We start from the raw sequence: 72,089 nt of genomic DNA on the forward strand, positions 1-72,089 counted from the left end.
ATTTGCTAAGAGATCACAATCCTAGATTATGACATTATTATTCTGCTTTAGAATCCAAGGGTACATAAGGTCAGGTGTTACATTTGCAATTTGCCAAATTTTAGGTACTGCTCACATTTAAAGTGAGAGTTGAAATATCATAGCTGGAAATCGATGAATAATAATTTTCATTTCCTTAAGTGCTACAGGGAAAATTTTGAAGTGCCAGTGATTTATTAGTCAGTTACACTAAACTACAGTATACTTCAGGAGCTCATTGTGTAACATGGGACATTATATTGCAAGCTTCTATTGCAAAAAACTGCATTACAAGGTTTAAGATGCAGAGGAACATCTGGATCTATGTTTGGGGCATATGTTTGGGATTATTTTTGTGATGTACATCAATGATCATGACTCATATGGTTTTATTTGTAAACTTGTGTAATATTCAGGTGAAACAAAAAATAGTAAATGAAGGTATTCATGACTAGGTAGACAACATTTAATGCTCCAAGTTCAAATTTGTACATGTATTACAGATGTATACTGCAAGGTATGAAGAAAGGTACTGTACTTAGACATTTTTGAAAAGTGGGGCATTTAAGGAGGCTGAAACTTCATTTTTAATAGTTTTCAAAACTGGTAATCAAATATAGACATACAGTAACTACCAAGAAAAGTTTGGGGAAAAACTTACTGGGAGAATTACTTTTCCCAACGAAAATGTGATCTAAAGATTAAAATAATTGATTTTCTTAATCTTGATCAGATGGGATGATGAAGGATTTTATATTAGCTTTCAGAATCATGAATGTAATGGACAGCCCAGCAGACTGCTCAAGCATGCTGAAGTAAATAAAGACTGGAGACACAAATGATTACTGAGAGCAAATACAGAAGTAACTGGAAACAGAGGGCAATTTTTAAAACCATGTTTCCCTAGTTTCTTTTTAAAAAGCCAGCCAGCCATGTTGCAAATCATGTGACTCAACGAGGTGACAAGTAATAAAATACATTGTTAAATGAGAGTACATTTATAAACCTGGAGTGTAGCTCATGACAGGATGCCCATCTCTATTGAGTTTCGCAGACTCAGCCTAAATAGTTCAGAGCCAGTGGTCACACTGGTTCACCACTGTATACTGTATATGAAAACACTTTCAATATACAGAGCAGCCAAACTGTATGTGAGCATGTGTAAGCATCAATTAATTAAAATTGGATCAGAGGTACTGTAACAGCACCACTTAAGAAATGAAGGTACTATCGTAGGATGTAATCCCTCTGAGATAGACCACTCAATAGGCTATCTTTAAAAGAAGAGTTCACATGTCTGTTCTAAATGTACTCAAGACATTCTGCTCAACCCAAAGAAGCCACCCTATTCTTTTTGGGGTTAACATGAGCCTCGAATGTTTCACTTGATAAGAGAAGAGGTTAGCCCAATGTCATGCAAATATAAGCAAAAGGATGTAATTCATATGCAAATTAGCCATGTGTACAGGCCTCATGCTGTTTTCACAGAAAAGAGTGTGGTTTACTTGCACAGAATATTAGCACAAGAGAATGGCATGAAAACCATGGCTGTCGTGTGGCATCTGGTTTCACTGAATGCAGTGTTAAGGGACTAAACCTGTGGTTTGTTTATGCTTTGCATTTGATTTTCTTGCTTAAAACATTGTTATATAAAATTTGATACTTACCTAAATAACATTGCTGTTCACCATGGTTGAAATTCGGCACAGACATAGGACCATTGAGTCTGTTATTGATATCTTTTGGACATTACTATATTAAAGCCATCTTAGTTTCTCCCTTTCAACTCTCAAAGCCAAAAGCAGGAACAAAATAACACTGTTTCTCTTTAAGCTGGGTAATTACTTCAGCTGTTCTTTAGACATTAAATACAATTTTTTATATACATATATACAAATTATATGTGTATTGTATGAAGCTTGTAGGCAGCACTACAAAGGTACAATAGAGAGCAAACTTAATCAGCAAAAACAATTTGCATAAATCTACAGGGCAAGAATGTTCCAGGGAGAAGTTTTTTTTACCACCACTTAAAAAGGAAAAACGCTATGCCATATTTATTCTGTTTTTTTGCAGTTGACCTGTTTTTTAAAATATCTGATATTTATTCAAAATAAGGGTAATACTTTTAAACATTCATAACAGACATTTTACTACTGGACTCAAGCCTAGATACTGTATTTCCAAGGGCTTAGTGACCAGCTGTCACAGTGAATAAGTGCAGTGGTCAATTTGTGGTTAGACCCCAGACAGCCGATGACAACATCTCAAAGAAAAGTTGACAGATAAATCTAAAATTGTGAGTGAAGAAGCTTGTATCTTGTCTTCAAACATGCCAAGATCAATAAGCATCATTAGTTTCTTTGCATTAAGACATTGTACTGCCTACAACCCAATAGATTATCCAGAAAAATGCTAACTTTTTCCTGAAGAGTATCCAAAATGTTTGTCATGGTACTTGGAAATTTAATGTTGTTTGCAAGACATTATGGAAATACTTACAGGTCTTAAAAATCACGTTTTCATTATTTTTCATGAGTGTACATGGTTTTGAGGCTTTTTGTGATCTGTACCTTTTTTTAAGTTGTACCACTATTTGACTAACTTTTTTACCTTGCAAGTGCATTGGGAAGTTGATACAGTCTTCCAATTTATATAGTAATTTCAATTCATACTAATCGCAAATATTCATTTTCTTCTACAACTGGACAAAACTGGTACAGATTCACTGTCCTAGATCTGAAGAGATCTGATCACAAAAAGAAGTCATGTGTTTAGTTGTTAGTAATTGGGCTGCATTGTAACAGTTATTGGTTAAGGCTGATTCATAGCTCTTGGAAACCGGAAGTAATTCTTGACTGGGATCGTTTTCTGTATAAAATTTGCAAAATCTTCCCATTTTTCTAAGTTTTTGCTTGGGCTCTGGTTTATGTCCATGGTTAATTTGCACTAGGATAATGGATATACAGTATCTGGACTGTCAGCATTGTGTGTGACCTACAGTATGCTTCTAGAATAGGTTTCAGGCTCTTCTACCACGTTTTAATGAAGCATGTACTGTATGGTTGGTAGTAGTTTATTGATCTGACAATTTCTCACAGCTATGTGCTAAAAGTTTCTAGAGCATTAGTTCACATCCCATTTTCAATCCTAACTGCAGATCCTCAAAATTTCCATTCTCTGAGCCTTGTTCCATTGTTGAGCCTGAGGTGAGACACTAATATGTTTGATAACATCTGACATTTTAACTGCTGTTTTTTCATAGCCCAGCCTCTCTCATACAGGATTCATATACATGCATGTTTCCTGGAAATTTGCTTAAGCCAAGTGCTTCACTAACTCTGAAAGAACTTTAAGATATATTTTATACTTCTCACCAAAACTGGTTAATCCATTTATTGTTATCTTTTCTTCAATATGATTTTCTTATTCCACCTCCTCCTTTCATTCAGTGCAACATTTGTATGCACAAAATGAGGAATTCTATATTGAAACTTATAAAATAATAAACAGCAAAAAAACATGGAAGAATGTTCAGCGTATAATCAGGTTCTAAGGTGGATAAAAATATTTTTTTTTTTTTTGAATGAACCAAAGGCACCTATTGTTTTTTGAGAATGTGCCAAAATAGTTCTGAGCTAAAGAATTTGGAAGGATCATAAACTTTTGTCAGAATCCTTTTAAGTACTGCAGATTCAGTATTTTGACTTTTTTGTTATTCTTTTTTTCCAAACTTTATGTGATGTAACACAGTGAAACAAAGCTCTGTTCATAATAGGAAACACCTGGTCCTTTCAGATATGCTTAATTTTGATGAGTTCTCAAAGAATTCTTTCAAAATGGCTCAAAATCTAAGGATTCAATTGCTGGCAAAATCTGGTGGTGATAGCTGCTGCACACAAAAGGAATGCTAAAGCAACAGAGGAATAGCAGAGATTGCACTGGCACCTGACTAGCTCCAGCTGACATATCTGGCTCTCAGACAAGGATTAACTTCCAATTTATCTCTATCTTCAGTGGCTTAATGCTATCTAAACAGCTAGAAACTTCAAAGTGCAAGACAAACAGGGCAGAATATATGTGTACTTTTCTACAGAATCAGCTTGGTTTTGTTCTGTTTAAACTACTAGAATACAGAAAAGAAAAGGCGTTTTTGATCTCTGGGAACATAAGGTCTATTCCAGCAATGATGGGGATTTGATTTAGCGACCTCTTGTGGTTCATCTCGTTTATAGCACCTGTGAAAAAATGAGCACATTTTTCTTAAAGAAAACTACTTATAACTGTAGACTAGAATAAAGAGCACATTTATATACAAAATAGCTAAACACCTGAATATTCCAAGCGCAGTGGCAAAACCTTTGATCCTCTTTGAAATTCTGAAATTCTGACATGTTATCCAATGCAGACAATAACCAAAACAGAAGTGGTGAATATTCACCAAACCTTTCGATTTAGAATATCTAAGTAGCAGGCAAGTAAGTCGGCAATGCCTTTTCTTCAGTTTCCAGGATGATTTTCAAACCTTCAACACAAATTCTAAGTACCATCAGTGTTACAGAACTCTAAAACATAGTCTGTTCATATAATATTAAACATGAATTGTTTAATATATTAAAATCAAATTACAATGAAATAAGACTGCTTTTTAAAAACAAAATATGGAGACATAAACCACCAAAATTGCGTATGTTTATTTGCCTTGGGCTATGAGTTACAACCAAAGACTGTGCAAAGAAAGCAAAGATTAAGTACACTTCAGGAAAAGGATAACTAACACTGCACACTGAAAGGTTTGTTTGAAAAGAAAGGTTTCACTTTAGATTACACATGAAATAGGAAGCACCACAAGAATACTACTCAAACACTTGGGGACAAAAGGAGATAATTATCACTTGCATTAAGAATTTGTTACCCCAAAAAGGAAAAACAAGTTGCTAAGATCAAATAAGCGCAAAGCAAATTTAAGATGGAGGCAAATATTGTAAAGTTTTCAAACATTTAACAAAATCTTTCTTAATAAGAGTATAAAAATATCAATAGCTGCATGGTCATCAAAGTACATATCCACTGCTGGCCATTATATGTTTTTAATACACTGCCTTTCTCACCTGCACTGAAAAAAATCAAATGTTTTTGCTGTCTTACTCATAGAGAAACAGTTCTTGGGTAGCAAAATTTGCTTTCAGCTGCAATCTGAGACCTTGTTTTTGCATTTCACTGACACTAAGTTCAGTTTTACTAAAATTGGATGACAAACTTCACCAGCACAAAATAGTCTTTTTACCTTTGGGAGTCCTTGGCTGCATAGGGCTGTTTGTTGCTGAATAACTAAAAATTCGTTACTGAATAACCACACAGCATGGAAAGGTTTCTCAGCTACTGAAGCCTGGGTGATAAATGTAACTTAGCTTTATCCATTGTGGTATTTTATAATAACCCTAGCTGAAATATAAAAAGGACCATTGCCATATATCATGGTTAAGCGTTCTGTTCATTAGGACCACAAGCAGTTCAGAAACACATGTCATCACCTAATACTTTCCTATCAATCAGTGTATTACTTTTTTAGACAATTTTAGTAACAAATCTTTTTTCAACAAACTTATTTTTTGGACTTAGTTTAGTCAATCTTTTTTTTCATAAAATAATATATACAAGCATAACCTTATATTTCTGTCCCCATGCTTGAACATGGGAAACATGCAGAAGGTGCACAGTTAAGAAACAATTGCCTCACAGGCCAAGTTGGTCACTAAAACTATTACATTGGATTCGACAAAAAGAAGAAAACAGACTGTGTGTATATCTACCCAAGACATAGACTTTACGCTGATAAATCCAGAAGGGTAGGGGTCCATAAGTAAATATATCTACCACAGATCAAATGAAAACCTTCAGAACAGAAAGAGAATACAAGGCAGATCAGCTTTCCCCTTGATCATTCATCATCGCTCGCGCCACTTCCTTCTGACTGATCCTGTAAAGAGAGACAAAGCACACAAACCTTCAAATTAATGCCTTATATAGCTACAGCAGCTTAGACACTTACCAATATTACAAACTAGTAAGAATGTTTTTTGTGATTCGGCTCATTGGTCAAGGCAGAGCTGACTGAGTGAGTCTGATTTCAGAGTAAATGATTCAATGTAAGGCCAGCAGCCATATCACCCTGCAGCTCTCAAATGGCTACCTGTCTGTGTGGGTCTTAATATACTGGTATAGTGGCGGGGACACTATACTGTAGCGGGTGCCGTCTTTTGGATGAGACATTAAACCGAGGTCCTGACTCTCATTGGTCATTAAACATCCCCAGGCATTTCTTTATAAGAGTAGGAAGTTATCCCAGTGTCTGGGCCAAATCTCCCCCCTTGGCCTTTACCGTGGCCTCCAAATTGTCCCCATGTATGACTGGCTTGCACTTGCCCGACGATGGACTGGCACCCCGTCCAGGGTGTACCCTGCCTTGCTCTCGTTGCTAGCTTGGTAGGCTCTGGCTTCCCGAGACACCATATGGTATAAAACGGTTTGGTAAATGACATGACATGATTCGATGTAGGCTCCCTCACATTTTGAATTTCAAGGCATATAAATTACATCATAATATGACGAAATCAACTTTTGTTCAGGCAAGAGTCTGCTGTTTACTAGGTGTGAATAAAGAAGCAAAAAAACTTTGATCTGTTCCTTTCAGGATGGTTTACAGTGAATATTGTAAATATTATTATACCAATCAAAGGAAGAAATCAGAAATTTTACCTCCCTCCACAACATCTAACAAGGAAGTAAATATTATAGACCTTCATTACATTAATTCTGTTTCTCCTTTATCTGCAAAATGGGATGTTACTGAGGGGAGCCTATCTGTATTGGTTCCTAACAATGTGGGAAGGTTATGCTACAGAGAGAAGAGAGAATCTCTTCTGAATGCAAGATAACAATATTAAAACAATATTGAAAGTGTATAAAACCTAAACATTCAATGAGAAATTTTTACTTTCATGTCAGATACATTTTTCAGCAATTCTAATATCCTGCTGGTACAACTATTGTCTGTCCATCGCTCTGTCAATCTGTCCTTACAAGTAAGGAAGTCTATTTACAATATTAATATATATATATAATATGAAAAATGTAAAGCAAATTGGTCAAAGCGCACAAGATTTCTAAGAACAAAAAGCAAGCACTATTTATATTTCTGGAATAATGATTTAAAGAAATTACACAGAAAAGAAATGTGTGATGGGACCATGATGACATTCTGTGAAAGGTTAATTCCACAGCATGTATTTGCAATATTTGAATTAGCAAAAAAGTTTCTATTGTGGGATAGTGTGTCACTTACTTTTCACTTTGGAACTGCAGCATTTAAAGACAAAAAAATAGATTTTTATAATAGCTGAAGAAAAAGAGGAACTACAAAAAATCTACCTTCAGGTAATAACGTGAGAAAACTAGCTGTTGATTAAGGTTTACATTATATCCTAAACAATTAAACTCTATGACAATGATTCATAATTAGTCTTGCAAACCATATACCTTAGACCAACAATATACAATAATCACAATGTTTTGAAATCTATGGTTGAAGAAAACAGTATAAAGTATTTTTCATAATTCGAGCTTCTTCAATTTCATCTGTTGAAAGCAAATTAAAAAAAAGAAAGCAAATAAAAAGTTATTTCTCATCACAGAGGAGCCATATTAGCCTGGATAAGACTTTATCTAAATGTTTTAGATAAACCTTGCTTTAAAAAGGTGGTATGAGTGGCTCGCTCATCTAGATGCTTAATGCCAGAAAGCCCATATCACTCCTTCCTCTTACATGATCTTCCTGTTCGTCTTCGCTGTCATCATCGCTTACGATGGGCTTAGGTTTGCCTCGGCTTTGTCGCTTTTTGCCCTTGTCATGCCTCTTTTCATCCTTTTTACCAAGCTTGATTTTTACTTTTACCGATTTTGCTGAAAAGTAAAACAAAAACTATAAGTTTCTAACAGAGGAAAGGTAAAAAAGATTTTTGAATAAATTGCTTGTGATCCCTTGTTCAACAGGTCTGTAAAATGACTGACAATCTTTTTAATGGGACTGAGATGGAATTTCACACAATTCTTCCATCTTTAAATTAGAAAAACACAGCTCAGAAAAAAAGATCACTTTAGATTTAGGTAATGTTAAAAAGGTACTTATGAACTTACACTCTGATTCAGATTCCTCATCTTCCTCTTCATCATCATCACCACTTTCATCTTCGCTCTCATCCTCTTTAGCTATTTTTTGCCTGGCACTCTTAAAGACTGACTGAAGAACTATGGAGTCCTCATAGATCTATGGGCACAACATAATCTCTCAGCATGACTGAAACAGGATACATTTCTGCTTTCATACCTTTGCTCATTTACAGTTTCAAAGTGTAATGCATGTTTTTTTGGTCAAATGCCTTTTTTTGGAAACAATGCAGGAGTCAGTGATTTATAGACAGAAAGACACACATAATAAAAGCGGTAAAAAAACTACCTCATTTCAGATAAAAGTTTAATATTCGGGTCATTAACACTTAAAGTAAAATTTCAATTTACAGTAAGTGTCATTTAAGTTTCAACTACAACATCAACCACTAAGGCGCACATACCTGAGATCCTTCCAAGTTGAAAGTCTGTGCATTGTGACACAGTAGCATAACATCCTTCTCCAGATCTCCTATGCTCCTGTACTTATGGTTACGGACTCTTTCCTGAAAGGAATCATTTAAAGTGAATGTCAGATCCCAGATGCAATGGATGATTTTGTGAATATTACTTAAAACAATGGATGGAAAAGGGTACTATGGATTCCAATACTCATTTTCTGCACTTTTGATGGCTCTTAGTATATTATATACAGAATGTTTTGTGGGGTGGACTAGTGTTATGGTGGGAATATGGGGCAGGAAAAACTAAGAAAAAATAAACAATGACAGAACACAAGGATGGTCCACATGACCTCTTTATCAAACATATCACTTGCGAACCATTCACCATTCACTAAAATTTAAAATAAATATAACAACAGTGGAGAAAAAGGGTCATACTTCACAACATCTGGAAGAACAAAGCATAAAATTACTTCTAAACCGAATTTAAATTTCTCGGTTTTACAGATTGGAACCTGTAATTGGCATTAGGGTTTTACTATTATAGGATAATACCTGGATGGAAGACCTCCTGGGAAAAACTATGGTTGCTGCTGGAAGAGGTTTAAGTGAGGCCAGCAGGGGGCGCTCACCCTGCGGTCCATGTGGGTCCTAATGCCCCAGTATAGTGATGGGGACACTATACTGTAAACAGGCGCTGTCCTTCGGATGAGACGTAAAACCGAGGTCCTGACTCTCTGCGGTCATTAAAAATCTCAGGGCGTTTCTCGAAAAGAGTAGGGGTGTAACCCTGGCGTCCTGGCCAAATTTCCCATTGGCCCTTACCAATCATGGCCTCCTAATAATCCCCCTCTATGAATTGGCTACATTACTCCCCACTAATAGCTGATGTGTGGTGAGCGTTCTGGCGCACTATGGCTGCCGTCGCATCATCCAGGTGGATGCTGCACATTGGTGGTGGTGGAGGGGAGTCCCCATTACCTGTAAAGCGCTTTGAGTGGAGTGTCCAGAAAAGCGCTATATAAGTATAAGCAATTATTAATTAATTATTATTATTATAGGATAAACTTGTAGATAGAAATAATATTTTGCACTTGGCTCCATTCAGATCTTTATTTTTAAATTTTAAGGTTATTTTTATTATAGACCTACCAGGTTTGGAACAGCCAATGTGCATTTTTTTCATCTTGGTTAAGGGTTATGAACTGCTCACAAGGGGGAATGAGGAACCAAAGGCAGACTCCTCCATCCCGCAAACTTCACACCACTAATCTTTTAACAGGTTATCTGTGACAGGCATCACAGCCTCATATAGGAGCTTCAGTGTTGGCTGCAGGAGAGGCATGTTTCTCACCAACAGTATTGTAAGAATGCAAGAGAGCCCTGACCGACTAATGCTAACCCTCCTCATTGCGTTTACTCAGATATTTATTCGGATATTTTCTACGAAAATGTGGAATATTAATATTTAATTTCAAAGGTTGGTACACTCCAATTTACTTTACTGACTTGAGTTTGTCATCCTACCTTTATCTTCCTGAAGTCAACAGGTTTTCTGATTAACTCGTAATACTCAGGGAGCTCTTTTCTGGATGGCAGCTGAATAAAAACCTCACTGAGCTGTCGGCCAGATCTAAAATGATAAACGAGAAGAATAAATAATATTACATAGAATATTAATAACAAGCACCTGTACCTGCTTTACGTTAGTATTGTAGGAGTACTGTTAATAACATCAGGAGGAAACTGGTGCTTGGACAGTAAAGTTCCAAATTTCACTCACACTCAGAATAGCAAGTGGGTATAAAACTGTAGTGTATCACACAGGTAAAGCTTTACAATAAGCACCTTTTTCAAAAAAGTCATTTTTGAAAAATTACTTGCAAAAAGTATAGAATTCTATACCTTTGATGAATTCTCTGACATCACTACACAATAAATGAACATCTGTTCTGCTTGCATCTCTTGGTACAAAAGGAAGATGTAGTTTTTTGCCTCTTCTATTTATTTTAAACTTTGCATTAAAAAGTTATAATTCATCCCTATATAATTGACTTTGCAATTCATATCTATTATATTTTTTTTTTCCATTTTGTGATACATGACCCATGTGTAGTCTGTCATTAAATAAAGCAATACAGGAGTGCTGAATCAGCATTTTTCAGATTGTTAATGCTTCTTAATGTCATTAGAATTATTAGATGATATAATTGAAGCTATATATTTTGTGGTGTTACAGTATGTGGTTTGGCGGGGTTGCCGTGGCTGATGAGCTTCAGCTGTGGGATTTTAAGGGCAAGTCAAACACTTTCCTAAATAGATACCAAGCAGGACCTCAGTCCTGAACTAACTGCAGGCAAGAGGGGATGCATGAGATCAAGTCTCCTGTACGCGAAAGCTCGACAATGAGAGTGGCCGGCCCGAAGCTACAGGTATGAGACTTCATACTTGAAACTCTGATAAGGGACATAGAGAGGGAGTGACAGTTCAGAAGGAAACCGGGTATATCTGTGGAGAAGAACATTAAAAGATACCTGGGAGGGACCAGGAAAAGCAACAGCCTCAGAAGAGGAGACAGTGTGATTGTGAAAGAGACTGTTTAGCATGAGTAGGAAACAAGGCTGCCTGCGAGTCTGTGGGAATTTATGCAAGCTTGGTAAGTTAGTGTGTGCAAGCCAGAGTTTGAAGTGCAGTAGAGGGACCCTTCCCCTCATGATATGATGTATTGGGGAGAGCAGAGTCTGATGCTACACAGTGCGCTGCAGAGACACAGTGGGCATGAGTGCGAGGTGCATCAGGAGCTGTGTGTGTGTGAGAAGCGCAGTGGTGGCTAGGCACAAGAGAAGATGCGCTGCTAGCTGCGGAAATGCCTGATACACGAGAGAGAGGTGTCAGGGAGATTGTATGTGGATTTTAAATAAGGAAAGCGTGTTGAGCCTTGGCACATGCTGAGGTACAGCAGAAACTCGAGTTGTTAGGGACTGTGTGAATGTGAGACCCAGTGTGGAGGTGTCAGGGGGACGTCAGCGAATGGATGGTTCCTTGGCAGTCCCAGAGGTGACTGGGTGGGGTGGGTGTAGCCCTTGTGAAGAACGTAACAGCGGAGGAGCAGGGGGCTCCTAGGGAGAGAAAGTGTCATCAGTGTTGAGTGTGAAACTCATTGAGCCTGGGAATTCGCAAGTGAACGGCTGTGAACGACGATGTGAAGGACCCCCAGAGGACAGTGGCGTGAGTGAGGTGGAGATTCTGGGTCTGAGAGTCTGCAAGCTGGAAACCCAGAGATCTCTAAATATAACTCTTGGAGCACAGTGCATACAGAGCGAAAGAGTTTCCCAGCAAGTTGAGAAGGGCGTGTCTGGAGTAAAGGAAACGCCTGTTTGTGCCCCACTGGTGGCCACTACCCCTGTGGCGTCACAATATATAATTGTATCTTGTGATCCTTTCTTATTTAGGATATCTGGCCTGATCAATCTTGACTTAGCACAGAAATATTTTCTGATTGTATCATAAACAATATTTTTATGAACAAATGACACATCAAAAGTTTCAGTTAAATATTTCAAGTAGCTCAGAATCTACTTCTTTACTTGTTTCAACCTCATGCAAACCACTATGAATATGAAGTGCCCTATGATGCCTCTCGCTTAGGTTTGCTGGGTTACTTATCTTGGGCTTGGAGTAGCCTTTATTAAGATTAATTTTTCTGACAATATCCCATTAGCAGATTTCTAAAGGGCAAGTCTGTTCTAATGCTCTTCAAAATTAGGAAGATCTAATGGCAAAATTAGGAAGACAGTGGCAAACTGCCAAATACATTGTAGTTCACACAGACAGTGTCAGTGTCAGCTGCGTCTTCATTTTCTCCATGGTGGATGCTTCTCTGCTTCATCCTCTGTATTGTCTATGACATAACTAGACAAATCAAGAAATTCTCATAGCTCTGATAAACCACAGACTAACTTTTAAAGTGGAAGGAAAACCATTCAAGAGAAATAAAGTGCTGATCTGGTGATACCATTAACCAGATCGTAATTGTAAATAGAGTGCACATAAGCACCGCTACACTGAAGTATTCAGTTTGCATTTTTCTACTGTTATGCAGAAGCACGCTGGAAGACGATTTGTGTTTTACACCCTGCCCAGGTACCATTCACTCAGCAATCCACAAAAAAGAATATTCCTCACTTACCCATCTTTGTAATTAATTACGGTATCAACAATAGCATTCATCTGCTTGGTCAGCTTGGGCGGGTTTGGAGAAAGCTTTTCTGCCGGTGGTCGGCCTCGCCTTTTCTTTGCCTTTTCCCCATCCTCCTTCCCAGATTCTTTGTCAACATGTCGTCTGCGCTTGCGTTTCTTGAGTCGGATTTCCTCTTCCATTTCTTCCAGGTTTCCGTCCTCAATGGCCTGTTCATTGAGAGAAGATTTCTGTTTTTTTTTGCATAAAACAGTTTAAAAGCCAACAAAGCAACAAGGACTACTTAAAGGAACATTTTACATCCCACCATCAAGGCACTGTTGAGGTTAAAAGACCAATTTTTGAAAACTATTATATTTATGATGTTATTTCGATTTAAGATATGAAAAACACGCTGTCAGCCTCCAGTAATATACTCTGACAAAATGTTAAATGTTTAAAGGAAGAGACCTTCTTCATCCACCAATGAAATGTAGTACCTACCTGTGCGATGTGTGGCAGCCATTATGTGGCAGTAGCCACACTAGATTAAAGTAAACATGCCTCTTCTTGTTTAAATATAACTATGATTAAGGGACTTGATTTCAGTTTTACTTCAGAGTTGTACTTACACGAAATTAAGATGTAAACAAATATGTTAGAACTTTAATCACAGTAGTGTGTAGCTTATGTAGTTCAAGGGTCACTGTTGTATACATTTCTTTAAACCCAGACTAATGGCAGATTTCTGTTGGGCAGAAGCAATTGAGCAAAAAGCTGCCATCAAGTCCTGAAACTGTAATTTGTGACTGATGGGTGGTTGGAGGTTTTAGTTTAATTCAGCCTTAATTGGTCTCTCAATTTCTCAGGTTCAATCAAAAATCTAAAACAAGCTGAATTAAACTTCTGGCAAGCAAAAGATGACAAACGTGTTACACCAGAAGAGGCCTGATGAATCAAGATACTGGTTTCTGCAATTCCTCTGTCGTCAACAGAAGACAAGAAATGGAGCTTATTTTGCTAAGTGGTGACATGAATGCAACAGTGTTGCAGCTGCTGGTTTTGTCTGCAAGTAATCGTTTTTTTATGCATGTCCTGTCAGAGGCAGATATGGCTTTCCTATGGCAATTGTGTTAGTAGGTAAAAAAAAAAGCAATGTAACAAACATTTACTTGAAACTTTTTTTTTCCTGAAATGAGCCACAACAGACCAGAAAATTTATTCGAAGGCTGTAGAAAACCCCATAACACTTTAAAGCAGATGTAGATTCATCCCTTTGTGTTTGCAGCATTTATCTATGACAGCAGAATTTTATGTTTTAGCGAATTCCAACATGGGCAGCAGCTACGTCCTGGGTTCAATTCTGGGTTTGCTCTAGGTTCTCTGGTTTCCTCCCACAATCCATAAACATAGTTGTCTAGGTTAACTGGTGTCTCGTTATTGTCTTTCACGTGTCCATGTGTGTGCCCTGAGATGGAATGGCATCCAGAGTGTATCATGCCTTTTGCCCACTGTCTGATGGATTATCCAGCTCACCCCAAGCCTGTATTGGGCTATGGTATTATTAAAATTGAAATGGATGGATCAATCTCAACATTATACCATTTTAAACATATTTTCAAACCTATACTGACTTATTATTTTTACTAATTTCTCTTAGTTTAAATAGGTAAGGTGTGGGTTAATGATTATCAAGGATCAGTACAGTAAAACACAATATAAGATCACATTAAGACCACAGAGAAAGAGAAGAAGAAACAAGAAGAGAAGCAGCGAGGAAAGAGGCTTTGACAGAGGCTTTCAACTCGTAAATTACTCTTTTAGAAGATAACATTTGCAGCATCAGACTGGAAAGCACTTCGTACAACATGCAAACCTATCAGGTGACCAGAGTGAGATATGTGTGGAAGAAGGTAGCCTAGTGTAATGTCACCAACATTAGATGCTGCCGAGAGGCTACTGTAGTTAAAAACAGCATAATTGTTGTGGTTTTGTTGGAAACAAGGGATGAATTCTCCAAAGCTCTGCATGTGTAACTTTATTATTGCATAATGTCTCAATTTCAGGTAGACAAACACTAATATGTACTGTGTGCTGTTTTCCTAGATTCCACAATTTGCCAGATAACATTATGAAGAGAAAATATGCATACTCTTTGGTAAGCAATACAAATTTTACAGAGAACTACAGAGGTAAGGGAATAAATGCTATACATGTATCCAACTATGAATTTCAAGGCAGTGTTTGTGGACTGTGACAGCATAATCTATTCACTGTGGTGTGTAAAACCTGAAAATCAAGCTGTATCCATTTTTTTACATAAAATTTAAAATGATGTACACATTCTATAAACTACAGTTATTGTATTCTAGTATTCACATCCTAAATTGATGTGAATATATTTACAGTTGTATGCTTTGCAGGTTTTTATGTTAGCATATCATTAATAAACAAAAAGAATAAATACAAGATTAGAAGTGTGTCTATAGTTACATATTTAGTTATATTGCAGTTACATGACTGCAAAAGGATAGAAAATAACAGCCTATCCATGTCATATAGTAAAGTTTAAATAACAAGGAAGAACTGTAGATATTGTAGCAATTCGCGTGAACAATTCCTATAAGAAAATGTTTGGTGACTCTTTCAGGGTAAAGTGTATAAAAGCCTAAAAAAGGAAGATCAGAAAACTAGAATTTTACAAAAAATAATGCACATCACGTACATATTAAAATTCTGCATTTCATTAAACTGACATTAAAATATTAAAATTTACTATGTAGCATGCAATTACTACAAAGCCAACACACACAAAACCTAACTGCAATTCTGAATATACTAGAGTAACACAAACTCATCTTAAACCACTATGACAATGAGTAGGGTATTTAAAGCTGGCTACAGTGCAAAACATTTAATACATATTTTATAATTGGAAAAAATTGCAAAAAAATTAAGAGGTCCCCAAAAAATCAGGATGCTAAATCTATTAAGTTTTAGTTTCAAATATATCCAGAATAAAGCAGGAAAAGTACATGCTCTTAATATGTGATGACAACTAAGACACTTTTTCTTGAGTTCATTTTTCCAAATGGTAGAATGGAATGAATAGCAAAATCTTGACACCTTTCATAAAGAAACAGAATAGAAAAGTCTCAGGAACTATGCACTGGCCAAAATCCTTCAGCAAAGTATTTGAGCTTCATTTCATTCTTTACTTCACACAGCCGAATGACATTCCTAGTGCTTCCCATATCCTGTCACTAGACATGATTAGATTAGTCTTTTAAAATTCTTTACACTATGGTGAAAAATACTGTCATGCTAGCGGTGACTGTTACACACATAAAGACAGCGGAATAATGTCATAACCATGTGTAATTTTAAAATTGAAGGTAACGCACTATAAAAGAAATGCATCTGCTACCGGCAGGCAACTCAGGGAAAAAAAAAAGATCACCAGTTAGGCTGTAGCTCCAGAGCCTGAGCAGCGATCTATTGATGTTAGAATCCAGCGAACAAACACAGGTCCTCAGGGAATCCATGGAACTGGGCCTTATAATCAACAGCAAATCTCTATCACAATCCTCCTGAATGCAGATAACCGTTTTAAACAGAACAGTCAAAAAAATAAGTGAGTATAACAAAACCTGCATAAATATTCAGTGACTACGGTAGGTTGCCTGCTACATGCTACAGAGCAGCATGTAAGAGAACTGCAGCTCTTCAGATAAATCCAGAGGACAAAACATAACCTGTAAAACAACAACTGCTGCATGCATATTGTCTTGTTTCATTTTAATACCGTTTCACAAGCACTACGCTGCCTCTGCTGTGAAAGCTGTTTTTTTTTCCCTGCTGCACACCTACACATGCCTGTGATGTAGCCCTGCTGAATCTTGTAGACGACAATAAAGAAGGATATTTACCTTATTGCAATCAGCAGGCCGGCTATCAGAAACCACAGTTAGAGGGGATAAAATTAACAACCCGGCAAAGCAGCGTGCAGCTAGTCTCTTCATCAGCTGATCAGTAAAAAAGAGAGCTGGGGGAATGCTATGTTTTCATATACAAGTAATTTTATTTTTCTTTCTGAAAATTTAACACTGAATGGATTGTGGTCTCCAGTTCTGCTGTTTCATTCTTCCTAGTGCAAGGCCTGAAGCCTTCCTCCGTATGCTTGTTTTAACATTGCCTATTACTTACCAGTTTTTTTTACTCCCTGTTTAAGCCATCAGATTTTCACTTAAAGGCTGTTTCGTTTTGCATACTTTATAATATACTGATGTGTATGTTGTGATACTGGCTTCTAAGGACTGCAATATTTCATGCATACACAAAGACTTTCAACTCACCGATTTTCTATATTTTATCTGCTTCATCTTTTAATGATTTTATGTGTTTAAAAAACCGAAAACGTAAACTGTCCTTAAAAAACATTTCATATTGAAATTGAAAATTTCATTTTTTTTAATGCTGCACTGTTTTATACATAAAAAATTACAGCTTCTGAAAAGTAAATATAGATGGCATGGCCTTTATTTCACATAAAATGCTTTTTCCTCAATAATGTCAGTGTATGTAAGATATTCCATCCAAATGAAGTGGAGCATACTATGATTTTAGCAGTCACGCAAAATTGTTGGACAATGAAATACATTTTATATTTTAACACATTTTAAAGAATGTAACAGGACTTACAGAACAAAAAAATAGCATACTGTCTGTATTTTGCAGAGTTTAAATATATTAAAACACTAGTCAAATGTACTAATTTGGTCCAGCCCAGAGCAGTTAATAAGAAACCTTTCAAAACATGCTTACATTATAATAATACCTGCATTTATAAAGCATTTTTCATTTAAATGAATCCTGAAATGCTTGATGTATACAAAACTAGCACAAAACACATTTCCAGTTTGTGATAAAAAGGGCTCTGACTCACCTGTGGCAGCTCATCACAAGTCTAATGAAGAACAAGCATACAAATTTGCTACACATTATACATTCTTCCTTTCTCACAAAGGCTCTCTCATCTCTGACTGTACTTACATGCAATAAAAATGCATTCCAATTCATACATTTTTAATATTGGAGCAATAAACAAAGGCTGAACTTTGCGTCTTCATTTTGAAATGTGGCAAGTATGAACATATACTTATCCGTTAGCTTTGATTATTTTCAATACACTCAATCTCTCGCTAACAGCCAACTAGTTTTCTGCTTTTTGAAGAATCATAAAATCATATTCACTATAGTGCTGAGCCTGCAAACAGTGATTGTTACACTTGGGACTGATTCTTTCCTCTTACGCAGATATGTTCTTAACACCATATTGACAAGATTTATTTTTGACAAGTTTGATAAAGCTGTTATTTAATAAGAAGAAATTACTAAAAAAACGGAGAATGGTGTTACTATGAAAACATCTACTGCAACATGCGTAAGAGTTAAACCAAAGCAACACTTTTCAAACAGATAGTGTTAAGTTTTTCCAACTGGCAATCATTTGACCAGAATGCATTTGATGAATCTTCTCTCTCTTCATTGTCTTGCTTTCCTATCTCTGATACGCTGAATGACAAGGTTCAAACCTTTAATAGCTCTCTTTTAACTGCTCTTGATACCAAGCATATCAATGCATCTAAACCAAACATGTCTCTGAACAACCTAAACAATCTTCATCCTATATCTAATTTGCCCTTTTTTGTGAAACTTTTAGAACGTGCTGTTACAACACATTCCAACAATAAACTCACTGCAAATAACCTCTTTCAACCCTTCCAATCTGGTTCAGACAATTAATTACACATCAGAGAGACTGTCCTCGTTAATGTTACTAATGATTATCTTGTGGCAGCTCATTCTGGTTCTCTATCCTATTTCTCCTAGACCTCAGTGCTGGACGCTGTTAATCATGACATTTTACTCTACCGTCTCTAAACTGTATTTGGGGTTTTCTGACATTACTCTTAAATGGTTCAACTTTTATTTTACTCATCACTGACACTTTGTTTCTCTTGGGGATTTTAGTTATGATGGTTTGTTTATTAAGTCTGGTGTTCTCAAAGACTCGATACTGGGCCCCCTGCTATTTAGCATCTACTGTACATGTTCCCACTTGGTTATACATTAAAATCACATGGTCTAAACTATTATTTCTATGCTGAGGATTACTCAAATGTATATCCATATTATATTGCCCTGACACATAAAGGAGCTATCTCTGCACTCTCTAATGGTGTCTCTGATATAAAAACCTAGATGTTACAAAATTTTGTTCACTTAAACAGCAACAAGACTGAGGTCATACTACTCAGCACTTCCCTTTACCTTCATAAAGCCAACACAGTAACCCTAGCTGTGGATGGCACTCTGAATTTCAATCAAAATCAAAGAATTTAGGGATGATATTGAGGCTTGATGTTGGACCCTCATGTCAAAACATCATTCTTCCATTTCAGAAATATCGCCAGACTACATCCCATGTTGTTTTTCACTGTTTCAGAAAAGCTGGTCAACACATTTGTTTTTGTTTATTTCTAGAATTGATTACTGTAACACCCTGCTCATGGGAGTATCGTAATCCACACTGAACAAACTGACCAGACCGTGTGCAAGAGATCACATTATGCCTGTCTAGGAGTCATAAACAGTCATACACATGCACTGGATTCTTATCAGATATTGAGTAGACTTGAGACTGAATTCTCATGCTCACCTTTAAGGCTTTAAATCATATAAGTGCTTACACAGAACCATAATTTGTCCCACAAATACAATAACAAGAGGCTTGTCCCAGAATAACAAAGATAAGCAATGATAACACCTTATGGATAGCAATTGCCTTGTCAACATACATGACCACAAATTAATCCATCAAAATACTTTAAATATTATTTGATGAGTACATACGCATATAATTATACAGTCACAGAAAAAGGCCAAAGAAATTCACTAAAAGTTAAATTAAAGCTTTTAAATCTAATTATCACCATTAGATACACTGAGTATTTTTGTAAATCTAAGCATGATATTTCTACTTTAATGCAAAGGCATTGAATTGGTAAATCAAATTGATCATTTGTAATGATTAAGAAAAAGATGTTTAGCATTTTCAATTACTTTATAACTTTAACAATTATTCACTTTAGTTTGTAATTGACAGTAATAGTGGTACCGCTGATGCTTATATTGCTTCCAAAACTCTTTTGAGTTGTGTGGACATTTGTTTGCATTATCTGTACAAGTACACTGTGATAGTAGCAGAAATCTCTTAGAGAGCGGCTTATTTGAAAGCGGGCACTTTCAAAAAGTGAGCCGGGAAATAAAAATAAAATTCCTTCCAATTACTATAGGCTTCCACGGCTTGTATAAAACTATGAAAAAATCCTACACAACAGAAAACAATAAATACTTAGCTAGGACACTCCAGTACATTCCAGAAAAAGGGTAGAAACATGTATCATAATTCTGTAACTTTAGTCAAATGTGGTTGTAAAATTGCCAAGTTTTATTTGATCAACTTTGTCCTGGGAATGTGCGAAATCCCAATCTGCATCACTGTTCTGTCTACTGCATACAAGTACAGCCCTGTGACATACCTATTTCAATTCAGAGGGTGTGCTATGACACTTTACAGCACTAATCCACCATCTTTGTGAAAATTTAGTAATCAATTCACAAACAGACAAATCAGAATAGCAGGTTCACTGCAGCAAAAGCAGAATGACAAATATGCTACAGTTAAATATTTTTGTTGCTGCCAACAAGTAATAAAATGGTGAGACAAATGAACAAACTGATGGTTAATATCAGGTATCGCTGTTGATAGCTTTCTTCTGCCAAACGTTTCATTTTTGAGTTGTTGCCTCAGCACTGCATGATACTTTGTGTGGGTTAGCAGCACCAGCTGTTTTTAACAGTGCTCCAAGAGATGAAGAAATGAAGAGACGGATGTGACATACCCTCAGCCACTGCTTCTCGGTCAGGGCATCGCTGTAATCCACATCCCTGCGATGGCGAGAGCCGCGGCCAAAGATCTTCTCCTCCTCCTCCTCACAGGTCAGCCTCTCCACCTCCGCGTCGTCCTTAATGATCCAGGATGGCAGCTCATCTTCCTCCATCAGCCGGGGCCTCCGTTTCGGATTCCGCGCCTCTTCGCGGCGGCGATCCAGATCCATGCGCTGATGGGGATGAAACGTTTTGTTTAGAAAAAGATGGGCTGCATGACTTGGCCCTACAGTGCTCAACTCTTTCACATGGGAATGAACTCCGATGACTCATAATTGCTTTTAATGAATGATTAAAATGAATGGGCTTTTCGAGATTCAATTTGTTAAATGGCATTTTGTAATTGTTTTTATTTCCCGCGTTTCATCAAAAACATGTTCTGAGAACCATTATCGTCATGAAAAATATATTTTCTTTCTGTGACAATTATGTAAATTGTAAACAACTGAGTGAAGTAGCTATTTATTTTGCTTAAATGAATTTAAGACATTTCAAATCAGTGTTTGGTCAGCAAAGTACTATACAATCTTATTGTTTTAGGACCATGGTAAAAATGGTTTACAAATAAAAAGTCAGATTTTTATCACAGTTCAGAGACCGAGCTTATCCCACATAAAGGTTTTTAGACATGACCACTCAAATGTAATGCTGTATTTCTTAATATTACTTAGTCGAAAAATTGTTAAATGGTACATTTCTTACCATGAAGAGATCAAACTCTTCCTCATTTCGAGCAATCATCTGATTAAGGGTTTCATCATCAGGAACCTCATCCTCTTCCTGCCAGAATATAAAGATTCACCAAATATAAAACAGCAAACAGACTAAGACAGCAATTTATTTGCAATCATATTTTTCAAATGTTCAAAGTAAAAAAGTAGCTAGGGCAAAATCACGTCGTAACATACTAATTGTACACATTTTTCATGTGAACATTTTACCTCAGACCTTATATTATGTTTCTGTCTATTGTTTCATTTTTTCGCATACATTTTGTAGGTGTTACTAAACTTTATGGAATCTACAGGTTAGAAGCAAGGGTTTTGTATAGAAAATACAGCCTTATTTTTTCTCCAGTTTTTGATTTACTATTTCATTTTCCTAAGCATTCTTAAATTGAAAGAACCTTCCATAAGCTTATGTATGATCACTTGCATATTAAAATTAGACAATTAAATATTAATTGTTTCCTTTGCAAATTTCATCTACACTTCACAAGGCAAACCAATCCACATAGCATGTGTTACAGAATGATGAGAAAACAGGTTTCTAAACTACTAAAAGACTTTTCATCTACATTTTTCAAATCTTTAAATGCTTTAAATGCAAACAATATGGTATACTCAGTCTACAATGCTTTAAATGAGTGGGATGGCACAACTTTATAAGTGCCGTATATATATATTACATGGCACTAATATACAAGTGCAATTACAAGTGCTGGGTATATATTTTATCAACACCATGAATAATACTGTAGTATTACATTATAATACTGTAGTATTAAATCATGCATAGGTTTGAGACCAAACATGCATAGGCCATGCTACTGAATCTTCTTTGCCTGAAAAGTGCATTCCAATTTCAACCTGAAGATAACTATAGTAGAAAGAGGCAGCTCAGAAACAAATCATTCAAATTTTTGAAAGCACAGGCAAACTTTATTGCATCAATCACATTACATTTAGATGACTCAAAAAGACATTCTAACAAGCCACTTGACACTGTTTGCAAAGGAAAATAATCTGTATAGTTCAAATGTGTGAACTATTTATGTACTAAATACTCCTCAAATGTGGGACTGCCCAATTCCAATTTGATTATCCACAAAAAAAAAAAATCACTGGGAAGAAATATGGACTATGCATAGTTCACCAAAACTAGTATTTAAGCTTTCTAATACTCCCACATCACCCAACACTCCTCACTGTAAGCCTGAGAAGTTTAGTGATGTAGTGATTGCCTCTTTAAAAAAAAATGTTTAATTGCTTAAAGCACTAAAACATCAAAACACAAGGAACCAGAAAATGGTCATGTTGAGAAGAAAACCTGTAAGATCATGATCTTTGCAGAAACTTAAAGATTCTGGATAAGTTGCATTGAATTATGAATATTCATTCAAAGGTAAGCTTTTAATAAGTCGTAAATGTGCATGTTTTTATTTTACATTTCTGTATTACATTTTCATTTCATATACAATTCACTGTAGGTAGAACTATTAACTATATTTGTGTGTAATAATACACCTCAATGGGCATTAATGGTTGACTTTACACAGTCATATATTATCTAATTTGTTAATTTTCTCCAATACTGATTTGCAGTCGCTTTGGAGAGACGTTAAACCCCCACACTGGACAAGGGTCACCCGTATTTCTTACCATACTGAAATAGCTTTCTTCCTTGAACAATCAATTAAAATTCCAGTTTTGAGATTTACACAATCAAGTGTTTTTTTGCACCTGTTAACTTGGAAATACATTTATACGGGGCCATTACATAGTGTTTCATTTAATTATTATTTACTGTAGTTGGCTGACACTATTATCCAACAAGATTTACTCAGGAAACATTTTCCTTTTTAAAAAAAAAATCAAAATTTCCAAATTTGGAAACAATTTACATAGCTGGGCTTACTACAGTCACCTGGAAAAAGCACCTTGCACAAGGATACAGCAGCAGTATCACCATGTGAGAACCTGTGATTGACCAGTTATTGACCACCCCCAATGTCACCTTCAGGTTTAAGAGGGGACCCAATACTGTTTCAAAGAAGATTAACACAAAATGTATCACCAATCTAGAAATGTCCTTCTGCCACACAGCTTATTCCCCATAGTGGAGGGAGGCAGAATATACTGTATAATCAGTGACAGCTGAAGATGACAGAACCCAATAAAACCAGAAATGATACTGTACATGAGGTGACATACTGTATTCATGAGCAAATGAGATTTTAAACTCATGGTTCAATTTTAAAGTTTATAAAGTTAACATCTAATGCAATACATGATCACAGATGATTACAAGCAGGGCTCAGAATTTTCCATTCAATTCAAATGATTGTTATATAGCGTCTCTCACAACAAGGCTGCCCCAAGACGCTTAACAATGCAAGTGACCATACATATTGTAGAATTTTGAACACCTGCCCTAAAGAGCCTCCTGATAATTTTGCAAATCAATTCACAATCCTCAAACAGGTTTGTTTAAGGCTGAGCCATAATATCAATGTTAATACCCAATTCTCATCCGAAATCTGTCAGTTAAGTTATTACTGCAGTACTATAGTGTAAGAGTGGGATTGCTTCCTCTTAGAAACATATTCAAACAGGCTAATAGATGAAGTCTTTCCCTCAGTCTATTATCTGACTTGGCCTGTAATTACGGTATTCTAAAGACTATGAAATCTGTTCTACTATTTTTTTCATTTTTACACTTATATTAATTTATATATCTAAAAGTTCTTTTATTTGAAAATGTGATTGATTATAAAAGTAGGTAACCTTACAAATATGAAACTGGGATGCAAAAGCAAAAATAAGAGTTAAACAGAATGCATAAGTAAATTCAAAAACACAAATTTCAAATGCAGTGTATTATAGAAGTAGAAATGAACAGTTTCTAATGTAGCATACCATAGTGTTCAAATGAAAAGTCAGAACATAACAGCTGCGCAGGACTAAAAATTGAAGTGACGGAATTTTATGAGTAAAAATAAATTAATATTAAGAGTCAAGTGTGCAGATAATAATAATAATACTACATTATTTCTAAATAACTGATTCTACCTTTTGCTCTACACACAAATTGAAGGTAACTTGATTTTTTCTCTAATCAGTATGGTCAACAAATCTTTTTACATATAGTCAACTAAACAGTGTTGCTTTACTGTTCTGTGTTCTAAGACTTCAACAATTAAATACAAAAATATTTGAAATGAAAAGCACACATCCTTGCTGAACTCTGAGCTACAATTTTCAACTTTGTATTTTGTACTCTAAACTCTAAAGGTATGATGCAGATGACTGCTTATTGCCATCTTTTTACAGTATATTCCCAAATTCAGAAAAGTAATTAGTGGACTGATTTAGGGACCCAGCTTTTGTTTTAGGTTTTCACTTCTCTGTTTTTTTTTGCTAATGACCTCTGCGTCATCAAAAGCCAGATATGTGATATTTAAAATTTATAAGCCTTTTTGTACTGTGTAATGAGGAAAAACCTTCACCACCCCATTCTGCAGCAACCAGCATTGGTGTTAATGCCAACAGCACAGAAAGAGTCTAACTGCACTGTAAGAGCTGTAAGCACATATGATACATCACGTTTTATGCTTAAATACTATATATTTAATTTGAAGCACATTACCCCTACAGTCAAATGCCATGTGTTTGTATGTTTTTTTCTATGCAGTACTATAAATATTTTCCTTAGCATAATTTGCATTTGGTCCTAGATATACATAGCACTCTTTCCTTCTGTTTTGTTGGGTTTAAAACTTTTTATATTTATTATTCTTGAGCAAAATATATATATATATTCAAAGTAGTAATAATGTTAAATTCTCAAAGTCCTACACAAAAGCACTGTAATAAAATATAATAAATATTATTTATAATATAATAATATAATAAAAGTATAACAAAACTTAATAAATATTACGGACAAATAGTTCTCATAATACCTGTTTTGTATTTGTAGCAATGAATATAGTATGTGGCAAATGGAAAAACATCATAGAGTAACCTAATGATATAGTTTAATGAGTCTCCACACTGGCATTTACAATTTTACGCACCTAAGATGGAACAAAATGGCAGAGAGTTAAACTGCTCATGCACCAAGCTAGGCAACCTGGTATCTGTCAGGACATTCATGCAAATCCATTTGCTTTCAACGAGAAGCAGATTAAACATTTTCGGCCAAACGAAACAGTAAATGCATGAGCAGTATGTTTAGTTAACATAACATTTCATTTCCAGAAAACGTAGATGACAATATTAGGGGATAAAACTGAGGTAAGATATTTATTTACCATCGACGTCTGGACATTGTCTTCGTCCTTCATCAACGCGAGAATAACAATAGAATAGGAAAGAAACAGTTCATGTAAAGTAAAATCGTGTGGATGGTAAATGTAGTTTTAACTGGAAGAGATAGCCAGTGGATTTAAAGATTAAAGCAGCTATCAGTCTACAGGGCCTAATTCTTTGTATATCAAATTACATCTACAGCCATAAAAAGTTAAAATAAATATTGTTGATTAAGTAATACTGAATATAAGTGAGATGAATCAATGAACAAAAGAGAACCTAAAGTTATATCTAGTAAGAACTTCTTTAATCATGTACCACAGTGTAATGCACTTATTTTACAAACTGTACACTGTCAGTCATCTACGTTTTCGAAAACATTTTACAGTAGTTTTAATATCTGCAGTTTAGTGATTATTTTTTGAAAATACAGTATACATTTCTATAATTATAATAAACATAATTATGAATGTTCAAATACTAATAAAATATTGGCAAACTAAAACAGTCTAAAACAGATAAATTAATACAATTTATTTCCAATAGAATAGCATTTAAGAAATACAAGCCTCAGTCTAATGACCCCGGATACTTATGAATGACACTGAACAAGCACTGGATATATAAAGATTATCTACTCCATCTAACACCTTCAAAAAGATAAGACCAAGTATGATAATATTTGCAAAAAAAGATGATGGCATGCAATCACTAGTGTAACTGTGTGCAACCTGCAGGTCCACAGTGCTATGACCTCTAAGTTTAAGGTAATAATTTGTAAAAATTAGCATAGTGTCTGGAAACTACAGAACTATGTTCAATTTCTAGGTTCAAGTAGATGCATACTTGTGGCTATGGGTAAGCATAACTGTTGTAGGGCTGTCAATTTAAAGCCTGGACTGGCCTTAGCTTTTTTAATGATGTCACAGTTAAAATTCATAGGTGATTTTAAGAGTGAAAAAAGTTTGGTTATGTTGCTACGTTTCTATTTGTTGCATTTTTAAACACTACTTTTTACACATTTGGACTTCGGTTTCACAAGGCATTGTCATAAGCTATTCCCTTCATTCATATTGGCATGCTATCGTAACATTTTCTTTCATGTTTTAAATGGAAAAGCTTGATAGAATAAAATATCAAAAGCATTTGGCACGGAAAGGTCGCAGTACAAGTCATGGGCAAAAGAAACACATGCAAAACAAAAAGAAAAGAGAACTTCAATTTGAAAGAAGGATTTCTGCAAATATGATTTACACTGTCAACCTACCTCATTTTGCTCTTCGTGCTCCAAGATAGCTTGCAGAAATGCTCTTCGCTCATGGCTTGATGACTTTTGATCAAACATTCCCGCCTGAATGACCTTTTGGTCAACATTGAGCTTATACTTGGCAGCAGCCAAGATTTTCTCTTCCACACTGTTGACAGTGCAGAGACGTAGGACTCGGACTTCATTCTGTTGTCCAATACGATGAGCTCTGTCCTGAGCCTGCAAGTCCTGTAAGAGGAAACAAGATTTGAACTCTCAAGAGAGTAGTTCTCATCCAAGCTTTAAGTAAATACCAGCTTTATATCTTTATCAGATTAGCTTAAACACCATTATGCACTGGAAGTAATAACACAGCTAGAGCTTCCATTATTTTAATACAAAAGAAATGTACAGTTGCAAGAAAAAGTTTATGAAGCCTTTGGAAATACCTGGATTTCTGCATTAATTACTCATAAAAATGTGATCTGATCTTCAACTAAGTCACAATAATAGACAATCACAATCTGCTTAAACTAATAACACACAAACAATTGTACTTCTTGTCAATACTGAACACATAATTTAAACATTCAGAGTCCAAGCTTGAAAAAGTATGTGAACTCTTGCATTTATTAACTGATAGAACCACCTTTAACAGCAATAACCTCCACCAAACATTTCCTGTAGCTGCTGATGAGACTTGCACAATGGTTAGGAGGAATTTTAGACAATTCCTCCTTATAAAACTGTTTCAGTTCATTGATATTTCTGGGATTCCTTGCATGAACAGCTCTCTTCTTGTGGTGAGGTATGGACTCTGACTTGGCCATTCCATTTTCTTCTGTTTAAGCCATTCTGTTGTTGATTTACTCCTGTGTTTCGGGCCATTGTCTTGTTGCATCACCTAACTTCTATTAAGATTCAGGTGACGGACCACTACCCTGACATTCTCCTGTAAAATTTCTTGATACGATTTTGAATTCATTTTTCCCTCTATGACAGCAAGCTATCCAGGCCCTGAGGCAGCAAAGCAACCCCAAACCATGAAGCTCTCTCCACCATGCTTCACTGTTGGGATGAGGTTTTGGTGTTGGTGTGCAGTTTTTTTTCCCCCCTCCAAACACAGCGTTGTGCGTTTCTGCCAAAGAGTTCAACTTTTGTCTCATCTGTCCACAGAACATTGTTCTAGTAGTGCTGTGGAACATCCAGGTGCAAACTTGAGACATGCAGCAATGTTTTTTGGGGGGAACAACAGTTTCCTCTGTGGTGTCCTTCCATTGACGCCATTCTTGTTCAGTGTTTTTCTTATAGTGGACATATGAACGAGACTTTGGCAAGGCCAAGAGATTTCTGCAGGTCCTTTGCTGTTACCCTAGCGTTTCTTCACCACCTTCAGGATTGCACGCGGCGCTATTGCCGTGATCTTTGCAAGGTGCCCACTTCTAGGGAGAGTAGTAACAGTACTGAATTTCCTCCATTTGTAGACAATGTGTCTTACTGTGGATTGATGAACACCCAGGCCTTAAGAAGCTTTATGCATCTCTACAATTCTTCTTCTAAGGTCCTCTGATATTTCTTTTGATCGGGGCATGGTTCACATGAACAGCTCTTTCTTGAAAAGAGCAGACTCTGTCAGTAACCAACCTTTGTGTGACTTTTTTTATAGGGCAGGGCAACTCCAACCCACGCCGCCAATCTCGTCTCATTGATTGGAACGCCTAACTCCAATTAGCTTTTGGAGAAGTCATTAGCCTAGAGGTTCACACACTTTTTCCAACCTAGACTGAGAATGTTTAAACGATGTGTTCAGTACTGAGAAGTACGATTGTTTGAGTGTTATTAGTTTAAGCAGATTGTGTTTGTCTATTATTGTGACTTAGTTGAAGATTTTTATGAATAATTAATCCAGCACAAATCCAGGTAATTCCAAAGGGATCACAAACATTTTCTTGCATCTGTATGTACTGTACGCAGAAAGGCATTAATGCAGCAATAAATGAGTATGGGTACCAACAGCTTTCTTTGCATTTTTAATGCCACTTACTGTATAGACTCAAAAGGAGCTTCAAACATTGCATAACAGAAGAATGTATGTATGTATTTGTAGGAGAAATTTGTAGACCTGTTTTCATTAGCTTTTTCACTATAACCCCTGTACCAGCACAGGAATGATGAGGACTGTGTACTGTATACTGTGTTTTGAAAGCTTTGTCTTTTTTATAAGGAGCTCTGCCAAGCTCACAGCACAACAGGTTCATTTGGAATACTGCCACAGCTTCTACTGACTTGTGCAAGGTCACAGGTGTCTAGCAAGTTACAGAGGCCACTACAGACAGTGAGCCACATCAAGAGAAGTAATGGCAAAAAACAACACATAGAAAGTCATAAAACAGGACAACAACATAGAACTGCAGAATGAGTGAAATAATGAAGACTATTTCTCAAGTACTAATGTATCCTTCTATGTATTATTAAAGCTTTTTCCAAAATAAAAACCTGATGTGGGTTCCAGTCACTGTCAAATATGATCACTGTGTCTGCAGCCTGCAAGTTTAGACCCAGTCCTCCTGCTCTGGTGCTCAACAAGAAGATGAAGTACTGAGAGCCTTCATCATTGAACTTCTTCAGCAATGCAGCACGGTCCTCTGACTTAGTTGTCCCTATGGAAATAAAACACCATACTTGGTAAGAACCTATCAACAAAATGTATTAATACTTTACCCTTGTAAAAGTATTGGGAGTTTGAAAGGACAAGATAGGAATATGTATTCAGAGAAAGAAACTCGCATGCAAATTATTCTTTATGCACACTTGACAAATTTAAGCCACCCACCACCTCCTTTACCATTTTTTTAAAACACATCTGAAGTTGTAAGGATACTTTCTGACTTCCTGATGTGCATCAGTAAATTTAGCAGGAACTTCTACCACAACTTGCCAGTTGAATCAGTGATCACTAAATGTCAATAAGATATCACCAATTTAGTGAAGTTAAATTAAAAAAATACCCAACCAGAATAAATAAAAACACTGCTTCAAAAATGTCTGATTTAGTCTGACTAATAGAGATATTGATTTTTTAACACAACAATAAGAATTATATTTCTAACAGGATTTAACAGTTTCAACAGTGAAAGAGAATCAAGAACCTAACTCTCATTAGCTTCCTAACTTGTTCTTCAAATCCTGCCTAAACAGCCAGTTGACTAATCCCTTCTCAAACTGCTCTATGATTGTTTTACTATATTTAAATGATAGTTTCTCTTGAATATTTTCTCGTCTTTTACCGTGCCACACTGCTGACTTATATAAAAATATTGTTTCTTTTTTTAAATTCTCTTAAATCTCTATATTGCATATTTTTAACTTTTGGTGCTCTTCTCCCTAGAGCAACTGATCACATCACACACCAATGAGAGAGGACAGAAACAAAAAAACATTTGTGTTTGCAGTGCCCTTTTCCACACAAGCCCACTTTCTTACAATTCCAAGACAGAGTACACCCTGGACATTGGGATCAATTCCAGACCTGGAATCGCAGTCCATCACAGGGCAGACACAGACACACACACTTGCACCAGGGTCAATTTTCTCATAAACCACTTAACCTACCAGTAGTTTTTGGACTGTGGGAGGAAATCACCTAAAGGAAACTCAGGTGAACATAGGCAGAACACAGAAACTCCACGTAGATAGAACTCCAGGTCTGGAATTGAACCCCAGTGCCCCAGTGCGGCGAGCCAGCAATGCTAAGCACTGCAACACCATGTGACCCTATATAATTATGTATTCCACGACAATTTATCACTAGTAATACTGTATTATATATTTCAGACATTTTACAACTAAAGTACACCGTAATTTGTAAAGGGCATTTTGATATATATTTTTTCTACATCTACAAATTTCTGCAGCAAAGATATCAATTAACTTAATTTTCAGATCATGATTAACCAAACGGACTACAGGGAATGTCCCCTGCTAATTCCTGAATAAAATTAAGTTGTCCCAGTGTTTTCCTAACACTCAGACTGCTCGGAAACATGCACGTTGAAAGAGCACTAAGATGACCAACAGTGAACTTCCAGCAACTTCTCTGTTCATCACACTCCATGTTAGAAGTGTTCAATCAAGTCACATAGATTAGTGCATACGCACTAATAAGCTACTGGAAACTTATTTTCTGTCATGTATTGTATGACAGTATGACATACCATCAAGACGCAGGTAAAGAAAATTACGATAAGCGAAATAATCTTCCATGATTGTCATTAGAGACGTCATCTGGCAAAAGAGCAGAACTCTGTGGTTTGTAGCTCGGAGTTTTGGAAGAATGCGATCCAGCAATTCAAACTTCCCAGATGCACGGTAGAGATCAGACCTAAAAAGAAAACAACAAATGTCTGTAAAAATTATACATACATGTAGGTATTGGTCACCATATCATATCTCAAGGTTTAACAAATGACAAAGGTCGAGGTAACAGTATATTGAGGTTTCTATCCACACTCCATGGCCTCAGGATCACTTTTTATGCGATCAATTTTCTACACATATAAAGGTACATACCCATTGATGATGCCATTTGGGTATCCCAAGTGTTCTGCAAAGGACTCCTTTGGAGAAAAAATATTTGTATACTTTAAATAAAGGATTCACTTTTTTTTCCCCAAATGAGCACTCAACTCTTTGAGTTGCAGATACATCATACATCATCCTTTAAAGAATTGTGTCCAGTTTGAAGGAAAATGAATGGAAATGAAAGGACAGAGTTTAACTACTTTGCCTATTGTCATTATCCAACACTCTATATTAAACCACTAGAAATTACATTCGTTTTTTTATAAGAAATATAGTGTCATAACCACCAGTGGTACAAACCTCAATGTGCTGGAACATATAGGGATGGTTACAAATTTTTCTCAGCTGCATGATAGTGTTCATTAGTGTCTTTGCACCTCCTTTACCCTAAAAAAGAAATTTACATTAGATAAACTGTGACATATATGGGAAATACAGAACCTAACAGAATGCCCTAAAATGCCCATAAGACTAGGTCATTTCAGAAGAGCTGTCCTTTACCTTTTTGTCTTTCTCTGAGCCATCTGTAAGAAGGATGCCCTTGGCCTGCATGTGCCTGTACAGGACCTTCTGAATCGCTGACATGTCGCACTTGATGACGTATTCCACCTAAATTAAACAAGGACATGTTACATACAAGCACTGCAACATTTACTTCTTTTTTATATTGATTTTATATTGGTTTGCAAAATAAATGCAAACTTGACAAAAAATTATGTAATCAGGGAAAGCATGTATCAGGGAAAGTTGCACCACGATATGACTGTTTCCTTCAAACAGATTCTGTGACATCAAGGACAAAGACTAAATCTTTGTCCTTGATGTCCCCCCCAAAGAATATTAACTACTGAGTGCATTTTTTAATGATGTACTTTGTTACTTCACATAATTTGAGTTACTTAAAAACAGTCATCGTAATCAGGTCTTGTTACTATAAGCTACTTCAATATCACTACTGAAGGGTGAGGAGAAAAAATCACATGTCTATCTCAAGGAAGGCTGTCATCGTTCATTTCTACTAAACGTGATGGATGGTACACAATTCTGCAGGAGAGCTGCAGCATTAGGTAGTAAGTCTTCATATTTTAACACCGAGACACACAAATCACTTAGTTCAGTGTAGTGTATGGTAAATAAAATACCAGACTTAGCGAGCAAAGAAATCAACCCGTAAAAAATAAAATGTCAAGTTTGAATCAGCCTCATAGTAAGCTGGCTACCTGATTTAGGGTTGCCTCACCTTTGAGTGATGTTGAAACAATGCAGAAATCGAAAATCAGGGAAAGAAGCAGGGAATGTAACTATGCTAATACATTTTCAGTCTTGTTTTAATTACTTGTCAAATTAAAAAAAAAATGCTTGATAGAAATGACGATAATGGGTAACCTCTTAAATCTGGTTTAGTTTCCCCTCATGAGTTGCCACTGCAATGCTAACCTTCTCTGGCAGTTGAGACTCCACTTCCTTCTTCAGTCTCCTCAGCAGGAAAGGCCTAAGCACTTTGTGAAGACGACGGATTATCAGGATCGTCTCCTCCTCATTCAAATCCACCTTTGAGTAATTCAGGGGAAGAAAGATGTGACAAAAATTCATCATCATCTGACCTTTGTTTTTTGGGGGGATCACTTAGCAGGTTTCCTTGTTATTTTTCTAAAGCCCTTTCTTATTAAGCCTGAGGATTTTCTACCTCCTAATTCAATAACCTTAATTCTTACTGTCATTGAGGACCAATGCCACTTTTTACTGATCCCTCAGAGAACACTAAGTTGTACTTGTTTACTTTGATGTAAAATAAACATATACAAACCATTGTGTGCAAATATTCCAACTGAATTTCTGGATATTTAAATTACATATACTACTGGGGATGGAGGCCACATTATGAACTTTTGGGAGCATAATAATGTAACTTTTTATTTTATTTTTAAAACATCAAGAATATAAACAGTGGGAAAATATTGTTTTTAATTTGAAAAAGCTTTATTAAAGTGAAAGTATTTTTTAAAAATAAAAATAATTTAGCAATATTCCACTGTGAAATTTTGATTTTGCTAAATGCGTCAGCTCTTTGAGATTTTCACAGTTTTGGGGATAGCTTGACAGGAGCTGTAGTTCAGACATTAGTCATACACCAGACACAAGGAAGACAATACATAAATCAGATCCTGTGGTTTCAACCAGAATAACCTCAAAACCAGAGGTGTCACCGCAGACAGCTGAACAAGTGAAAAAGAAACCTGTGGACTCCAGCCACATTTCGAGCTGTACACTGAGACAACAATATCCTTTCTCCGGCAAGGAATTATTTTGGCATCCTCACACATACTTGACTGTCTAGCTATAGAGAGTCAACTAGGGAAAAACAGGTCACCCAGCTCGGCAAGGTCCCTCCCAGCTTAGGAGTGAACATCAGCATCCTGAGACTTCTAAAAGGGATCCAGTCATTGATCCTTTAAAACAGGTTTGAAACACAATTCACTAAGTCCTAAGTTGCATCTGAGTTAATCAGAATGTCAACCATTAAAAATAATTTGCAGAGGCTCTTTTGTCTTTTTCTACACTTATATTTTTGGGGTTCAGAAAACACAGTAAAGCAAAGATGTTTAAATTTGGAGTTAGGCATTTTAACTTGCATTGAAAACACGCTCTTAGCAATTTGAAAGTGTTAAAATGCATTAAATATTCAAATACAGTTTAAAATTAATATTTCCTTGATGCATTTCGATGAGCAATAAAAGAATTCTTTCACCTTCTATTTTGAAAGCAGTACAAGGTCAATAAAAATGTGTGAAACGGTGAACCAAAAAGTGTACAGTTTCATATTAGACACTACCAGTAACAATACATGGGCAGGGAAATATTCTATATTGTGTCTTTGTATAATGTAAAGTCTCTTCCAAATGCCTTAAACCATTTAGAGGCCTCTTTTATAAGCATTGAAAGTTCTGTAAACTATCAAATATTCTTTTTTACCTATGGTAAAAACGTACCATACGTGAAACTAGCATATGACATGCCAACATTAGGAGTTACATTTAAGACTGAAAACAGGGAAGAATGTCTTAACACAAAGGGCTAAAGTGTGGTACAAACCAGTTGTTGAAACAGATTCTCTGGCTTCAAACAAGAACTGGCTGGTTAAATGAAATGCTCAAATTGTCTATTTGCAACCAATCCAGCTAGATAGGCCAAATGCACTTCCCTTTTTTTATAATCTTCCCTATGTTTTTATGGGCATTGGCATAACCGCACATTAACTAATGGAATCACTGGTGAGTCAAATTATTAGGCTAAGGTCTAGCAGCTACCCAGCAGGCCTAATGACCCAGTGCCCTGCAGTTACAGACCACATCAAACAAACCCAACCATTCACATAGGCTACTGATAATTAGAATCATGCCCAAGTTACATGTGCTGACAACAGAGCTCCGATGCCTATGAAAAATGTTGTGAAGGATTTAAAAATATATTTTACTCTCTCTCCTGTCATGGCAAAGGGGGCGTTGAACCACTGCTCAAAGGTGCTGCAGCTCTTGAAGATAGTGGGCAGGAGAAAGTTGAGGAGAGCCCAGAGCTCAGGCAGTTTGTTCTGCAGAGGAGTTCCCGTCAGGAGAAGTCGCCGAGGTGCAACGTAATGGGTGTTGAGAACTTGAGTCAGCTTACAGTGGTGATTCTTCATGCGATGGCCTTCGTCAACAATCATGTACTTCCAGCGGATCTGTTTATAAAGACGGAATTCATAACCGTTGAGGAGTTGTCTCCTATAATGGACAACAACCCACTTAATACTGCTTTAATGAAAAAGATTGTTTTACCTTAGCGAGAATGTGTTTATCCTTAATAATATACTCATAGGTTGTCAGAAGGACATTGAATTTTCCACTTCGAAGTTGTGGAACAAGTGATCTTCGCATTGCAGGTGTGCCCTTTCAAATAAAAGAAGATATAAAATACATTCAGATTAAAAAATATATTCAGGCTGTGCAGTCAATCTATCTAGAAGAATTATCATCAAAATGCTGCAAATGCAACTTCTGTATTTCTCTAAATTTCTGACTTTTCATTCTTATACAGTATATACTTCACACAGTCTTAAGTACCTTTTTTCTTTGTGCACAAGTTTAGCGTTCAGAGTTAACCTCCGGTCTTACTCAATTGCTTACTTTGTAATGAACGCTGCAGGAAATGTTATGAGACTTTCTCTTCCTTTACATTGATGCAGTGCAAAATTATGACATATTTAGAGGAACACAACTGAATAAACCCACAAATACAGAGCTACTAGACAATAAATTGCAATAGCAAACTAAAAGTTATGATGTCTGAACCCAATAAAATGGAATGATTACCTTGTAAGCAATCTTAACGACAGATGGTGACCATTTATCCAGTTCATACACCCAATTGGACAAGGTTCTGAAAGAAAAGATGTTTTTCAAGGTGTATTCAAACAGTGCCTTGTAAAAGTATTCACCACCTGCCTATAATATTAAATGAATTATAAGTAATGTACCTTTTTTCAAATTTATTTCAAAATCATCAGGGAAGATATAAAATGCAAACATTACTGATTGGCTAAGTATTCAGCTGTCTAAAGCAGTAACTGGTAGAAGGAATACATTGCTGCTGTATTTTTGTATAGGTCTCTACCAGCTTTGCATCATGCGTTGATGCAATTTTGTTCATTCTTCCGGGGAAATTGTTCTCACAAGTTTACTGCAAAGAATTTATAGAATGCAATCAAAGCCTGGCTATAAATTTTCGATTGGATTAAAGTCAGAACTTGGAGAAAAGTGAAGGTTCTTGAGTTACCCAGTCAGACTACTTCAGCCTGGCATAAGCCTTGTGCTTGGAGAAAAGTGAAGGTTCTTGAGTTACCCAGTCAGACTACTTCAGCCTGGCATAAGCCTTGTGCTTCAGGTTACTGTTCTACTGAAATGTCCATTTTCAATCTTTAGATTCAAGCAGGTTTTCTTTTAGGATTCAACTAATTTTGCATCATCCTTTTTCCCCTCTATCCTGACAGGTTTCTCAGTCCCCCCTGATGAGAATCACCCCCATAACATGGTGCCGCCAAAACCGTGATTGATAGTCAGGATGGTGTTGACTAGATGATATGCTGTGCTTGCCCAGGACATAAGCTTTTGCATTCAGACCAAAATTTTTTTCTCACCTGAGCATAAATCCTTCTGTCTTATGTCTACAGAATATCTCATATGAGTGTTTTTTTTCAATAATGACATCTTTCTTGTCATTCACTCACACAGACCAGCCTTGTGGAGAAACCAAGAAATTGTCAATGTATGAACACTGACTTCCACCTGGGTGGTATGATGCACAGTCAACTTCCTAATAATTCACCTCACTTTACTCAAAGCAATAAGTAACTTTCTCATGATCTGTTACTCTACCACTTCATCCATGATTTATTTCAAAAGCTCCTTGGTGGATTTAGCGTATCACAGTTGTATTTTGAAATTCAGTATCTATTTGAGGGTCCTTACAGAGACCGATGCTTTTTCTGTCAAGTTATACCACTTTGTTTATACACATAGACCAATAACACTATGTTAATGCCCTTTCAAACTATTCATTAGCACCTGTACCATTTTACAGTTGCCCACTTACCCAATACTTGTACAATTTAGAATCTCCTAATTTTCTTTAAAAATCCAATTTAAATACAAAATATCAGCTTTTTATCACCAGACTGGAGTAATTTGTGTAGATTCTAAATACAAATGCAAGTCTAATTTTATAATTATTAGATCAGACAGCAACAAAATGTGAAAACTTTGCAGGACGAATACTTTTATAAGATACGTTACATTTTGTGTAGGAATGTGAAAAAGTACATTTCTTTCCAAGCCTATTTTAAATGTAAATAAAAAAGGGTCTCCATGCAACATTTTGTTTTTGGAGAATTGGCCAGGCAAAGAACGAAAAATATGAAAAACAGGGTTTGACATTTTACAGGTTGCCTCAAAACCTCAAATGAAAGCTCAATGGAATTTATTTATATATATAATATTCTATATTTACTTTGAATTCTACTTTGAAAGCCACAGTTTCATATGAATAATTTTCAAACAGTAAAATATTTATAGGTCCCTTACTCTGAAATATTTTAACATAAATTGAATGCAGTAACACAGTAACTATGGCAATTACTCACGACAGAGGAACGATGATAAGGTAAGGACCATTGAGCCGTTTGTGTTCCATCAGGTACGTAATGAGTGCAATGGTTTGGATGGTCTTCCCAAGACCCATTTCATCAGCCAGAATTCCATTGAGATTATTATTGTACAAAGAAACCATCCACTCCAATCCTTGAAGCTAAAAAGAAACAAATCCATACATACTGTAAATTATTTCCTAAGATCAATTGTCAGCACTATTCCACATCTGTTATCACACTGATTAGATAAACACAAAGTGAAAGACTTGATTTTCTTTATTTTATGGAACATCTGTACCCATTCCATAAAATCATCTGTACTTATATACAGTGTTGTGTTGTTATATGTTGCACTGGTGCTGTTAACTTAAGGAATATATACTTACTGCAAGTCATATACAGATGCAGCCATTCAAAATGCGCGGGCGAGACCTAATTTCTTTAGATACACGATTCCATATTATATTCCCTTTTAATCAAATTCTAAAAGTATGCTTGTTGACTCCGGTATCACGTTAAAGACTTCGATGCTTAAAATGTTTAGGGAGAAATGGAATACTGGTGTGTGTGTTTTCTTTAAAGTACCGAGACCAGCCATATACTGTATGTTTAAGTTCCAAAATTAATATCGTTTATGGCCTTCACACGCGTTGCAGTATGCTATTCTTTTTATGCTCAGGTACTAAGATTTCCCTTCAGTGGTAAAATTCCATATAAATATTCAATACTACAACGGGCACAGTAAAGACGTTTACTGTAAATCTTTCTACGACCGACCAACGGACCATGAGTGCCCCTGTCGGTCAACCAATCACGTACCGCGGTACCGCGCGTCATCGTGCGTCACAATGCGCGATGCCGTAGCCAATTACCTCCAGTACGTGTGTGTACCGCTCACTTTGAATGGCTGCATCTGTACACATAGATAGGCCATATAGAAAAAAAAGTTTCCAGACTTTTAGATGAGTAATAAAATGCTCAGTTATATAAGTTAGTAAAGAAAAAAAAGTTTCTATGGAAACAATGTCATTAATCAGTCTATTCACCAGGTTGCCAGAACACATGAAAACACAAAGCATTGGCAAACTTAAAATAAAAGGAAATTGAATTCCAAAATGTGAAAAAGTACGTTAACAGACAAATTAGATGTGTAAGGAGTACTAGGAACTTAATTTAGTGATATTTTATTGTCATTTTGAGGATGGAAATAAGACACAGCACACACGCATTACTGAAAAGCAGAGGCAATAGATTCATTGTGGGATTATAATCTGCAAAATGTTTGGAATGGACATGCAGAGCAAACGCATATGGCTTTCTGTAGTTTGTAATTTTGCAGATGAATTTACAGAAGCATTTTCCCCTAATCATAACTAACACTCCAGGTCAACTATGCTTTAAACATCAATCTTTTTCGTAGTACTGTAATCGTAAAATGTATAATTTACTGATCATATTAACAGGGAAAAGGGCTGTGAGAAAAAAACATAAATTCTATCTTACAAAAGAAGTACTTAAAACATATGCTTACGCATGTTAGGTCTTTACATTGCCTGGTATAAAACCACTTATAACGTTGATTTAAAAAATAAAAAAATTGGTATAAATGAACACATTTGAAAAGGGATTATAAATGTATAAATGGAAATGGACAACAAGATTTTCTTTTACAAAGAATATACACATTAGAACTATGGGTACTGCTTAGATCCAGATAATAATGGGATTTCAATTTTACCTGATAGTGTTTCAGGGTTCCATTAATAAGCAGAGTGGACTGTTTCTCAACTCTCTCCGTGACTGCATGTGCTACTCCATAGTAAGACTGAGCTCCTCTTTCCCCAGTCTGCATGCTGTACTCATCATCAACATCTTGCTTGGCGGACCTAGAGTGACAAAAGGGTCAAAATAAACCCACTGGCATTCAGGGTAACTTCAGAATCGGTGACAGCAAGGTTGCAAATCCTCACCAAAGCTGTTCCCCATGACCTTACTAAAAATGTACCCTACATACTGAACACATAAATCAGTTCACAAGTTACATGGACGCACAATTCTTCTAGAAAACAGTCACACAGCGTGAAACTAACACAGAACCCCAGATTTCTTTATACGTTGTTTCCATGCTGGCATGCCACTGTACCTGTGAACTGCCTGATCAAAACCATTACCTATTTAAATAAGAATAATTCTGCAGAAGATTGTATAGTTTCCAATATCCTTCCCGAAAACAGTAAAAGCTGTTCTGAAATTTATGGATTGTTATGCTAGCACAAAAGAAAATCAACTATCAATGATCACTTGAAGTCAGAAACTAAAAACTAAAACAAAAAAAAACTACCCTGAGAAATTGTAACCACCACTATGTATCTTATGACTATTGTATCTTAAAAAAGTACAATTTTGTTTTGCATTTTAGAGTTAGAATGATTACTTACTGAAACAAAACCTGATTAAAATCCTTAGTTACAAAAATCAGTCTGTAGGTTTCCATATTAATTTGATGAGTACTCTCAAATTATTTTCAAAACTATAAAATCACTACTGTTTTCTGCAGTGAATATTTTGAGATTATTTAGTATCTGATCATCGTGATACTTTCAGTTGATCTACACATTTGATACATACTGTTCATAGTATTTCTCAGCACTTTCCAAAATAGTTTCAGTACGTATTGTGAGAAATGAACGGTCTGGCATATTTCATTTTAGATATATACTCATTGCAATTTAGTGACGTTATAAGTAAGGTTATTACCCGACTTATATGACATATACAGCCTGTATATGATCACTTGAACCTTACAATTCAAACGGGTGTTGTTCTATGACTACGGATATGTGCGCAGTTTAAAAATACATTATTTTCTAAGGACTCTACTGTGAAAAGTTCAAATAAAAATATTTGTAAAATATTGTATATATTTATATTGTACATTATTAAACATTTTATTTACTTTTTTATATAGGTGTTATTTAAAAAACATTAGTCACAGAATTTATATAAAATATATTTTTACTTCAGCAATGGCTTTTTAATTGTATTTTTTTAAACTTTGTGGATTCCTGGAGAGACAAATGGAAAATTTACACCTTTATTAAAAATGCCAGCTACAAACGCCAAAAGTTATAATCTGCAATTTGAAGATTTATCAAAATTTAACTTCTTTTGTATGGCCTTTAAAACTCAATAAATCACCTAAAACCATAACACTGTATGTTTTGTTTAAACTACAATACGTAACCCAAATAAGTCTCTCACAGTAAATCCTCCTGTAAATGTTAAATATAAAGCCTTAATAAACTTAATTAAAAAGTTCCAAAGAAACCTACTGCTGGGAAGAAAGAAATACAACAATATAAGTCCAATAGTTGTTCTTGAAGCACACTGGACTACAGTATAGTCTAAAATCAACATACTTTAGTTTGTGAATACTTTACCTGATGAAAACAATATTTACAAAACTGCAATATAATCACATTCTTTTTACACAGTAACCATTTGTTAAAATAAAAACAAGTGAGTCAATGCCCTTGAGATTTAAGCTAAAATACTGTTGATAAAACACTGTTATGTAGTAACTTTGGCTACATACTCAATTATGTGCTTTGCTGCCTTCTCAGACACCTCATCACTATTAGGATCAATAATCTTCTTTTCTTCAGATTCGGATTTAGACACCACCTCATCCTCATCCTGTATAGACACAAAACATGCATCTCTGATATCTGATATCCAATTTCATGCTCTGAAATTGAAATGTGTAGAAGCAAAGTTTTAAAAGGAAAGTTTGGAGCAAAAAAAATATTGGGGACAAAACAAAAAACAGGTTTCCAAAGAGAGTATGTCAGAAAAAGATGGGTGTTTACACATGGGATGCTGGCTTAATGACCCCCCAGAATGCTGCATAAGAAGTCACAGGCAAATGCTTAGCCCCTTCATTACAGAAATTCAGAACTGAAAAAACATACCTCTTCTTCAAATTCTGATCCACTTTCTTCACTATCTGATCGAGGAGCAACTTCATACCTTAAAATTAAAATAATATATATTAAGAATAAATGAAGATGAACTGTTAGGATTCCATCATCTACCTTAGTAGGGATATCTGGATTTATTTCCTCAATCTGGAAATACATACCGAAGGGTATATTTTTTGCATTTGCAGTTTTTCCAAACACAGCTCTTAATTCTGACATATAATATTTGTTTTGGCTCATTTTGACAAAAAGTAATTAGAATATGCACTGCGAGGCAAAAGTCTTAGACACAAGATGAATGCATATTAAAAACACCAGATTACTCCACTTGTGTTTCCTACTTTTAACATTACAACCATATAATACAGTTATTAGTAATATAGTTTAGTTTGGTTGAGAAGAAACTTTCTACATTTAGTAATTTACATTTATCAAAATCCTAATAAACTAAATGTAAAATTATACATAAACAGAATGAAGAGTTAGTAGATAATCCATAATATATTAAAATGTAAGTGACTCATTATTAAGTGTTCTTCATCACTGATCATGATTAACTTATAGGCTTTCGTATAACACAATGGATAAAACCAAGCTTCTGCAAAAAGAAATGCACTAAGTAAAAAGAGATGTAGATTATTTCAAAAAGCCATCACAGTTTTGTTTTTTTTACGGCAATTGAATTTATTTCATTATTTTATTTTGTTGTCAAAGAAAGATGTATTAAAAAATCATGACAAATTCATACCCAGGGTTCATTTCAAGCCAAGCCTCCAGCTGACTGGACTTTGGTGCATCAGTTCCCTGTAGTACTTTACCGGTCTCAGTCTGAATGACTTTCACTGGAAGTTCACTCATTTGACTGCTTTCATCGATTGGCTGTAGCAAAAAAAAATAATTTAAGCACACTTTCGTATACTGTATGTTTATATTTAGGAATAGTAAAAGTAAATATTCTTGACTTAAAGTCCTAATTAGATCATAATTAATAATGTTCCACTATATCACAGCTCTTGTTTTTCAAAAATGCACTGTTACTGAAAAATGATGCAGAATAATTTGGTTCTTCAGATGTATCAACAGAAAATGTTGCCTACCTCTCCATCAGGCCCCAGACTCGTTCCCATTTCGTCATCGTTTTCCTGTACTTTCTATGAATAAGAAAAATAATAGTATAAAACTTTCCCAAAAATGTTAATTGCACTTTTATGGACTTTTGCATGATGAGTCATGTTACTGACCTTCTTCTTTCTTCTCTTCTTCTTCTTCTCCTTGGCAGCCTGGGCTGCTTTGTGCTCATAGACAAGGTCAGTCAGATTAGCGACATATTCATCAGTCTGCTGCAGTAAGTACGCCAACCGCTTATCTTTTTTCTGGTCAATCAGCTTACGATATCCTTCTTCATCTTCTGCCTGAAAGGGAAAAAGCAAGCAAGAAAGGTAAAAAGAGGTTCACGGCCGCACTATCATAAAGTTAAATAAATCCTGCATGAGCAATATAAGTAGACATATTGATTTCTCATGAAACTAACAAAAATATGTTATGTTAAATCACTCAGTACTGAGCTTGAAACAAACACAATATTTCCTTTGCTGTAAAGTCAAAAAGAACACTTTAAATAATAAGTAATGTAAATACAGGGAGTCTCTAGTAAACGTCAGGGTTACGGAAGATAAAGTTGCAACATATACAGTAGCTTAATGACAGATATAGGGTACTTTTTTAGAACAATGTAAATATATGGGAGGTTAGGAACTGTAAAAGTGTACACTGCCCAAGCGACTTAAAGCAGGGAAGTTCTTTCCAAGAGAATAAATGGAATAGAGTAGGGTTAAGGACCATAAATTAGATAAGTTTTATTTGTAACTGCCCAAATACAGTACAGTCCATCACTGGAGTTACACTTATAAACATTTTTATTCTAACCTATCACTCACTTTTAACTTGACTTCCCAATCATTTTAAAATCAAATCATTTTTGCAGCATTTGCAGAAACATCCTGACCAAATGTTAGTTTGCATGATTTTACTTTGAGAAGTGTATGAGTTGTGCTTGTCTATTAATGCGCTAAATTTCTCATGAAGTAACTTCAGGTGTTTTCTTATAAATGAGCACGTACCATCAGTCTTCTCATTCTCTCTTTCTCAATTCTTTCCGTTTCCTTCTTCTGCTCCCTCTCAGTGTTAGTGTGCCAGGTGGCAATGGCTTTAGAAAGTTTCTGAATTTTGCCAGTAATTGACCGGTGATATTCTTTGAAGTCTTTCGCATGTTGAAGTATGCTGTTTAAGTATTCCTAAAATGAGAATTTGAAGAAGCAAGTGAGTGGAAGTTACAATCAGAGCTCATACGATTTCTATTCATTCATTTCACTTTTCTTCCCATTATCCCAAGCAATACCAAAACCAAGAGTTGACAAAATACAGGCTGAAACAGATTAAGATCAAGGAGCTTAATGAGCCATATTATCACTTTTCCAAAGTATTAATTACTTGATCAACATACAATCATTCTGATGAATGCATCTGACATTTAATAGGCTGGTCCATTTAGTCACTAAACAGGTGCTTGTTTTTGACAAAATATGTAAATTAGCATTGACTTTTTGGTGACCACAACCAAATAACCATAAGCCTAAGCTGATTCAAGTTTCTTTAAAGATAATTATATTACTTTATTACTGGTCTACCTGGTGTTTCTGTCGGCGTTTCCTTTCTTGCTCAATCTTCTGTTGCTTCTCTAGTTTTTCAGTCATTCGCGCCTCCCTGAGAGTCTGCCGTTTACTGCGCTTGTAAGCCTTTGAGTTCAGGGCTGTCTCCAGGGTTGTATCGCGACGCATGCAGGCCACCACTTCCTGCCTCAGCTGTTAACAGAGACGCACTCAGGATGACTAGGAGCGATATAAGTGCAGTTACACTACCAGCTTTAGTATATAATACTATCCAGGTTTTTATATTTTTTAACTTTTTTTAAAGTTTGTTATATTTCTTTGGACTCAAAGAATGTGCACAAACCACTGAGGAAGAGTAGGGTCACCTTTGGGGAAAAAGACATGAAAACAGACATTTTCTCCAATGTTCATACATCAATGAATTATTCATTTTAAAAATGTTTGCAATACAGTACAAAAATCGAAAATCATTTTCTGCCCTTGAACAATGCTCCTGTTTTCTTTAGCTGGCAAAAACGGCCACCAATATTGAAAACATAACTAATGTCTTTAAGATGCTTAAAGACATCCAGAAAAGATGCTGTGTATTTCTCCACTGGATTAACAAAACATTTGCGACACGTTCTTTACACATGCAAAGAGTGGATGCGTTAATAAAGCAGAAAGACAAAAGCTATTACCTGGCGCTGGAAATTGAGAAGCCTTAAGGCCTTTAACTCCACAGTAGCTTTTGTTCTCAGATCAGGTGGCAAAGAACCAGGCAAATTCTCAAGTTCCTGGATTCTGTGAGCAATCCTTGCCTGCAGCCTTTGGACAAAGAGAAAAAATAAAATAAGACTAGGTCAGCACTGAACTGTTACAAACCTATGTGAATGCTGATGTAATCAAATCTATATTGCACAGTGGGACTATTGTAAATGTCCAATTCATGCCTAGGGGGTACCATCAGTGCTGTACATTTGGGAGGGGGATGCTGTTGTGTTACACTATTTTGTTCTTACTTGGTTCTGTTTAAAAAAATATAATTAAATCTCTTTCACATAAAAAAAAAACTGTGAAGCACTAGATTACCTGTACTCTCTCTCTTGGAGAATTTCCACTGGGTCCAGTCCCTGTGGTTTCTGAATAGGAGTTATGCGGTTCTGTTTTTGCTGCAGTTGAATGATGGGAGAAGGCTGGCCTGGAGGCTGCTGGGCCACAGAGGAACTAGGTACAGATGCTGCAGAAGTTGGTACCTGAGGTGGAGCAGGTGAAGGTCTCCCACTTGTAGTTGGTACTGGTAGTTTCTGAGGGGTACTTGGGGTTTCTGAATTCTGGCCTGAAAAAAAAGGAAATCCCTAATACCCACTACAACACTTTTTACTTTCAATGTTTCTATCTGACTGCATTTATACTAACAGTTTTCAGGAAAGTACCCTCACTGGTACACAGGATAAAGCATTCTGTATCATGCTTATAAATATTTTTTATCCGTTGAGAAATATTTTTGTAAAACTTGTAAGAAAGGTTATGCATAAAACCTATATACAATAATACCTCACTGAACAACCTTAATTCGTTCCTTGAAAACTGCTCACATACTGAAAACTCAGTTTCTATAATAGAAACTAAATTCCCCTTTGTTCCCATGTTAAAATCTCTGATTGGTTCCAAAACTCAAAAAGGGTCCCTCTTACACCCACACTTCACCTTAATGCACCACAGAATAAATCCTGAAAACAATAACAATATTCCTTATTCATTTAAGTAACATGCTTAAAGCCACTAGCCGATACATAAACAATGGATAGGAAAACAATAAAACACTTGCTCATTTATGGTGCAGTACAGTAGTTACATCATTATAGCCGTTAGAAAACGCATAAACATTAGGTACTATCGAGTACTATATGCACTTAACACACACAAGCCTTTTTAACATAAAAGGTTAAAATGTAATAAAAATAAAAAAGTAAATTCCTGAACTTCTTGAAAAAACATCGTAATAGGGGCAGGGCGGTGGCGCTGTGGCTAAGGATCTGCGCTTGAGGACACCGGTACGGAAATCGAATCAATGATCCAAGGAAAAAATCTGTTAACAACCAGTACAAAAATCACTTGGGTATTTTAATCATCCTAGTTGAGCGGTAGCATGGTGGCTCAAGATCTGTGCCTGTGGCTGGAAGGCTGCCAGTTCAAATCCCACGGCTGGCAGAAGAATCCTACTCCGTTGGGCTCCTGAGCAAGGCCCTTAACCCCAACTGCTCCAGGGGTGCTGTGCAATGGCTGACCCTGCGCTCTGACCCCTAGCTTCTCTCCCTGTCTGTGTGTCTGCGTCTCATGGAGAGCAAGCTGGGGTATGCGAAAATAAATTCATAATGCACGAAATTGTATATGGCTTATAAAGTGATCTTAAATCTTAAATAATTCAAACATCATAACATCACCAAAAAGATGAGAGAAAACATGATGCCTTACAAGAGCCCAGCTCTTAAGAGTGAAAAAAGAACAGTTAGGAATTACATCTCATATAAACAAAATATTGTATAGTAATTCCTCATTATAGAGGGATTAAAGCATACCAATGGTTCCTTTAAAAACTTGCATTGCCTCTTTATTTCCAAAACTCATCATTAAATAGTGTTAAGGAAACAATGCTAAAACCTACATTTTTTCCTTTTACGTTTTTTAAGGTTTAAGCTAGTGGTTTGTTGGCCTCCCACAAACATTCAATTGACCTTGGGTGAGTCAATTTCCTTTTTGTGAATGGAAATAAAGCTACAGTAATGCAAAATCAAAAAGCTTTGAAAACGTCTTACAACGTTTTAGAATATTTCTCACACTCAGTTAATAATAAGAGGAAACGTACTGACCCAAAGTCAACTGGATGGCCCAGGATGACAAAAGCAAACCAGTTAAAAGATTTATGATAATTCTCATTCTCTCAGACTGTTTTATTATAATTGCAATAATAGAGGAGATTTGAAAATAAAAACACTCTCTGAAACCTTCAAAAGGTAAGTACCAACAGCTGGATCATATGCAGAGACAGAGTTCAAAGGTCTGGAATTTAGCAAACATGTTACACAGAGATACCTTCAGTCCAAGGCTTGGGACCCACACTAGAGGAATGTCCCTGCATTCCTGGACTAGGAGACGGTCCTGCTGGAGGCCCACCCATTGGATGTGCTGGCATACCTAAATTATCATGAAAATGAATGATGAAGGAGAGTGAACATAGTGGGGAAAACAAATATGTAAATCCAGTACATGCCACTATTTCTATGATTTTCTTGACAAAGAATTTGTTACCTTAATATTATTTTAAGAAACATAATGTTCTGAAAAAACATAACATAAATGTTATGAAAAACAGGAAAAAGCCCAGTGTGATCTTTTCCACACATACATTCCCAAAACAAAACTTCTTTCAGCTTCTGAGATCTGTCAAGATCAGGCTTCATGATGTTATAACTACTAACAGGATTTCATACACCTTCTCCTCTGTGGCAGTAGAGAGATACAGGAGGTAGGATACCCATGGATATCGTCCTTCTCGGGGAGAAGGTAACCCCTCTAACACCTAGTTTTCGATTAATTATCAGCTCCAACACTTACCAGGTGGTCTGTTGTAAGGCGTGGTTACAGGCTGCTGCTGCATTGCTGGGAGACTTCTCTTCCCTTGAACTGCTAGCTGCAGATTTTCTGGTAAAGGCTGACCTCGGCCCAGGATCTTGTAGGCCAGGATCTGAGCTCGGAGCTGCTGCAGCTGGACCGGACTGAAAGGAGAGGGGCCGCGCCCCTGCTGGCTCATGGCCTGGGGGTCTACAGGCATCAATGGACCTGATTGAGCCGGAGGCATCTGAGGAGGTGTCGGACCCCCTCCTGACATTGGGCTGGAGGCATGTTCTGGAACTCCCATGGGCGACGGGTGAGGGGACAAATAACCTGCACAAACATTCAAGCATACAACATTAAGAGAGTTCTTCTTTCTATCTAGGACAGTCTTTTTCAAACTGGGGGGGTCCCAATCCAAACAGCAGTTGCAAAGAGGGTCATTTGCAAGGCTACAAGAAATTTTACTCTTTAAATTCTAAAAGGACATTTAAAATATACACTGTCCTTTAATTTCTTAAAAGCATTACATTTGAATAATCAATGGAGCATTTTGTTGTGTCATGAAGAGAGAAGCTGAAATCAACAAAGATGGTGAAGACCAGGATTTGGGGACGTTAAAACAGAAGAAAATATTTAGAAAATAGAATTTTTTTTTCTAAACTGCTGCCAAGAGCTATCAATAGTCTAAGGGTGTTTGTATAGCAATACTATGGACAATAACCAAATAAACATATTTTATTACAAAAGCTAAACTTACAAACAAAAACAGCCTATTTATATGCAGAAAGGTTGGTAGATCTTTTTATATAAATACCATGAACTTCATCAACAAAACACTGTTGCATTTAAACAGGCAACAATGGCAGCCAAAGAGCTGAAACATTTAAACTTTGATTAAAACAGAAAATCAGGTGCATAGTTAACAATATCTCCACATAATTTTCCTTCTTACTTATATAAGCATATACGCAGAACCCAGAAGTTCCTCAGAACACACACAAGATTAATGACAGCTGGAGATACCTTGGCTATGCTGATCCATAGGACTCTGTGGTGGGCCCATTCCAGCATGGAGTGACCTCATTCCCATGCCCTTCATCTGGCCAAAATGCATCTCATCCCCCATTCCTTTGTCATGCATACCTTCCATGGGCTGACGTAACATGAGTGAAAGAAAATGAAATTGAAAACACAGACCCAAGACAAACCATGCCTAAACATGATTTTGTCAAAAACATCCTGAATCATTATCCGTTATAGTTTTTAGGACACCGGTACGGAAATCGAATCAATGATCCAAGGAAAAAATCTGTTAACAACCAGTACAAAAATCACTTGGGTATTTTAAGCGTCCTAGTTGAGCAGTAGCACGGTGGCTCAGGATCTGTGCCTGTGGCTGGAAGGTTGCCAGTTCAAATCCCTTGGCCGGCAGAGGAATCCTACTCTGTTGGGCTCCTGAGCAAGGCCCTTAACCCCAGCTCCTCCAGGGGCACCGTACAAATGGCTGACCCTGCACTCTGACCCCAAGCTTCTTTCTCCCTGTCTGTGTGCCTCTGTGTCTCATGGAGAGCAAGCTGGGGTATGCGGAAAAAAAACAAATTCCTAATGCAGAAAATGTATGGCTAATAAAGTGATTTTCAGCTTGTAAATATTGTTGTACAACAATTAAAATCGTTTGAGTTACTTTTTGACCCAAAGAAGCCTTTCTTCAGTATATGTGCACTTCTTACAATCTTTACATAAAAAACAGATATTCAAGCCATAAAGGCATAACATAGAAGCATACTTGGATAAGAAACTTTGCCCCAAAATGTAGGCAAAAACAGCCCATTGCATTTTGAGCAAGAATTTACATTTTCATATAAATTAGTAAATTACGCTGAACCTTTACTCTCAAACAATTTCCCCTAAAATGGCACCATAACGCTGACCACTAACGTATAGATGCACACAATAGACAATTTCGTGCTCATCTCAAAAGAGGCATCACCCCATCTTTTGTCTTTTTTGCTAAATCAAATTGAGCCGGAGGCATCTGAGGAGGTGTCGGACCCCCTCCAAAAGTGTTTTGGTCACTTGTTGCAATCACATACACAGCCCCCTCCCCATCCTTCCGTCTTTTTAATACCTTGTGCATCTGGTGCATGCTGTCCTGCGGGTAATCCCCAGCCCCCTGTCCCGGCAGGCTGTGTGGGACGCTGGGTGGGCCGGGACTGGGTCCCATCATGCTGTGGACCGAGCCAGGTGAGGGACCTGGTCCAGGACTGGGCCCCAGAATGGGGCCAGGGGACGGACCTGGTCCAGGCGAGGGGCCGGGGTGAGGCATCCCGCCTGTGGGGTCTGTTGGTGTGGACATGTGTTCAGATGCCACTCGCACCTCAAGGGAAGAAATAACAGACCAAATAAGCAGTCGGAAAAAATCCTCCAACAACATAAGAACACAAATGAAAGGAGGACACTCAACCCTTCTGGCTCATGTGCCTGTTAGCAGCTAATTAATCCAAGGATGTCATTCTGCCAGTTCTTCACATAAGTCAGGGTATCTGGCTCAACAATATGGCTGGGTAGCTTGTTCCAGGTTCTCACAACTGTGGCTTTCCAACACCTACTGATGCGCCATATGTCCGCTGTATATATACTCTTCAAATGAAAATCAGAAAACATTTTTTTTGTTTTATCATGAGCTTCATAGGTGCTCCTACATCTTTACAGTGGCTATTCAGTAATATTACAATTGGGGGGTGTACAAATACAAACTGAAGCAACTGTATATAAAAGCACAAAAGTTAAATGGTCTAAGTATAAAAAATAATAAAGAAGAAATGATTATCAATGGCCCTCTCACGACATTTTGCGACTAGATGTAAAATTCATATGTAACTAGTATAACTACAACACAAAAATTAACACAGTTATGTACATCAAGCAGCCGAGAAATATTGTCACAACTTACTTTTTAATGCGTTAAAAAAACTTAACAGCGTCTGCGTACAAGTTTGTTTGTTTTTTGCAGTATCTTAACATGCTTACAGCACAGCATTAACAGCATGAAAACTGACAGGAAATGTGACCACAATGAACACAAAATCAAAAGTCATCCAAATTCAAAAAGACTGGAATTTGGTTGGATTTATCCAGCCATATACCAGTCTCTGAATATAGTAGAGAGAAACCCTAACATGTATGAAACATTGCATGCTGTTATTTAGAAAAATAATAATGCAATTACTTATCAATATTAGAATAAAAACTGTTATGACACATAAAATGCACACTACTCTGTTATATGACCATCTATATAATTTAAAACAAATGCAACTGGAAACCGGTTTCATTCTACACCAGTGACATCCAGTACAGGTCATCAGAAGTATCGGCAGGTCTGCATTCTGACTGACAATTAAACCAGCTGATTACTGGCTTAACTGGACCAATTCAACAGTTTCTCCTGCTCCTCAGGGGATGCTGCTGCTTTAAAAAAACCTTGAAAACCTGCAGACACACTAACCCTCCAGCCACTGGGCCCCTGCTCTATAGCAAATGGTTCTGAGTCCCGGTCCTGAAGTATCCCTTTCTCTGTAGGCTTCTGTTCCCTCTTAGACCTTACTGACTTGTTAGAGGTGCCTGTAACTAATCTGCTTTCTGCTCTCGACTTTATTTCTGCACTCAGGCTGTCTTTTCAAAAACACCCTAATTAATGTGCATTAATCATGCGGAAATGCCTTCCACATACAGAACTTCATGTAGCCTCTCCTCAACTTGCCTGTTAAGCAATTACTCTCTTTATTTCTGACTAAACAGCCCTTAATGTTATGGTATCACACAATTCCCACAGTATATGTTTTCCCTTCTGTTTAAATCCAATGGCTTATATTTCAGATAACGGACCTGAAAGAGGACAGTGCTAAAACTCACTAATTAGGACAGGGCTCGTGCTAATTACAAATCTCGGCTATTTAAGAGCTGAAAGCCAATTAAAAAAAAAACCTCAAACAGAAAAATGAAATTAAATAACCTGTCATTATTAACCTAGCTAAAGCAAAACCAGATAACACAGGGGTTACTCAAGATGAAGCCTGAAAACAACTGTACTAGGTTTTGTTCTTAAACTAAGGCCTGACTTCAGAAAAAAAGCCTAAGTCTTCAAGCAGAGCAATTCTGATAGCAATTAGCACTGGTAATTACCAGCACAGCTGGAACTGGAGTCAGCAAACACACAGGTTTTCCAGTACCAAGACTGATAACGAGGGTTTTACAGATGGCAATTTTAATTCTTATCTTTGAACGCCCTGGAAAAATTTTCATTAATCCGGTTTTGTTTTTGATAGCAGGAGGGGGATCGTCAGGTTTACACCAAAGCCATCACCCAGAGGTCATAAGCCACCCGTGTACCACAGAGATGGGAAGCGTGCTCTGATTTACATGACAATAAGCTATTCATGTGGACAACTGAGTGTCACGCCTCTTCTCCAACCCAGCAAGCTTGATAGCGAAATAGTGCCCTTTTAGGCGTGCAGCTGAACATGTCAATCCAAGCGTAAACAGGTAAAGGAAACATTTAAACAATAACACGTTGATCGTGAAATACATTGTAAATAGGACTAAGGGTGATACAAAAACTTGGCAGCTGTCCAACTGTTTGCATTGATCCTACGGCACAAACGCCGAATAAGTCACGTTAACTCTCAATATACATTAGTTTTTCCATATACTACGTTTTGTGATTATTTGCCGTTAATAGCTGTTTGTATTTTTCTTTCACTAGATTACAACCCTAACTGTTGTTCTGGCTGCGTTTACGAACTATACTGGAAATCATTAATTTCCAAAAGATACATTTTTTTTATTTTTAAGAAAAGAATAACGTAAAATACGCAGTCCCATTCTTTCATTTCTGTTCGATTGATTGACAGTGGCGGAACATACTCCAGCACGCCGTGATGAAGACGATCAACATGTCTGTTATTTCCACTTCCTGACTGAGCTAAGTACATTAAAAAATACACTTTGTTCGCAGGCCTCGACTTTTCATTTCTGACAAACTTCGCTTATAAACTTGACCACGGTCCCGTCAAAAGCAACGCGATGATCCTGCTTCGACGATCGCCATTACAAGACTATTTAAAAGACAAATAAGTGTTTCACACACTTACAGTACTGCCTTTTTTTCTAAATACCTGTTATTTTGGAAAAGCCGCTGAGCGGATCATGGCTTCCCATGACTGTACTGGCTGAGTTAGACTTCCGCAGCGCTTCTGCTAACTACCTCCTCTAAATAAAAGAAAAGTTCGTACGCTTAGGGTCACTACCGATTTACTAACATACTGTACGTATTACGGAAAACAAACAACTTTTACATTTCTTTCAGAAGCCGGTCAACATGCTGTCAACTTCGCAGAAAAATCAATAATAAGTTCAGAAAAGCTACTTCTTGTCACCCGTCGCTCTTACGCAAAATAACACATTACTTACACGTACAAAAGACTGTAATAATGGACAACCAAGTACAAAAAAGATCAAGTCAATTTACCTTAAGGAAGTAGAAACAAACTACGAATCAAAATAAATTCAGGTTTAGAAAGGTATGTCCACATTGACTACCATTAAAATTTCCCCTCCCCCTCTCGTTTGCTGACAACCTTGGGTTGAGATTTTCCAATTAGGGGTTTTCTGATTGGTTATTACGACAGGAAGTACCGCTTACCTCGGCGACGGATTGGTGCAATCGACCATCAATAATGTCTTTTAGCAGTTGGGCGAGTGAAGCCCTTTTCCACAGCAGTGCAGATTACAGAAAATACTGGAACATGTATTTATTGAGCGTCGAAAAGGGAGGGAGGAGGAATGTACAGTATTCAATAGTTTTGAAGTACTAAGAAATGTGTAGTTGAGTTATTGACAGATTTTACTGAGAAAGTGGTAGCGTAAACGCAATATGAAAGAGTCATTTACCTAGCGCTTTAAAATGTATAACTGAATGAGATTATTATACAATCACTGAAAAAAATGAATTGGTTCATTTTATATAAATAATTTTGTAATATTAATTCATATATTATAATATTAATTAGAAATAGCGTTGCAAACCCAATTGTACTCCATGAAACCAGCTAATTCGCCTAAAATTGAATGTACAGCAGTAGTCCATATGATGCGTCTGTCCGGTGTAACTATTGAATATAAAAGGATATTAGATTGTTTGGACAACCGAATAACGATGTATAAACCTGTGAAGGAGATGCCTGTAGCCAGAGACAATCAAGATTAACCAACAGTCCCAGGTAATTTTGGATAAAAATGCTCTAATCCTATGTGAATCACATATTGTAGGCCTTCAAAAAGAATAAGAGGCATGGCCAAAAGCTTTTGCATTGTGAGTCTGTTGCCTGAAACTCAACTTTAAAAACTGAAACGTTGAGTACTTTATGTGTATGTTCCCATATATCTTCTTTATTTTTTTTATGATTAAGATGGAAAGTGTCAAATACTGTAGGTCTGAGATTGGATTGCACTGACATCTACTTTAATTAGTAATAACAGCAATTAAGAACTGTGCAACAGATTCCTGTATGTTTTACATGATGTCAAATTAGAGAAGTTTTTAATTGAAGCTGTAGCAATTCAGTGTTTATCATTTTTAAGAAGCGTATCCTTTACTGTATTTTGAAGATACGAAGCACAGTCTACAACTTTAATTCCAGTGTTATGGGAATATGAATTCACTTAGTGTTATTTTTTCTGATTGTTTTTTTTTTAATTCTTCGGCTTTTTAAGATCAGTGTTTTCGAGTGAAATAAGCATCTCCATGAAACTTTGAGGATCACGCACTTCATGTTATCCTTAATAATAATTTAAGAAGCACCTTCTTTTAGTACATAGGGAACGTTTTTTCCAGAACAGTTCATTTTCTCAAACTTTTATGAGCTCATGAGCCACACTAAACTAGGAGATGTGACTGGGAAGTAATATTGCTTGAGGAAAAAAAAGTGCTTCTGTCTTGTAATAAATTAGAATGGAAGAAATGTGAGTGTTAATTCTTGCTTGAAGAGACTAAGAATAGAGAATGACTAGGGTACAATACATACAATACACCTGTATCACCAAAAATGGATTGTTTCCCGTCCATGTACAGTATGGCCTTCAGCACAATGCCCAGGGAAATAAAATGAGATACTTCGCAATGGCAAAAAGTCTTGCGTGTCAGTGCTGCTTAATAGGGCTTTCAATGCACAAATATCTTCATCTAAAGCCAGGGTACGCAGACGTAAAGGTTATTGGTCCTGCCGTTATCAGAGGATTGGATAAACACCCACACCTCTTTCAGCTTCGTTACATTTTGTGGAAATATCTTCAAGTGCTGTAGATTAATTTCAGCCCCTTCAGTTTCTCGGCCCCACTCGCACATGACCAGCTATCTGTGGACTCAAGCTTTACGACGTCATCCCAGACAGGTTTCTACTACCTAGGGTTCCTGACAAAGCAGACGATACTGTTGATAGCGCTGTTACAGCACTCTAGCAAGTGGTGGAGAAACAGTAAGGTGCAGGTTTCTACCTGTACTACTCGCAATTGTTTTTTGCTTCTCAACTAAATTTTGCTTTAAAGAACAGGGCGCAGATAGCAGAGACACAACACTTCCCTAACTGTGTAGGCTCTCGGGAAATCCACCAGCTACGCCGCTCCATTTACTTGCTTTAACATATGTTGAGGAAAATTTCTTTAACAATTAATCCATTACAGTTACTTATTTGTGTAAGCGATTAGCTTTTTTCTCTTAATAAGTTAAGGAAATGTGCTTTTAAGAGTGAATATATTACTTTATATAGTAACTACACACACGTTGAGTAAACTGATCACTATTAACTTACTGACCTTTTAATATTATTTGCCCCCCTTCCTAAGGTAATCACACAGATTGAACTGTAATGGTCTTTTCAAAAGAAACTTACCCCAAGACCCAATTCTGGCACCGGGGAGTAGTAACTCGTTTTCAGATGAAAAATCCTCTTATCACACTTACCGAAAAATCATTGATTGCCATAAAATTATTTTATTCGTGAAATTAATTGCAAATTAAATTACAATAACTGTGTAAAGGAAAGAAAATTTGATCCAGCAAATTGGGAACCAAAAGAACCAAGAAAGTTAGTTCTTAAACTATACCAGTTAAAGCCACAAGGGGGCAGGAAATGTCCTGTGTTTTGATGTACAGTAGCTCAAACTATTAAAGAGGAAACATTTCTTTGCATAATTCGTGTTCGATAAGAGAATATCACGAAAAATAATTTTGCATGTTTAATTAACAAAGAATATTAGAATATTACACATTCACAATTGCTGTTGGATGCTGACTAGTAAATGAACATTTACTGTTCTTATTTTTCATGTTTATTTTTTGGTCAACAGAGGGAGCTTCTTTAAACGTGAAAGGAAAAACGTTTAGGCTTTGAAGTCGTCTTCGCGTGTGAGGCGAAACATTGTGTTTTCTTTCTTCTCTTTTCAGCATGCAATAAACCTTTACTTGTTCCTTTGCAGCCTACGCATGCTGACACAGCTACAGTACCTACTTGAAATTTTTTAAACTTGAGTCTTTTCTGCAAGTTATATCCTGTAGACTTAGGATAACGTGCTGCAATGATGAGGACCTTATTGGTCACACAAGCACCGAGGTGATCTGATTTGCGTATTTGGATATTTGGAGAGAGAATATAAAAAACAAAACTGAAATTTAAGAAGCAAATTCTTGGCTTCTTCATAGTTATGAATATCTTCATATCTTCTTCATAAGACACGGAGGTCTTCGTATTTGGCTCTTTTCCGTTAACTGGCCTCCTCCATCCTGTCTCCCAAGGAAACTAGCTCGTAGCTCTAGCATGACCACCTGCAATACAATGCTTAGCTATGTTTGGTCACTATGCTCCCTAGGTTGACCTTCAGCTGCCAATCTCCCACCGTTGCCAGGAGACCTGCTGATACTTTGGACAGCGGATGTGGCTGCTAAATGGCTCTGATGCTGATTGCTGTTGACACCCCTGCTAATAGTGTCGGCTAAGGCCTTCTGCACCTGGCCGCGACGACATCGATAGTGTCCTTCTCCAAGGGTTTAGGATGTGCTCCAGCATCCCTTGTCCTTGGCACAATGGGCATATTGTTGAACATTACAGACTAGAAGGACTAAGTTGGACATCGTAAACTGCCTGGATCATGAATTTAATATGATGTGGCTCTGCTTGCTAAAGCTTGGGCCATGAAACCTTGCATGTTGGGAGATGTATGCTCCCATCTCTTCCCTGCTCCCTGCTGACACATTTCCACCATCCTGCCAGTAGTTCCACTTCCAATCAAATGCCGTATCATGAATTTCTTTAACATAACAATCTTCAAAATATTAGAGCAGGACCTGTGCAAATAGTGCTTCACATTCACTATTTACATACTGTACAAATGAAAAATCAACACCAGACAAAGCCCATAAAGGATAATGTTAACAGACATTTCATGAAGACCTGGGATTACTGAGCAAAATAATTTACTATTTATAGTTTTTCATCCAAAATAAATACACTAAGCTTGACAAATTACTGAAAACAAACTTTAGATTTACATACTGTTATTAATAGCACACGACGCCGTGCTTTAGAAAAGCTCTGGTGCATAGGTAAACAAGTAGGTGACATTTGCATTTTCTGATCGCTAAGCATGAACATTATTCTAGCTTCTGTGCTTGCATAAATATGCATACTGTATTTATATACGGTATATTATGTGTGTTATTTTTGACCCATTCCAAATAAAATACCACGGAGGAAATAGGATACATTTTTCTAGTATTTACTTCAAATGTTTCTTATTAAAATACCCCACCACCCCTCCCCACCTTGTCAGCAATCCGAGCTGCTAATATTGTCCAATAAATGTTTCTTACAGTGTACCAGCAATGTATCTTCTACTTTTGTCTATTCAGTTATAATCATCTCTCAAAGCATACTTGTATACCCATTTCATTCTCCCGTCAAGCCAGACTCATCATATCTCAGTGGGGGATAGACTGGTATAACCGGCTGATCGCTTTCAAAACCTGTTCTTCTTCCTGAGTTAAGTAATTAAGGTTTAGTCTGACTTTGTGCGAAGGAGTTTCACCATGTTGAAAAACTAACCTTTTCACCTGCACACTCCTACCTACCCATGGAGGATATTCCATGACATTAACTTGAATTTAATGTGCATAAATTTAAATGAAGGTTTTAGACAGAGTTACAGATCTGTTGATTTACAGATCATTTACTTGCAGAATCTGTGTGTCAATTGTGCTTTGAAGTACTGTATGTGTTTTTACCGTGCTTTTATGATATGTAATTTATTGTATGATAGGCGGTCGTAGTACTCAGTTACTGTTTGTCCACCTTAATTTACCATTCAATTTAAATCTTACCTTTTGGGAACTAAAATAGCCAAGCAATATGTATGATATTTTCAAGAGGAATATGGACAGCAAAGTAGTAAAAAGCTATTGAATATTTGTGATTGTTTTCAACACCATGGGAGACAGCTGGTGTTGTGTACTGTACATTGGAATTTATCTCTAACACTGTAGCATTCCATAATATTAAATAACTAAAAGAAAGAGTTATCTGTGATCTGTGAAGACTAATACAACTGACCTATTTAGTTCAGTGCAGCAGACAGGATCTAACCCTAAACCATTAGAACATATACAGTATACTACCGCCATGCCAAAAATAATCCATTAACAAAAAACGTTTGGATTTTAATACTTTCTTTGTTACACTGAATAAATTAAGTGCTTGTTTCAACTGCACTTTTCACATTAACATTTTGCTTCTAAATTATTTTAATCAGGTTAGATTAATTTTTTTTCTGTAGCCATGACGAACAAAACATTTCCTTACATTATGCACCTTCTAGTCTTTTAACATTAAAACTAAAATTGTTCCTCTTTTCAATCTGCCCCTCATTTAGATAAAAGATCATTCATTTTAGATCCTATTTCATGTTTGTGTTAATCTAATCTAATAACTATTTGTGTACACATTGCTATTGATTTTTATAATGCTTATCTGAACATTTTGAAACACTTTTCCACGTTATCAATATAAAGGAGTGATAAATTGTCTTCTCCTGTGGTTTTCTGTACAGAACTATGCTTCATATTTTTAAGATACTAAAAATATTAATATTTAAGATACTAATATATCAAAATTTGAAAGTGTTACGCAGAATCAAGGACATTGCATATTTGTAATGTATACACCAGAAAGTCAAGTACATGCAAGTTGAAAGTAAAGCTTCCCTTCAAATTTTCATGCAAACCTACCTTGATTGTTTGTGTAGGAGTTAGGATTTCTGAGAACATTCAGGTCCCTGTAATAACTAACATTCACAACGGATAATGATTTCATGTAAATGTAATCTGCCTAGGTAGTATCACTTCCAAAGTTACTCAATGTTAAATGCAGTGTTTAAATGTTCGGTCATAGACTGTAAGTGTGTCACATAAAAACAAAATGCAAATTAAAATCCAGAAAAGTGTCTGTCCTCATTAGAAATGTCAAATTTCCAAATATGAAAAGAGGTATTTGGCTTAATGACTATGTATGCCCTTGTAATTGTATTCTTTTTGCCACCTGTGGACTTTGATATGAGTCTAGAGATTTGATATAGGAGGACCAGAGTGTACTTTGACAAGAGGGATTCTTGTCATTTGCTTACATTGGTTAGTGAGTACAATAGATACTAACCTGATTTTGACTTACAGATTCGTGTCTTGCGGTTGTTCCCCTGTCTGACAAACAATAACCGCACATCTGAAGAAGTTTGCATATCTCGCATCCTTACGCAGGTGCACAGCATATTCAGGCACTGCAGAGTAGACTGCACTGAGACATCCACAATGTGTTCAGGAACTGTGCTTCACACAAGTAAACCATCTCTTTCCAAAGTGGACCTGACTCATGTACCACAACCAACAAGCCCCCATTTCATTCAAATGTTTTGGGGTATTATTTTAACGGCCATAATCATTGACAACACTTCAGTCCTCACTGAGTATCATGCAAAGATAGCCCAGAGGAAGGGGGGTTTTGCTTTCCACTTATTTTCATAGTTTTAGAAATCCTGCATTTATTTTTACGGAAATTTGATGTATTTAACGTGTCACATAACATGTGAATAAAAAAATCAAAGCTATCTTTAAATAGACATATTCCTCTAAATGCCTTGCTATTTAGGACCATGGAAATTCAGAGGAAATTTATATGAAAGGTGAAAAACTTTACAGTAAGTTAACCATCATAACAAAGCTCTTATGTTGAAACTGTCATTTCTTTAAGTGAGATATCATGAAGCTGGAGCATCAAAGGGAATAATTCTCATGATTAATGAGGAGCTATTAAACTACAAAATGATTTCAAAAAATGACCAACAGAGTAATTAGTTTTCCTGGTTTTGGTTGCATTCAAGTCTTAGAACCAGGATAAAAAATAAATTGTATTTATATATAGTTTTATTTTATTCCAAAGAAACTCGGGACTACTTGCACATCGGTGAAGACACCCTTCATCCATTAATGAGGTGCAGCACCTTCTTGGGTGATGAGTGACAGCCATTGAGCATCCTCATCCCCAGTCCCTAACAGATCAGGAAGAAACCGCTTCATCAATAGAATAAGAAGGGAGGTTAATCTTTTATAGGACCAAGTAAGAGGTTTATTCCATGCTGAAAAGAGAAGAAAGAAAACACAATGTTTCAGCCGTGGAGCCTTCTTCAGGTGTGAGCCACCTTCACATAATAATAATTTAGAAGACAATGTATGCATTATAGACTATTTGAATAATAAAAAGGCAAAATACACAAAACACCCACCCAAGGTCTCATTTCTAAATCCCCACCTCATAAACAGTTTCCTTTCTTGTCTTAAAAAGGATGTGTGCAAGGTCACTGAATGTAAATCCATTCAAATTAACCCTCCAAATCTACTTACCAGGTTTTACCCATTATTTAACAATTATTCACCAGGAAAGACCTCACCCACACACATTTGGTAGTAAAAATATTAGTGGTTGTGGTAACAGTTCACCCAAAAACCATTGATTCAGTTCTCCTATTCAGGGTCACTAGCATGAAGGACATTCAAAGTACCAGTGCTTCACATATTGGCATAACAGGCTATTGTGTATTATATTGGTTCATATCATATAAATAATTGTTAAAACAGATGATAAACAAAATACAGCTAAATCTGTTAATCTGAATGCATCTACTGAGGGGTATGCCAAAAGTTTATGGCTTTATTGGTTGTTGCAGTCCAAGAAAATATGTTTTCTAAATGTATTTTAGTAGATGGCTGGGGTAATTCTGTTCAATTCCTTTCTTTACTGTTGTAGTTCTTTCCAGATGTTTTCTGGAACATGAGACTGTTCAAGGTGGAACCCATAGACAAATAATTATGATTTACACTCCAAGTTTGGTAGTCTGTACCATCATCATCATGGTACATGGTAGCATGTTCCATCACATAGTGGATGTGTTCTAACAGCAATTTGGAAAATCAGTTGACGTGCATTTGCACTTTTTATATCTTAAAGTTAGCAGTAGTTTTATTTGTAATAGCTAGATATTCTAAATTTTATTTTTAAAATGCACTCATTGAGATTGTCCTCTTGAAATGGGATCTGCAAGAGGGCAAACGTTGAGAAATCTTATTTTTCTTGTATCCAATTCAGTGTTGTGCAGGAGCTGGAGCCTGTCTTAGCAACCAACGGGTGCAAGCCGTTTAGGGAAGGATTCTGCTGTAATCCTACAGATGGCAGCTTCATACTATTGGCTCCTCAGCCAAGTACAGACCCCAAATGTCTGAGCCTGCAGTTCCTATCTTACTGAGAAGGATTACTATTGCAGCACCAAATCATCAGTGGGATAAAACTAACCTGTCTCATGACAGTTTAGTCCCAGTTTATGTTCCTTATTATTGGTTTCTGGACTGGATACCAGTCCAACACAGGGCACATACAGACACAAAGACTAATGTACACGTACAGTACATATTGCAATAAACTTTTCTTCTCTACATGCTCACACTCACACCAGAGGCCAGTTTTTCCCTGAATCTAATTAATCAACCAGAACACTATGTCTTTGGACTGTGAGAGGAAACCCATGCAAACACAGGGAGAACTCCACGTAGTTAGCACCTCAGGTCCAGAGTTGAACCCAAAACCCCAGCACTACAAGGCAGCAATGCTAACCGCTGCACCACCACTTCACCATTTATCACCATGTTTTACTCCCCATTTGACAACATGGAGCAGTATCACAAAACTTGTTATCTTAGTCAAAAATACAAGCTTTTCACCAAAACAGGGGAGAGGAAGAGAGACACAAATACATCATTTGTCAACAAAGTTTGGAATTGAAAGCATTTTTAAATTTGATAGCTCTGTTCTGTTCCCCAGGCATAGCAGGTTTCAAAGTACTTTTAATTTTGTCACCTTAGCTCTTCTCTTCCCTGGCCACCACAGACACAATCAAATAATTGAGTAATAAATCTGATTTAAAAAGGCATTTTACACATTGCATCCTTTCACGTGTTATAAACTGAGAGCTTGTCATCAACACGGTTCAGCTAGATGAGTTGGAGTAGCTGAGAGTGAGTGGTTAGGCATTTGCAGGTTCTGCCATTGGACCATTGAGTAAGGTATGTGTTCCACATTTCCTCCAATCCACCCAGCTGTATATGTGGGGACCAGCATTGCTTGGGATAGGCATCCCAACCAGATAAGGAGTCATATGCTCTCAATCCTCTTAAGCTAAGGTAACCAGGATTATCTTTGGCCCGATGCACCAGTGTACTCTGGTGTGGACCGTACCTTTCTGTGTTTTCTCTCTCTTTTTTAGTTTTCCATACTAAATTTGAATATGAATACCATTATCACATCTTAATAAAATTCACCATTGCAGAATGTGAACTGAATCACCATTACTTTTCCTTTTACTGCTTGATTTTAAAGTCTTTTGTTTTCAATAAAAAATAATTATTCTTAAATGTATGACTATGCCCACACTAGCATGATGATTTAAGTTTTACAGCACATCCTCCCCCAGGGATAACAGGTGTTGCACATGTGTTCATGAATGATCTTCTCAACAGGGTATGTTCTCATCTTAAGGTCAGTTGCACTGTCCCTAAAAATCATGAAATCACCTGCAAAAAAGCTGTGGTCTGCTAGTTCAAGACTTACAGGTTTTCCTGCCTTTCTGATCATGAAGCATTGGCATAGCGGGTTTATTGCTTCAGACATGTAGTAAAGACTGGAATTAACCATACACTCACTCAAGTGCAAACACTTCTCAGTCTCCTTTGTGGGGAGCTCAGGCACTGCTGTGTTGCACTTATGTGTGCGAAAACAATTTCTCTCTGAACAGTGAGATCGTCTAGTCTTAACAAATTCCTTCATTTCTTATTCATTTATGTTTTTTGACAAATGTTTCCTTTTATAAGACAGATATTTTGCTATTTTCCAAAGATTCTTTTAAACATTTGAAAGATACCTTTAAATAGTACTCTTATTCTGTATTCACATTAAAAGCAGTGGTTTCAAACTTTAAAATATACATGAATATTGGTTCAATCCTGTGATTCCATTAAATCACACAATTGACTATAGTTTCAAAACAGAGTTAAACTACAAAAACACTTCAATATTAGTCCTAAGTTCCAAACATACAGTAGTACGTAGTAGGATCCTTAATGCATCACAGCTATAAAAATAGGGAAAGATTATTAAATCAAATATCTATGTTCCCTATCTTGTGATGAAGAGAGTATTATTTAGTTGTATTATTAAAATGGACACAGGTATTGTTTGTGCAACCAGGGAAAATGTTAAAAACAATCCTGAAATGCAAATTTATTTTTATACAATACTATAGACTATTATGGTTTTGTGCTGTTTGGTTGTTTTTGTTGTTGTTGTTTTAAAAATAATTGCAAATGTGTTCATATTAAAACTTATTTAAAAATGTGCTAAATGAATGACAATTGAACCACGAAACTCTATAGCTTGAGCTATAGTACGTCTTCGGATTCTATTGATATTGTCTAGGATAGAGCTAACCATGAACAGACAAGCAGATATCTTCCTCCAGTATATGGGTGGTTACGCTGCACACTACTATGCACAAACTAAAATCTGTTTCTTTTATATATATACTGTATATAGTTTCAGTAGTATTTAATTTTGAGAATCTGTATTTTTGCAGTATGCCACTAGGGTGCACAGTGAGTCTGTAAATTGCTAAACTTGGCGCTGTCAGTTGACAGATTCCTTTCCATCAATACGAGTCTGTCTCAGGCTTTGGTTAATCCAGAACTACTGCTGTATGTCTTCAAGAACAACAAAGATTTTTGTAGTTATTTTGAATAGCTACATTAACTAGTGAGCTCTAATTGAATTTAATTTGGAATCTGTAGAAGTAATCCAAGCATATCTTTAAAATTTAAAAAATACTTTAATGGACACCCTTTACATTAAAAAAAAGATTTTTCTGATATCTGTTTAATTTCATGTTTCTCTATAAGTAGGTCTGTAGCAAGCTGTATTTCAATTCTTGCTAAAAGGCTATCCAAAGCTTTCTATGCAGGCCCTCTTATTTTCTAAATTTTTATTTGATCAATTGTATTTTAGTCCACTTATGACAGTATTTTTCAGTGTGAAAATATATTTACAGGGGTTTGTGTCTTGAGTGCATATTTATCTTTTTAAAATTCTGATTTATGAGAAAAGCAGATGAAAGATGTCAGTGTAATGGAGTGGAACAATGCAGGCTGGGAAGGACACACCAATCAAAACAAACATCTTTCTTCAGCACAGGATTTACTGTAGTTTGCATTTAGGAATTATTCACCGGATATTCAAATGGCACTTTTTTGTATTTCCATTTTTGTTTTCATTTTTGTATCTAAAAAGATTCTTAGGAAAAGTATAGCTTTCTTACAATTTAAGAATGTCATGCTAATAATTACCTGAATCCAGATACATAAAGGTCATATCAATAAATAAAATCCAAATTATGAAATCAGAGTTTTCAGAAAAAGTGTTCTTGTTTTGCATTTGGTCGTGGATGATATGTTCAGTGTTGCAAGAACTGAGATTGCTTACCAAGAAAAACAAATGGAAGACAAATGAAATATCATAATATATTAATTCATTTTCAGTTCCATGTATGTCTTGTATAATTTGGAACCTGCATAAAAGATTGTAAAGGCTGTGCAAACATTTTTAAATATGAGACATCCAAATATGAGTGCAAGATACCAAATGAAATCAAATAGATTAAAATATAGCATATAATATGATAATGATCTTGTTATTGCTCAAAATGTATTACAAAGAGGAATGCAAAGAGTAATAAAATAATGTATGAAAAGAAGATAAAGTGGGAATGTTGTATGAGTGTTTTTAAGGAATGAGACAGACATACACAGCAAAAGCAAACTAGAAGAGAATTGCTGTTACAACATATTACAATTACAAAACAGTGTAGTCATGATGAGTATACACAGATATTAAATTCAATGTATCATAGATCTCCCTTTTCCTTAAGTGCACTTTTAAGTGCGCTAGATCCTGGTGGATACTGAGAATGATTTGGGAGAAATTTAATAATTTCTCAATTTGATTATTCCAGGTAATGAGAAAATACATTAGATTAAAGCTGTTCTTCAGTGGGAAATGGTTAGTATTTTATTATTGACTATCTGTGAGAATCTACTACAAAGTTATTATGTACTAAAAATCTAGAATTGTGAGACTTGGCCTTTATCATAAACTCCAGGTGCTCTGTTAGCAATTACAGCAGTATTCTACAGTGGATTCTACTGTTTGCCTTTAGTTAATTATTTTCCAGTCATGTTCATACACCCAGCTATGTGCTTTCAATATTACATCATTTGGTTGCTGCAGAAGAAGCTTCAGTGTAGGATAACAGTCATTTGAAACTATGTTTCTTCCTGTCACTGTAAATATAGGGATGGCTTCTTTTCATAGTTTACTATGTTTACTTAGGGATTTTTATTTATAGTGTGTGGAACAAGATTCATATTAGATGTACCTTTGTGTTTATCCCAGGTGCATTCTAAAATAACAAGGTGCAGGCACATATGCTTTATATTTAGAATTAGCAAAATTTACATATGACATCTGGTCTTTTGTAGTCAAATCACTGTGGTGTTCTTGCAGCATTCTGTACAGTGTATTATAATAACTAGAAAAGATGCTGATGCATTGTTAAATATATATAAAAATAAGTTTTTGAAAAGGCATCTGGAAAGTGTTAGTGAAAAAGGTGAGTCTGTATATGTGTTTTCAGTCCACTTGTCCTAATGAGGGTCACAATAGTAACATTAGTCTATTTGTAATTATAGAACATTAGCATGATGGATCTTTTTTCCATATGTTGTAAAATTTGCATAGTTTCATCATATATTCTACAATTATGCAAAAAGATGATAACGTTTAACTAAAAATATCCTTTTTACATTAATGTAAAATAACTAACAATAATAATCAGGTAACAGAAAGAAAATCTTGCTAGAAAACACAATCATTCTGTATTTTTTCACTTAATAATTAAAGTTTAGCTGAAGAACAACATAAAAACTTAATTAAATATATACTTCAATAATGACATATTTGATGTTATAATTAAATGTGACTTGTTAAAAAATATTGATCTCTGGTTAAAAATGAACATCAAACTTTTATTTCCTTATGCAACTTTAGTTATTCTTATTTTTATCTCCACTAGATGGTGTCAGACATTTAATGTTTTATCACAAGTAAAGTGATCTCTCACTCACTTTTGAAATAGTAGTGGTGCGTTCTGAAAAAGGCACATTTTTTCCAGAATGCTTAGAGGTTTAGAATTTAGAATTTAGAAACATTGGTCTTTAGTAATAGGAACTTATTCTCCACAAGTGCATTGAAAGATAAGTATCATCAACTTATAAAATAAAATATATTATTAATAAAATTTATTCCTAGTTTAATTATACTGTAGTTTATTCTAACCATTTATTTAAAACTATGACTTGATATTTGTTTCTTTAGATATTAGAAATAAAAGAAGGTATGACTTTTACTGTTACAGCTGTATAAAAAGGAAATAATTTGTAATATGGATTTTGCTTTTTCTTGAATACAAAATAAAATTGTACAGTAAACAACCCCGAAGCTAACTTTTAGAGCCTGGATGTGTCCATTCTAAGCTCCCCTTAACAATAATGTGTTTCCTAAACATCCCTCAAGGGCAATTGAGCAGTTTCTATCTTTTCACCTGGGAAGTCTTAGTCACTGTGTAATATTTATGGTCCTTTTTCATGTCCACTTTCTAAAAAAGTACTTTGTGAGATTTATGGGCAGGTGCAGATTGTTTTCCAGCAGTTAGCCCTTAATTTTTGTGTGTTGGTACTCAATTTGCAAGGAATGGCTTAATAGTTCTCTGGGGTAAAGGATCTGTTAGAGTTCAGGACAGAAAATCTTTTTCCAAGACGGTGTGGGATTCCAGAAAGGTCATGTACGATGCTCGAATAAAGGAAGTGCTGTCAGTGAAGGGCTCTTTGTAGTTGCTTTTGTTGCAGGTGCTCTGCCAGTCATTATTAAACCCTCTCTTCTGTTGATTATTGGAACCGGACTAACATCTGTTAGTCTAACTAAGCTATCTTGGTAGCTCTTTAGGAATCTCTGCATAGACGTGCCTGGGCATACAAGGTTGATTTGAAACTGACCCAGGAAAAAATGTGCATGTTGTTAATTATTGCTGTTTCAGTTTAAGAACTAATATCTCTAGAGACTAAAAATCTTTGCTAAGGTACAATTATTTGAGTGGCTACTTAGAATTCCAGAACCACCATGACTACAGACCTCCTAGACTGTCTTATTGGCAGTTTTTGTTAGCTCTCTTTGGAAGGAGGGAAAACAGTTTGACCTGATAAGTTTATTGTTGCTGTCTGCAGACACTGAGATAGACCTTGAACATTTTCTTTGTGTGACATGTTTACGGAGCAACAACAACTAAGTTTAATCCTGAAGTGGGACAAAGAACACAATTGCAGCCTGATAGTATTATAAAATTCTGTATTATATTGAACGTTCAGCTTTGTAACAGGTCCTTTTTTCATATTCAAAGTAAAAGGGAAGATTTCCCCCCAATTATAAAAGAATTACAGTCAGCATCTGGCTCCCCTGATCTACAAAGGATTAAAACACCTTCACAGTGGTGGTCTCAAAGTGTATTAATCAGTTTATTAGCAAGAATACAGAACATTTGCATACTGGCCACAGAGACACAGATATATACACGATTCTAGTTAAAGGTGGTCATCCTGAGCATGCTCCTCCTATTCCCTCACAGGTGCAGAGGCAAACTGCCAGCATGTTTCTTACAAAGGTAGGCAAAGCACAACCGTGTAGCCCTTTGTATTCACTTTCAATGATATTTTAACTATGGTGTACCTGGAGGGGGTAAAGGTGTTAATCATTTACTTGTGTCACAACTACAGAAAGTCTGATATCTCATAATCACAAAATCACAGAAATTAGCTAATTTAGAATTTTAAATACTGTACGTAACAATGTTTACATTTAATAATGGCCTACAGTACATAAATATTTGAACCCCCTGGGTACCCCCACCATCACCACCTCCAGTGAATGCTGATCTTTGCTGATCTATATTTAGGCAACAAATACAGGAATAAGTGCCAAGAAAATCGTTAACCTAGCTAACTAACTCTCCCAATCTACAGGACTCTGATGCCAATACTGATTCACATACAACAAAAGTGCTGAATCTAAGTCTACTTTAAGGATTTATTCTTAATGAGGTTTGCAGCTCTCTCACCAGCCTGGCAGCTGAAATACTGGCAGTTTTAAGCCTCAATGTGTTTTAAGCTTGTCACACTAAATACTTGCAGGTCTTGCTGCATGACGTCAGATACCTGCCCACCTACATACAGAGAGCATCTGTGAATAGTTAAAGTGGCTTACAAAAACGTTTCTATCGTCTTCAAAAACAACATCAACAACCAGTTCTGTCATGGATTACCGAAATCTGTAACAACTTTAGCAGTAGCAATAACCTAGCAATTACAAAGGGTGTAAATAAACAAAAAAGAAAACAATTCATATCCCGAATACTTGGAACCTTTAAAACAAATTAATTATTTCTATTTTGCTAGTTTTTAGAATTGCTCTTCCTAATGTATTTTCTGTTTCCATCCAATTCCAATTCCTATGATGGCATTCAGTTGGGAATTGCATTCCTAAATTAAAGTAGTTAACCATTTCTGACATTTACTACTATTACACAGCCTTCAGCTATTTACTGTAGCTTGATTTAAAAAAAAAGAATCAGTATAATTCTAAAGTGAAGTTGTTTTGTAGGGCAAACCTGATTATACTTTGCAATAACCAATGATAACCATTGTTCCACAGTTAACTGTATTCAGAAATGAATTAATGGAGGAAAATTAATTCATGAATACAGTGCCTTTTAGTATTTTGTTAGTTCTTAAAACCATTCAACTTCTAACTACCTTTTCCAATAAGGGTTGTGGGTGAGACAGATGAAAATCAATTTTATGTATCTTTCTATTGTAATAAAGCTCTTTATTTTAAAGAAAACTATGAAATAACTTAATTAATGTGTGTGGAGGGCAGTGTGTCTTGACAGGATAAGGCATAAGTTAATCCAACTGGAATCTAATACTCACATTCCACCTTGTTGATAAGCACTGTCATAGTTCAGCCTTGGCAGAAATCATTTGTAGTTCAAGACAACATATTATTTAATCTACTGCAAATATCATGTAGGATGACAAATGTTACCCACAAATATCATAAAATCAGTTGTGTGACAGAACTTTATTATTCTAAACTATTTTCATATTGTTCTGCTGAAAGATCTGCTAAAAGATTTTAAATCCCTTTCAACAATTTTAGGTTGACATGATTGTCTTCTGACAGTGGTTTTAATGCCAGTTTTTACTGTACAAAATGAGTTAAGTGTTTACACATTACACTAATGTTTCAGATACTCTATTTAGTTACTTTGCTAAGCTTCCAGTCAAGGGCTGACAGCTGTCCTATACTGTAATTAATTCAGAATTCTTCTGTACACAATGTGCACTGTAAACAGACCACACCTCTGTCCTATTGCTTTCATAAGGCAAATCCTGTACCATTTCAACCTGCGCAGACAACCTAAAAGGTATTTTTCATAATAGGACAGATGTGAATGTAACTTTTTCACCCTTATTTCCAATGCCTGTGTCAACTTGTGCAATCCAATAACAACATGACAAAAAATAAAGGCACATCCCCTTCTCCTGCACATCCTTTTAAACCGATTGCAATAAATGAAATAAATGAAAAACGTGAAATACTTCACCTGAGATTATGCACCCCAGTTCCCGGTGCTGTTCCTTTCCATTTAAATGATTCCACCCTCTGTTTTTTGAGACATAAGCAGATAAAAAGTAGGTTGGACACCCAGTGCTTTTAGAATACCTTAGCAATACATTTTATAACAAGGGATAAATAATAAAGAATAATTCAACAGCATTGGGTGCCATACTGAACTCTGAACTCTCCTAGTATCTACAGTAGCACACCTTAAGATCCCTCGTTCTCTACCTTGATAATGAACAAGGTACAAGGCCACATGTAACATGCTCCAATGCTTTGCAGTCATGCCAGCAACACAACGGGATTTTCACAATAGGAGTATGTACCAGGATTCCCCACACACAGGTTTACCTGAAATTAATGGAAACAAAAGTGGGGCAAAAGTTCAGAAAACTGCATAGAAAAAAATAACGTTTAATGCAATGCAAAATATTTTGTAAATAAAAAAACAGTTCTCATAACTCCGACTCTTTAAAACAATAAAATCAAAGTACAAATGACAGAGTTTTGATGCATAATAGAGTGCATCTCATGTTATATAACTCTAATATCCTTGATTGAATTACAAGCACTCTAAATCAAGTTCCAATGCTGATACTCTCACTAGCTATCAAATTATATCATTGTGTCATATTTCCCAGAAGTGCTAAGTCTAATACAATTATAAATACTGTATGACTACAAAATCCTATTTTTTTTAATGTTCAACAACACAGTGTCAGAATTAAAAAGGTCTATCAATTATCGCAGACACAGCGATTCTCTCATGTTGTTTCTTCCAAATAAAATAACTGATGTGCAGCTGTACTGTACCACAAAGTTAGACTCTTTTTGTAAGGACAAAGAATATTTCTAAAACAACAACAAAAAGTTTAAATGTACTGTTTCTTCTGATGCATGAAAGTCTAATACTTTTAAAAAATCTGAATAATTAAGTCAGTAGGGTATGGTGATTTGTATCAGTTATAGAGAATTGACTCATTTATTGAGAAAGTCCAGCTATTTGTTTTTCTCTGTGACCTATTCCTCAAGGTTCAGGAAGGCAAAAAACACGCCAGAAGTTTCAATGCCCTCCACATATCCATAAAAGTATAGGAATAATGTGTTTCAGCAGGCAAACAAAAACACTGACTCTCAAGAGACATTTCATTATATGATCTGAGCAAAGCTACCTGTTAGTGACCCTTCCTACATGTGTCAAATCCAAAATCATATAAAAGAAGTAGTGCAGATGAAGGCTAGAATAACTTTTTTCTTCTTTTTTTTTCTTGCACCCATGGTTTTGGCTAGTTTAATTAGGCTGAATGTAATCTGTCTCAATTCAAGTGTCTATGAATCTTTATAAAATCTGGACAAATGACATGCATTTTTTACATGAAGAAGAAGATGTCATTTGTGTTCTCCAAAGGTTGTTCACTGTAAGCTGGTTGTTAAATGCTGGTAAGTGCATTTAAAATGGAGAACATGAGGCAGTTCTATA

The 72,089-nt window shown here is 36.1% G+C and overlaps 1 protein-coding gene across 3 annotated transcripts; it reads right to left on the reverse strand.

Annotated features, from left to right (window-relative positions):
• Positions 1-4,692: 4,692 nt before the first annotated feature.
• On the reverse strand, positions 4,693-53,769 carry smarca2 (SWI/SNF related BAF chromatin remodeling complex subunit ATPase 2). Of its 3 annotated transcripts, none has more exons than XM_015339984.2 (35): positions 53,656-53,769; positions 50,254-50,502; positions 49,149-49,278; positions 48,126-48,455; positions 47,604-47,705; positions 45,600-45,846; positions 45,209-45,335; positions 44,547-44,720; positions 43,980-44,153; positions 43,101-43,271; positions 42,957-43,010; positions 42,608-42,738; positions 41,851-41,908; positions 41,475-41,575; positions 39,618-39,765; positions 37,874-38,037; positions 36,048-36,114; positions 35,514-35,624; positions 35,174-35,416; positions 33,136-33,249; positions 32,200-32,307; positions 31,999-32,085; positions 31,687-31,733; positions 31,332-31,498; positions 29,614-29,777; positions 27,139-27,366; positions 25,874-25,900; positions 21,541-21,618; positions 20,793-21,011; positions 12,838-13,055; positions 10,176-10,281; positions 8,649-8,750; positions 8,215-8,344; positions 7,844-7,980; positions 4,693-5,998 (listed from the first exon to the last, which is right to left on the reverse strand). In XM_015339984.2, the coding sequence occupies exons 2-35, from the start codon at positions 50,479-50,481 to the stop codon at positions 5,960-5,962; spliced, it is 4,731 nt and encodes a 1,576-aa protein (XP_015195470.1). In that variant the 5' UTR covers positions 50,482-50,502; positions 53,656-53,769; the 3' UTR covers positions 4,693-5,959. The 3 variants fall into 3 exon arrangements, with proteins under 3 accessions (XP_015195470.1, XP_069043120.1, XP_006627188.1); XM_069187019.1 differs by lacking the exon at positions 53,656-53,769 and adding an exon at positions 53,303-53,388; XM_006627125.3 differs by lacking the exon at positions 25,874-25,900.
• Between the last annotated feature and the right edge of the window lie 18,320 nt (positions 53,770-72,089).

This window comes from Lepisosteus oculatus, chromosome 3 (genome assembly GCF_040954835.1).
Source record: "Lepisosteus oculatus isolate fLepOcu1 chromosome 3, fLepOcu1.hap2, whole genome shotgun sequence".
Taxonomy (NCBI): domain Eukaryota; kingdom Metazoa; phylum Chordata; class Actinopteri; order Semionotiformes; family Lepisosteidae; genus Lepisosteus; species Lepisosteus oculatus.

Coding starts and splice junctions, on each gene's coding strand:
- smarca2 (XM_015339984.2), bottom strand. CDS start 50,481: ATGTCCACACCAACAGACCCCACAGGCGGGATGCCTCACCCCGGCCCC. Junction 45,847..47,603: donor TCCCAAGCCTTGGACTGAAG/GTATCTCTGTGT, acceptor CTTTTTTTTCAG/GCCAGAATTCAGAAACCCCA. Junction 32,086..32,199: donor GCTCAGAGAAAGACAAAAAG/GTAAAGGACAGC, acceptor TTTCTTTTTTAG/GGTAAAGGAGGTGCAAAGAC.